General features: G+C 37.4%; 1 protein-coding gene across 1 annotated transcript; it reads right to left on the bottom strand.

Moving 5' to 3' along the window:
• Positions 1-35,762: 35,762 nt before the first annotated feature.
• LOC104466805 (voltage-dependent calcium channel subunit alpha-2/delta-3-like) lies at positions 35,763-60,418 on the bottom strand. Its single transcript, XM_010080351.1, has 6 exons — positions 60,403-60,418; positions 58,758-58,813; positions 54,779-54,890; positions 38,342-38,454; positions 37,417-37,499; positions 35,763-36,170 (listed from the first exon to the last, which is right to left on the bottom strand). The coding sequence occupies exons 4-6, from the start codon at positions 38,412-38,414 to the stop codon at positions 36,081-36,083; spliced, it is 246 nt and encodes an 81-aa protein (XP_010078653.1). The 5' UTR covers positions 38,415-38,454; positions 54,779-54,890; positions 58,758-58,813; positions 60,403-60,418; the 3' UTR covers positions 35,763-36,080.
• Positions 60,419-62,559: the final 2,141 nt, after the last annotated feature.

Below are 62,559 nucleotides of genomic sequence, written 5' to 3' on the forward strand. Positions count from 1 at the left end.
GACAGTCTATTTTTATCAAATATTTTTTGTCTGCTTTTACTAGATGCAATCAGAAGGAAATATAATGTACGTAAGGCACATTTGCTTAAATAAAAGCAGCAGTAAATAGTAACCAAAACTAGATCTAGCAAATAGTTCTCAAAGATTTCTCCAGTACTATAAATGCATGGGGATCTTATTTCCCAGGTCAATACTCTTTGCATCTCTTGGGCCTGAGAGGTTCTGTTTTGTAAATATGTTGTGGATGTGAGAGGAAGTTATGCTTCTGCAGCCTTGCAAGCACTGACCTGATCTGTGGGAAGAGTAGGATAGCAACCCCCTCTTCCAAAGATAGGTTTTAGATGTTCCAGCTACCTGGTTTTGGCCAGTCTCTTTAAATATAAATGATCAAAACAGAGAAGAACTAGAGAAAAAGGGAGTGGAATACTCCAGGCCTGGTGGAAATGACAAAACTTCTGCACGAGTAGAAGAGGAGATCTGAAAGCAGAAAACCATAAAAAGGGTTGAAAAGCCAGATGCCCTGTACTTACTGGAGTTTGGCACAGCACAGTGAGAGTGATAGAGATTTCTCAAAAATTATTTTTCATTTGATAACAGTTAAAGATAATCCTCGTAAATTTTATAGTAACTTGCATTCAAGTGAAAATCCCTAGCTCACTACTGATGCCTCTTGAATTAGTCACAGTTACAGCAAATTAACAAGGGAAGGGGAGATGGTGACTTACCTGGCGGCGTGGTGCACGCGACCCCACGCAGCATGTGGGAGCGGGACCGGTGCGAGGAGCTCCAGGCTTTGGAGACTAAGGAGCTGATTCCAGAAACCGATTTTTTACTACGTTGAAGTGACCCTGTGTGTATGTATTTAAGTCACCGAAGCCAAAGCAAGCAAATTGAAGAGTTAATGTGAAGCCAGACATGCAGCGAGCAGCAATGTACCATTACAGCTATCCAGGCTCCCTGCAGAATATCGCCACACAGAGAAACTATGTCTTGTGGTTTCCTGACATGTTCTTTAGTGCACGATCAGGCTCCAAACAACTCCAGCTGCATGATGCCAAAAGCAAACCTTCTCGAATACACTCCAAAAGGCTACCAGTGCCTAAGGAACCCACCAGCTTCGCGCACACACACACACACACAGAGACATACACTGGATGATAACAGGCCTCAAATGACCTGCAGATTCAGAGGCTCCCTTGGGTTTCCATCACAGACTATCCCCTCCCCAGGTTTCCTTGGCTTGAAAGTCCCAAGCCCCCGTATGGGCTGGTGTGATCCCAGCTCATCCTGCTCGCAGGGGAGGAGAAGAAAAGTTGCACAGGATGACCTGTCCTTTCTCTCCTCTTTCTCACAGTGTTTCTGGCACCTTCAGCAACACTTCGTACTGTTATATAATGGAGTGGAGAAGACTGTTTTTACCATTTTTATCCCATCAGGAAGGTTTCATATTGGCCTTCCTTGTTTTATAGACCAGTTGCAATAAACTGCAATGGAAGATAATGGCAACATAATGTAGGAAGAGCCCTTGCCTTTCTAGCAGGTAGGAACTATGAGCTTCATCTGCGGCTGCTGGCAGGTGTGGCCACCTACCCTCCTTCCAAATACTTACCCAGAAGCATGTGAGGAATGCCCTTGCCAGCCGCCCAGCAACAGCATCTGTGGGCTGTGGATCAGATCATTCCTTGGAGGCAAACACAGAGATTTCTCCACCAGAAGGAGATGTTGCAATGGCTCCCTGGCATGCCCCCTGGTACACCACAGCTCCGGGCCATCGAATCTGCCTGTCCCCTTGAAACCGAGTCACTAAAACCCGACTGATTTCCCTGACTTGGCAATAATTAAGTATATGGCTACAGATGGTTTATATTATCTGATAATTAGTCTAATTAGAACTGAAATGAATGGATTGGAGGTTTTTTTCTCCTCCTGTTGGTTAAAGATGTTCTCTTAGGGGGATATTGTGATTATGCCTGCACTAGGAGGACATGACAATGTGGGGCAGGAAAAACAGAGAACGACAAAGAGGCTGGGACATCTTTGGCTCTTTCTGGCAGTGGTACTGCTCCATTGCCTCAACAGGTTCCCCTGCAGAAGGCCCTTGGCACTGAGTATGCACTCTGGGGATATAGTTGTTTAAATCAAACTTGTGGTATTTATCAATTTCCCAATACTGAGATCATTCTACAAAACCACTAATTCAAAAGAAAAGGGAAAAAAAAAAAGTTAAGAAATCAGTGGTTTCAGAGCTTCACAGCCTCCACAAGGTTCTGTGCTTGACCTGCAGGATGTGAAAGGATTCTTATGGATCTTTAATAAAAGTGCAAATTACCCCAGAAAGTGGCAGATATTTCAGTGCTCAGAACCATGCCTCCAGGCAGGGTCATGCTACCTGGAAGGAGAGCAGGAATCTGGACTGTACTAGCCTTGTCGTGGCAGAAAATAAGAAAGAAGCATGAGGAAGGTCAGATTCCATGAACTTATAACCTCTAATGTGCTGGGGCTGTTAGAAGAAATCCCATAGAAAAATTAAGAAACCATCATACCATTATGAATCAGTTCTGGGTTCGGTATGTACAGACTTCACTCAATACTGTCGAGTTGAAATGAGAAGAAAATTACTTCTGCAAAATGAATATGTAAAATAAAAATTTATTGTTTCAGTTGTATTAATATCACTAACAAAAACTAACAAAAGCCAAAGCCTCCTGACTTATCACCCATATAACTCCTAGCGTAATGGAAAAAAATTCATCCTAGAATAAAGTTATATGGCTTGCCAGCTGTAAGCCCTGTGTTTTGTGGGCTAGTACTATTCAAATGTGTTATTTCTTTTTAATTATCATGCCAAGAATAATATTTCTTCCATTATATACCATGCTCTTGCCCAGGGAAGGAAGAACTTGCTGTCACAAGTATATTTACTTTCTCACACACACTGGAGACATTTAATCTCAGCAAAATTCATAGGAAAGTGCTTAGGAGGACATGTATTTTGAAATCTATGGTTTGCTTGATGGTTTTTACTAGTCAGGGACACACATCACTGAAGGAATAAATTGTGTTATAAAGGCACTACTTGAAAAACACAAATACATGGTCATTCTTTGGAAACAAAATTAAGGGGAAGTTTAAAAAAGAAGGGGAAGTTTAAACATGCAAATTACTCAGTAGAAATGAAGCTTGTGTGTATTGGCACTTAAAAAACATTGAAACTAGACTTTGGCTAGTTATGCGTGTCTGAAATTTTGTATGACAGTCTCAGCCCCTCCTTTGTTAGCAAACTATTTTCAAGTCAACATTAGTATTTTTTACAAATGCATTTGAAGATCTCCTGTTAGCTCAATGAAGCTACAACTCACCTTGGGGACTGCTGAAAAGCCATTGGCAAGGAGCAATATTTCAGATTAATTGTGTGTAATAGCCACTGTCCACCTGAGCCCCATGCTGTCACTCACTTCCCAGACTGGAGAGCACCTAATTCAGATACGCTATCCAAGATAAACAGACATAGAACTGCAGTGTAAATATTGTGATAATACATATTTACAGCCTTTACTCTTCCTATCACTATGACCACAAAGAATAATAATTTTAAAATCCCTTTTATGAAAATTTAAAGCAAGTAAATGAAATGCTTGCAAATACCAAAATAAACTAACAGAACTATTGAAATCCTTTCTCAAGCAGTATTAACTTTGCTTTATTTAAAGAGTGTACTAAGAGGAAAATGCACTTTGGCTAAAGTAATCCATACCAGAAATTAGAGAATAAATCATCCACTGAGGCCACTGTAAAGAGGTATTGAGGCATAAAAAACTACTAAAACGAATTATTGTAAAACAGCATCAAAAAGCGAGAAAAGATGACTGACACTGAAGAATGGCTCCTACCTTTTCTGAGGAGCAATGAACGTGTCAGTGTGACCCGGGTGGTGCCAGCTGTGCCTGGCTTCTGGGCTGGGTCTAGTAGCAGTGTCACTGCTGCTCTGAGATGCCCCTTAGTGTATGATAATGGTTTTGAGGAAAGCGTTGCTATTTAAAAGGGAATACTAAACAACATGGGGAGGGAAACCACGTATTTCAACTCAGATTTCATTTGCATTGCTGCTGGGGGCACACCTCAAACCTCCTCATGCACCAAACCACCTCAGAGGTGCCGCAGGAGCAGGAGGCTGTAACGTTGCTGGGTCCCACCACAGCGGCGATTCTGCACAGCCCTGAGAAAGCAGACACAAGTTTGTCATCAGCTTCAGACAGATGTCCCTTGGGAGATTCACACATTAATGCAATGGGTGACCTGCTGACAGTGCAGTGCCTATTGCAGCATGGCTTTGTAAAACAGTGTCTTCAGTGTCTATTTGTGCTCATGAGTGTCGCTTGCTGTCAGGTGATGGAGTGGTGTCTCTGTGAGTAACAGCAGGAAACAGGGAGGCAAAGGCAGAAATGGAGCCACGTACATCATTCAAGGACATTTACAGGTAGAACAAGCACTGTCTAAGGCAGCTCCTGCAGTGCCGGTGTTAGCTGGTGGTGGGGAGCCACAGTATTTCCTCAAAATATTTCTAATGGCTCAGGCTGCTGAATACTCCTGCACACTGATTTCCTTCCCAAAAGCCTGTTTCTGTCCTGTCTTCCTCCTAGGAGTAACTGATGACTCTGAAAATTATTCTAATTTTAATACTTAGAAAAATATACAGTTTTAAGTAATCTGTTTTTGTTTGTTCTGTGGGGGTTTTTTTCAGGCTTATTCAGGAAACTCTGAAATAGGTAGGAGTTAAACATTTTTGATCCTAATAGGATTTGAAAACAGTACATCTTCCAGAGTACCCATAAAAGTAAGCAGAAATTAGAAGGGGTCTAGCATTCTTTAAAGATACAATTTCTTTTCATAACCTTATACATTTCAGCAGTGATCCAAAAGGACTAGAAAAAACAAGTGGCAACCTAATACTACAATGTAAAATAAAAACATAGATTAATACCAGGAAACTACAGACTGTTCCATCTAAGATTGTGTGGGTAAGTCTTTGAAACTATTTTAAGTGACTCCAGCTTTTTTTATTTATGGGAAGTACTTGGATGTTGACATTGAAAACAAGTTTTGCAAATTCTCAAATACAGAATCTGCAAGACCAGTAAATAAAGAAAAATGTTGTGAGATTAGAATCAACAACAAATCCCCCAAACTTCTGACCTTTAACATACATTGACTAATGGATGAGAGAGTGACTTTCAGTTTAGATAACAAGAGCCAGCTCTTTGGATCAAATGATTGCACAGAAGAAAAACCAGAGCCCTGTCCCTAGCCTGTAAGAGTCAACAATAAAATGCTACTGACTGCAAAGGAGAAGGAATGAACCCTTGGAGCAGACAACAACAGAAAAGCAAAAGCCTCTCAGACAATGAGAAAAACCCAGTAATTTGACTTCTAGGTTGCATTGCTGTCAAAATCCAGAGTATCGTGAGAAATGGGAAATGACAATATTGCCTGCAGAAAAATCACAATTGTTGTAATGAGGCTTAAGCAGCAAGAACAGAGTCACTTCCTAAATTGCCAAAAAATATATATTAAATATAAACAATTCAATCACTCAAAAATTTGGCCAATCCACTCTGCAATTTTAAAATTTAACAGTAAATTAAAAGACTGGCCAACTTGAGCAGGGTGCTTATATTAATCACATGGATAATAATATGCACCTTCCTTAGCTCTGCTTCATATTCAAAGCAATTTATTTTTTTCAATAAAATAATTCTTAGTTGTCTTCTGCCATTGTTCTTGGTATCTTTCTGTCACCAAAACCAGCATAGACTCATGGATTTTTAAGGCCAAAAAGAGCCATTACAATTTCCTTTATACTTCTATAACATAGGCCATACATTTCAAGCAGTGTTTCATGCCTCTAGGGCAACATCTTGTAGATTGAACCCAAACTTATTTAGGGTTATCCAAATTTGATGGCAAAACTCACAGTGGTAGAAAACCTACCACATCCTTTCGTGGTTGTTCCAAATGCCAATTGTTACTATTCCATGTGCATGATCCCTACATTTGCAAAGAATATTTATAAATACTACAAAAAGTATCCTATGGTTATATTCTTGCCTCTAAGACACAATAAGGCCTGTTTGTTGGCAGTCAGAGCGTCTCTTCCATAAACTTGAGGTTACAGGTCTGAGAGACTTCTTCACAGAGATAAATGAACACCTGAGAAAACAAGGGCTTCTTAAAAAATGAAGGTATATGGCTCTACTATGTGGCCCTGTGCCAACAATATGAAAAAGCAGCTCCCAGCACCTGCACATGCATGTACAAGTTTTGATTTTAGCAGATAAGTGAGGGTGCATGCCACCTATTAAAGTGCTGGAGAAAAGCTTTGATCCCATTGACATCTTATATATGTGTGTGCATATGTGTACCTATTATATATATTAAAAGGTATTTTAATCATTCATGTAGGAGCCTTTTTTAAGATGGCATTTTGTTTCCCCAAGATTTTTGTGTTTATCACTTAGTGATACCTAGGATGACTGAGAAGTTGAGAAAGAGGAAAGGCCTACGGTTTGTAATTTTACATGCTTTGTTGAGCAAAGCACCTGGAATGAAATGCTTACTCCGTCGAAATCAGTGCCAAAACTTCCACCCATTTCAGCAGGGCCAGAATTTCAAACCCAAGTCAAAAGGTCAGCTTAGGTGCTGAAAGGTAAACATCTGCTTGAGCAGAAGAAATTCCTTGATTGTTGGCTCAGACACGTGGACAAGACAAGTCAAGACACAGCAGATGAGGCTAAATAGCAGGGAGAACGTTTGCTTGTCACTGTTAGGAATATAACTACCACCAACAATGTCCACGTCCTGAATACATGGTTATAAGATATACCAGAATCCCTAAATAATTTTTTTTAGAAATATAAATGTTTATGTTAATTGACTCGGTGGATCTGAATATCTCCACTGCCTGCAGCAGACACTGCACCTCCAAAGCTCCTGACCTGCTGCTGAGCCTGGCTCCAGAGGCTCTCAATAAACTGTCTCCTTTTGCACTGTGGCATATTAAGCAGATAGTCTTTGTATTTTAGTTTCCCTTCTATGCAAAGAAGATGAGGGGGTAAAGGGGAAGAAGGTTCAGTTTTTACCAGTCTTGGCAAAAACCTCTTTTGGCTCCTGCAGCTACAGACACCTAAACACTCAAAGCTCAGTTGCACCCTTTAATGGTGAAAGTGCTGCTCTCCACTGATCACTGTCACCCCAGGAACCAACCAAGCTCATTCCTTCAGCGAGTTGTGACCTCTCAGACCTTCTGCTAGCCTCCTTCTCCTGTCTGTCCCTGCCTGGAGCCTGCTGTGCTAGGCTAGCACCAGAGAACAGCAAAACTTTGCAACTCAAAAATGACTCCTGGCAACCTCTTTTATTTACCTGTTAGTAGGGTGTCAGTCTTCTACGCTACATTTCTAAAAGCTTCAGTCATTTAATTTTTAAGTGTTTCAAGCAGGAAGGATTCCACAATGAGTTTCCATGCTCTCAGCTCCTCCTATTTTTCCTTGTTCCAGAAGAGCTAATGCAGTTCCTCATTTCAAACAATCTGCAGGAACAGCAGAAAACCAGAATTCCTCACCAGGGAAGCCTTAATGCTTAGAGTAAGAAGGAGAAATATTTTCTACTTAGGGCTATGACCCTTTTTTTTCTTCTCTGTAGTTAATTGCAGGGATTAACAAACGTTATCTAGAAGTAGATTCTTAAAAAGGCAAGAAGCAGAGTCAGCTTTTCATGCGTACCCTACTGCTTCAGGTACTTAGGCTCTGATTCAGCCAGGGAAGCAAGTAAGCATATCCTTCTTTCTGTAAATTTAGTCCCTCATGTCCAATAAACTCAGAACTGTTAAAGTGGGAATAGCCTTGATGAGGCTACCCCACTACCCCATTGGACAATCTCTAAACTATTCCATTTGATCTGAACAGGCAACAGTGATGCTTTCTTACCTCTTTTAGTGTCAATGAGATTTACAGCAAGCTTCCTAACCATGTTTTTTTCAGTTTTCTCTGTGAAACTAAGGCTCTAGCTTTAAAAAAGTTCTCATAATGACCAATATACGCAAAACTAAAACAAAAAAAAAAAAATCAAATCTGTCAAAGGAAAAAGGACAGTTCCATGATACACATTTGCAATGAGCAAAACACCATTCAGCATCAGCTTGAGAAAGACAATGAAATCAGGAGACAGAGACCTTGAAAAACTGGAAAAGGGAAATACAGGGTGAATTTTTCTACTCAGAAAGGATTTATTTTTCTCTTCCACTGGACAGCTGAAAAGAGAAGAGAGACAACATGTTTAGCATCCTTTTCCATCAGTAATTATGATGCTTGCCTTGGTGTCCTGTTTAAGTACATCTTACATGGAGGGATGCATTCTCCTTAGCTCCTTTCCAAGCTTGTAGGATATGAGCTGGCTGGTATGAAAGCTGTGTAGCTGCACTTGCCTGGCACTGATCCCAGGCTCGTCAACCCTGCTGTTTGCACTTCCCAAGTGTGTTAAATTTCTACTAATACTCTGCAGAAAGAGACTGCTAGCAGAAATATTTGCTGATACAGCTTTCAGAAATGACCAGTGTGGTACTGAACATTTATGATGTACTCAATAAGTATTTCCAACAGCAATTGCTTACCAAGCACCATGCTCATGCACTCCACCAGAAAGGACGGACTCTGTAACCTCTATATCATGGACTGCGCAAGATTTAACTATGACCAAATTGAGAATCTATGTATATATTTACTTTAAATTACAAATGTATTTGATCAGATAAGCTGTCCAGCAAGTTAATGACACAATAATGTTTCTGATGTAACTTCATGTACTTCATCTGGGATAACAGCAACAAGAAGAGTTAAGAAGCTAGAAAATGTCAGAATAACTATGAACATGTTCTTATTTACTGACCATATCCAAACCTGCTCTGTTCTTGCGTTTGCTCTGTAACTAGCCTGGAGCTGAATTCTTTTTAGAGATCAACACTATTACCATTTTCTTATGTAAGATTCACTCACTAGATACACGTGTGCTACCATGGGGGGCCTACACGAGAGATGGGGAGACACTCTTGATCAGGGAGTGTAGTGATAGGATGAGGAGTAACGGTTTTAAGCTGAAAGATGGGAGACTTAGGTTAGATATTGGGACAAAATTTTTTACTGGGAAGGTGGTGAGACACTGGCACAGGTTTCCGAGAGAAGCTGTGGATGCTCCATCCCTGGAGGGGTTCAAGGCCTGGCTGGATGAGGCTTTGAGCAACCTGGGCTAGTGGGAGGTGTCCCTGCCCATTGGCAGGGGGTTGTAACTTGATGGTCTTTATGGTCCTTTCCAACCCAAACCATTCTATGATTCTATGATATTTTATCTACCATGAGTATCATTTTTATCTACCATGATAACATCCACAAACTAAAGTCAAGTGATATCCTGCCCCTTTTCTAACTTTCTTTGACTATGGTTAAAGGTTTTTCACTTGTCTTAATGTTTCCTCACTTTTCTAAGGCTCCCCATTATATTCGTGAAATGTTCTGGTTTGTAACATCCACGTGCTCTCAGATGGGCTTTAAAAACAGAACAGCAATAGCCACTTTGCAGACGGCATGTACCTTTCTCGAGATAAGCAACAGTGAGTGTAGAATTACAATTCTTTTAAAGCTTTTGTAGTGTACAAACAGTGCACTGCGGGAACACAAAGCTCCCCATTCACATTTATTGCCTTCTCTGTGTCACTTCTCACTTACCAGGGCATTTCTTGGTGCATTTTGACAAGCCCTCTGGATTTAAGCATTTTAAAAAATTTATTCATCTGCAAAGTAGTAGTTTATCTCTTATTTTCATTCTCTCAATTTGAATTTTCATTAATCTCTCTCGTTTTTCTAGGTTAATGCTTATATTCAGAAGCACAAATGCCAGGCTTTGTTTGATGAGTTATAAAGTCTCACTGCATGACAGATCTGTTTGATGAAAGTCACCTTCCTTCCTGCCCATGCAATACTTTTCCATATTCAGGAAGCGTTTTTAAGAGAAGACAGCACTGAGGTAATTCTGCCCCTACTTAAATCCCGTGACACCCATATCCGAAACTTAATCCATGTAGAGCTGAAAATAAGAGCTCTTTAAAATCCTTGGAGTTAAGAAGTACACACAGGCAGCATTTAGTCCTTTTGCTTGCATTTTTGCCCTTCTACCAGATGCAGCACACAACTCTTTTCTCCTTACTCTAAGCAAAGAAGTGAATGATATAGCACTAGAAGTATGCATAACACTTTTTCACTCTTTTTTTTTTTTTTTTTTTTTTTTTTGTGAGAAAATTGACAGTAACCCTGACACATACGGACAGAAAGCTCTAATTTTGACCTGTACAGACAATAGCCTGCCAGATAGTTGTGATACAAATATCAAGGAAGAATGAAAAAAGACAGATATACATGAAAACCTGGCTCCATTGAAGCAGATGGGAATTTTGCCATTGATTTGAATGGAGCCAGGACTTCATTGCAAAAGCATCGTTCAGCTGTAAAAGTTGTCACTTCTAAGTCTGTACACCCTCATGCAATCAGCCTCAAACTCCTGATGAAAGGATTTGTAATTTTTCATATTGCCCAAATATTTTTTTTAACAGCTGACCCTTTCTTTTAGTTAAACACAACCTCCTCCTTCAAGACGTGTATTGAATGCTTTTGTTGATTTTAATATGACTTTTAGCAATTTTCCCACATTCCAGCAAAGCTTACTTGAGCTATTTGTTTCCACTCCATTCTTCTTCTTGTTCTTTTCGCTTTGTTAAAATTACTGTGAACTCAACTGAAACTAACTGAAAATAATACGGAACCTGGCTGGACTGTGGCACTTTCTGCCTTCCTGATAGCAGTAATACTTTGTCATTTTGTCTGTTTTTGTTCTTGCCAATACATTTAGATAAACTACTTATCTACTGCTGTTATCTTTATTATGCCAAACACTTAAGTTACAAACACAAGGGTGGATGTTTGGGGAACTTTTATGTGGTTGTTTCATTGGGGAAACTTCTTGCATCCTATCTGTATGGTCAGTGCATGTGTCTGCCCCTCATGACTGACTTGGTTACAACATGTTTCAAAGAGGAGAAAGAAGAAAGCAGAGAGCAAATATTTTATATTAAGCTGAATATATTCAGTGATGTAACTTGCAATACTGTAACATCATGGAAGTTAACACAAACTATTCTAGTGAGTTCACAGAAGAAAATGATCTTTTATTATTTAGGACTGTATATTATCTGATAAAAATAAATAAATCACCCAAACCACAAAATATCAAACATACAAGCAAAATATCAATACAGTGGCAGTGAAGAGAGCTTGGCTCTGGGTAGACGATGGGGGTCAGACCGCTGTGGGACAGTTGGCAGCAGCCCAGCAGCAGTGCCCTTGCCCGCTGCCAGCTACAGCTCTCCCCACAGCCCTGAGTGACCGGGGAGGGCTTCCCTGGCGAGGAAAACTCTCCTCCAAGACAGATTTACATTAAAATTATAATAACTTGCTCCACTCTGCCATTGAGTCAGCATATAGCAGAGGAACAAAGTGACTACCCAAAACGAGGAATAAAGTGAACGCTTGTGCAATATGTTTCCTGCAGGCAAGAATGGGTATGGTGGCTCTTAAACAGCTGCAGCAACCAGCACCCAGGCAACAGCCAGACTTGCCTAGTGCACCCAAGGGACCTTTCTGAATGTTCTCCACCCCTGCACCTTTAATCAAACCCAACAGCAGCAGTCAGCTTTTGGCCCTACCTGCATCCCTAGGACCTGCACCGTGTTTTTCTGCACCTTACCGCTATGGCAGCAGTTCACCACACAACGCCTCGCACGACCCCAGCTCCAAGAGGAGCACCCTTACACAGATGTCAGAGAGCTGATGGCACCCGCCAGTTCCCGTTTATTGCAGCAGATGAGGAGAAATAGAGGGGGTGAAGGGCTCCTCCTCCCACGGGAGCTGCGCCCAGCAGCCTTTCTGCAGTCCCAGGGCTCTGCCCTCGGGCCCTCAGCTCCTCTGAGATGAGGGAATGAAGCCATTTACCACCTGATGCTGTGGCCGAAAGCTGAAGGTGGTTTTGTCAGTGAGACAACCGAAGGGAAACGTGTGAAAATATGTTTCCTAGCTATATCAAAGAGAAACCTATCCTGAGAACAAGTCACATGAGTTTAATAAACACATCCTTAAAATAGTTAACACTCCCACGGAAAATCTTTGGGTCAACCTCGCCCCTGACGGAAGTCTCGTTGAAGGTACACCTACAGCTGTCAGATTTGACATATAAAAGGAAGTTAGTCTGCTTCAAATTAAATTTGAGGAGAAAGAGGGTAAAAATTAAACACAATTGGTTTAGAATGAAATGGCTACTTTGTAGTTCTTGACCCTTTTATTTATAGTAAATATTTGGCTTGCCTTGGAGTAATTTTTATTTTGAATGTCTGTAATTAATGACATGGTTCATTAGTCGCAGGGAAGCTAATGTAGCTCTCTTATACAGTAGTTCACATAGTTGTGGGAGGTAACTCTTTCCACATGCTCAAACATTGTAATTTCAAACTATTTTCCTAATAGTTCTCATATAGAAGTATTTCTAAGTGTACATCGAAAACTGCCTATATCCAAGTAACATTAACAGAGCATAGTTTAAGCATAACATGCCAAGTAGTATTATTTTTGGCTGTAACATAATTGGTATCACATGCTGTTGCTATTTTATATACTCTTTTCCTTTTTGCCTTAACTTTTATTATTTTATATGAGCACAGGTATTACCTGAGGGTGACTTTGCGTAACACGATGTAGGTGTATACTAGGTACTGGAATTTTAGCCATTTAGTTTTCTCATTTCAAACTGCAACATATATATGAAGCAGTTCCAGAAACTAATCTAGCAAATATTTCCCCTTACACTTGGCAGAATAAAGATAAATTTAACATGGCATTTTAAAAATCAATTTAGACAGGAAAGTGAAGGACAAGATCTAGAACAAGACTGAATCTGGAAAAAATGAACACAGTGAATACTCCTATAAATCTCACTTTCATTAAGAGGTATTTGACTTTATTTCAGCTTTTTTGTACCCCTTACCTGTAAGATCTTCAGAAACCTCATAACTTGCAATTTGTATCCCAGTCACTGGGAGGATCCTTACCCAGTCTTCAGGATGAATCAGACACCCATCTTCCACCCTAAAAAAAGTGTTTAAATCTTTGTGCACTCAAGATTTATCCTTGTCAGCCAATGGCAAGATTCTCAATACTCTGTGCCCAAGCTAAAATGCAACTAAGCAATCCCAACAGTGAAACAGGTACAGGATGTTTTTCCTTTTCCATCCAGCAGCTATTTAATGGGGCTTCTGGGGGAAGAATAGAGATGGCACAGTTAAGAATGTGCAATATTTACCTGTGTTTACTCTCAATAACTTTATATAGAAGTGATAATATAGATGTAATACTATTGATGTGGAGATAGTAGATATTACTGGTTTCATAGGTACACAAGAGGGACTTGCTAGGCATTTGTTTCTAAAGAAATGGTTTTTAAGGACTTTTAGGATATACTTCCAAGTATTAAAAGCCTCTTTAGCTACTGAAACAGAAGGATTTGCTTCCAACTCTACTAAGTAAATAAAGTCATTATGTGACCTGATCAGCTTATGCTTGAGTCTTCCATGATCATGCAAGAAAAGGCATTAACAGCCCAGACTGACTCAAGGTTGATCAACGCTTGCCATACTTCGAATAGTTAACATTTATGTAAGCAACCAAACCTGAATTCCATACTTCAGGTTCAGGTCTAAACCTCATTAAAGCCTATAGGAGCCTATCCATTCGACTGAACAGCATTCAGGTCAATAAACTTTTTGTCTGCTAGCAGAGTGCGTTAAGCAAGTCCTGACCTCAGTTCCTGGCTGTGCCCCAACTCCAGACATGGATACAGCCTGGTCTCCTTGGGATGGAGCCCAGGCACATGGGTCAGGCAGGGATCCGGGCACTGAGATTTCATGCTCTGGGCAAGTGGGGGACCAAGACAGAGATTGGTACCTCAGGGGGTACCTGTCCTGCCATGTATGGGTGGCCTTTGGAAGTAAAAGCAGAGTGGCAGACCTGAAAAAGTACCAGTATGTAAAAATACTTTAAATACACACTTGATATACACAGCTGCAAATCTGGTTTCATTCTGGAAAACTTATTAGAAAAGCGCTAAGTGTGGCTTATTATGATAAGCAGGTGTATTACATAGGCAATGCCGTTTCACAGGAAACAGGAGTGGGATAAAAAATTATGAAGAAGAATTGTTTGTCCACTTGAGGAAAAAAATATTCAATTATTTCGTTACTCTCAGGTTTGAGCTATATGTCAATAAGACTGAACTGTCTTTCTTAATACTGAGGATCTGTAGTCATCTTTCCAGTGGAGCTCTATTTCTACTCGTTGCACATTCCTATTATATTTTACCTAAAATACTTTGGCATGTTTTTCACATTGGGGTTTGATTTCAGTAAGCATTCATAGGCAAATTAAATGCATCAAAAAGGAAAAGTATCTATATTTGAAATAGCTATATAAAAAAAAAAAAAAAAGTGAGTACTATTTGCAATGCAAATCTTATTAGTTAGAAAAATAGCTAAAATTATTTTATTTTGACAAAATCAGAACTGTTATCTATCAAATTTTCTTTTCGGGTTGGTGTAGAGTACAAATTTATTCCTAAGGGCATTTTAAGAGAAGTGTAACTAATAAGAAAAATACTAAAATTAATATAATCTTTTATAGTAGCAAAATAGTGAAATTTAAATTAGAAAATAACAGGGAAATGTAAATTATTGAAATAGTCATTACTGAGACCCTCCTCTCCAAAAGCTTGTTTTCAAGATTGTGTGATAAGAATTACTGCTACTACTATTTCTTTATACATACATTTCTATTATACAAAGAAAACAAAAAGACAGTCCCCAGCCCAAAGCTTATCTGGTACTATGAAGTTCCAGAGAAGCTTTTTTAAAAAATGAGCTGCCAGTGTTACCTGGATTTTGCCATCGCCATTCGTGCCACAGGGGAGAGTGTTAAATGCGTATTCTGGGAAATACCCCCAAATTTTAGCCCTGCATCAGCAAAGCAATGAACAGCATAGTTTACATGATATATTCTGGTAGCTCTAAAAAGTCACTTTGGCTAATTGTAAAATTTTAGAGCACCCAGAATAGCATCCAATATCAACATCATATGAAAAATACAGTCCGAGATGCAGTTATGGGACTAGTTCTAGTCAATAACGTTAAATCAGGCAGGTTTGAAGCAAAGCAATTATGATTATTTTATTTGAAACAATATGATATATTAGTGACAAAATCCTACATATAAAATTAAAGTGTTTCCATGTTGACTTAGTATGGACCTCCTACACAGCTTTAAAACCACAGTCTTTTTTTCCTTTTTCACATATTTTCAGTGTAATCCATCTCTTATTTTAAGCAATAACAATCTGTAATTCAAACAGAGGTAGTGCAGTTAACTCACAGAATTCTGGCAAACGATATCCACAAATATATTTTACACTATGGCTTTGTCTTAAGAAAGTATTTTAGAACGTCAAACAGCAACATCAACAGCAAAAAAAAGAGAGTTTGTGTGCACTTACATTAGTATTTTGGGGGGATCAGATACATACCTGTTGAAGCGACTCCCTCACTTACTCAGCTGGGATTCACGCTGTGAAGGAACCCATGATCAGGATGAACCTGAACTGGAAGATGTGTTTCAGAAGCCCCAGTAAAGTACTGGAGCTGTTGATGGGTGATCTGCCCAAGGGCTGGGGCTAAACCTTGGCCAGGGTTAAACTCCTGGATTTATCCCTATGTTGGGATGTCAGGACTTCTGCACCAACTGTGGCATATTACAGACTTTCTCCTACTGAGCACACTGCTTGCTAATATAGATGCACTGTGTGTTTTTCAAACATAAATTATATAATTTTACTAATTACTAGTGATCTGTTTCCAGGAAGTCACATATTTCAGCTTCTACAATGCTTGGTAGATGGAGTACTTGATTCAGTAGACCTATTTTTTGCCATTACAATGGAATTTATTTGTCCTACATTTGCCAGAAAACATTTTTAGGTATTCTAAATACCACTATTTATCAAAAAATAATAAAAAACCCCAAACTCTCCTCCCAAATGGAGATGAAAAGACAGTATTTACAATGAAGGAAAGAGAAGCATGGCTAGATTATGCCTAATTCACCATGATTTGCGGTCACAACCAAAACCCTTTGATATCAGAAACACAAGTTGTTCTACTTATGTCAGTTTGTTTTGGATTGCGACTTTATTGCTTAGAAGGGGAGTGTTAAACCATGGTGTTTCCTAACTTGTTTAAATCAAAGGGGTTTTACTACTTCTCATGTTTGATTCGGCAGTGCTGAAGGTAATGGAACTTTGTCCTTGGGTTTCATTTAAGCTGATTCAATGGTTACCACTAAAAATGTCAATATAAACCCACAGGTACTTCATAAGTGGTAATGGGCATTTGGGACTTCTATCCTAAGTCATGTATAAAATATTCTTCAAAATTCAGAGATAGCATTGTTAAACTGTTGGGAAAAGATATATAGTTTGTTTGTTGTTTTTTTTTTTTTTTTTTTCTAATGGAAGTCACTGTGTAGAACATCCAAAAAGTTGTCATCTTCTTATCCATATTTATGAAGGAAATTCTCCATTTTAAATTTCCTGGTAGAATTCAACCATTTGAGCTAATTTTAATTTCAAAATGGATTAGGCCTGAAAACTCATCTGGTTATACCAAGAGAACAGACTCCCTTGTCTTTCCCCCATACCCCTCCAATTTTGGATGTATTGAACATAAAGCAAGACAGGCAGACAGTCATATTTACTTACAGCAGAGACATTGCCAAGTTTATGGAAACAACCTTTATCAAAAGTTTTTTTGTCCGTTATATTTCTCTTCCAGATACATTTTGAATTTTCATTTCTTTTCATATTCCCTTAGATACTTTGTTGATTTTTCTGTCTTGGCAACATAGTCTATCATTATATCTTGTTTTAAAATGTGTTGAGTGATTAGAGAGGAGTCAGCACAAAAATAGCAGCAGCCGTGACTGCCTGTGCCTGGCCAAAAATACCCAACCCTGCAGGCCTTCAGACACATCGAGCTGGTGAGGACACCTTATGGCAATGTTCGTTCAGAATTAGGCTCACCAAAAAGCTGTACAACAATGATAACAGAGCATTGGCCAAATTAGGCTTTCTGTCTCTCCTTATTCATTTCTCTTGCGACAAAAAATGTCTATTTACTCACCCTGAGTAAACTACAAGTGACAAGTTCAGGTCTTTATTCTTTCTGTTCTCTTCCTCTAAGCCTTATTCTCCTAAAAAAAGTATTCTTTTTTTAAAAAAAAGCTCTTGTATCTAACCTTGTATCATATATATTTCCTTGTAGCCTACATCTGCCACCCTTTGTCTGGTTTTGTTTTTAATTTTGTCTTTCAGAGCAGAGATGATGTATTTCATTTTTTTTTTTTTTTGCAGAATGACCCATCATCTAGAGACTTACTCTCACTCTTAAATTCTCAACACAATAATTAATAAATGGCTAGCAATCTGCACTCCAATGACGCTTTCACAATTTGAATTAGTTGAAGGCCTTTCCCTTAGAAAAAAAAAATAATCATATTTAGGCTTTTCCCACCAAAGCCACTGGGAGGTAACGGGGGCATTTACTTCACATGTGTAGAAGCTATCAGTCAGGGCTTCATTCCCACCCTCATGTCCCCAGTCTACTACCTGGTTTTGCCTTTAAATGTATTTGCTGATTAAGTTTGTTTTATTCATCATTTTGTGTCCCTTTCTCATAATGGAATTCCTGTCATGGTCTTTCTACAGATTTTCAGGATAAAAGCAAAGCAACTGCCACATTTTCTTGTGGATGAAGCTTTGTGTCTTGGCCAAAAGCCATTTATAGAAGGAATACATCAGTTGGAGGCCTTCCTCTCCAGTCTAAATGAGAGATTGCTCCTTATGTTGTCTTTCATCTTTTAAATATGTTCTGATCTGATCTGAGCAGCTGTCTATGTTAGATTTATTCCTCTGCTTGTTCACTGATGTTCTCATCTATGTTAATCAGTCTTCCTTTGTACATCTTGCACACTATCTTCTTAATCAAGTTTATTTTCAGACCCATTTCTTGGCTTTCATTGTCCAGTTCCTCCATTAATTCTTGTAGATTGCTTTTTTTTTTTTTTTTTTTTTTGGTTTACTTATTTTTTTTTTTTTAATGTTAGGTGTTCACTTCTCTCATTCTAGATATTCCTCTTACAAAATTACTATAGAATATCTGCAAACAGCTTAAACAGTGATATCACATTGTTTTATTTCTCTCTCTCTCTCCCTATAAATACACACACACACACATATATATAATCCTACATAATTTAAACATGTGGTGGATGTTTCACATTACTGTGTGCCTCCTGGAGACACAAAACAGTGTAACACTTTTATGTGCTTAAGCTTTTCAAAGCTCTGACTTTGAGTTTTTCTTCAGCTGAACAGCTATGTTCATGCAGTTCATGAGTGCCATACAGAAGAATAGTTAGGTCTATACTGGCTCTCCAGTAACTCATTAATCATTTGAGTATTATCTGTTACAAAGCACCCAGAACAAAACCCCATCTGTTTTCATTGTTTAACCAGCCACTACAGTGTGGCAACTCCTGCAGGAAGTATCTTCACACATTTCATTTCTGAAAGGACCCAACCCCACTGAGCTTAGCAGCTTCAGGTCCAAGGCATCATTGAAATTGTTTGGAGTCCACCACCGCAACTTCCAGCATTAGGGTTTCTTTTTGCTACTCAATTCATTGCTGGTTCTGCTTCATCTTTGGGATTATAGAAACTGCCTGTAAACATCACACAAGGAAAGGCACTAAGACACCAAAAGGACTTGCCAAAGCAGCAGGCAACTACTTCATTCACTCAGCTGCAGGTCTGAGGGTGGCTAAATAACCATTCCCCCGTGTGTCTCATGCAAAGCTGGAAGGATTTCAACCAAAGAATCAAGACTTTGGCTTGTCTTGATTCATTCTCACTTCTGCCTCATTTTTCCCAGGAGAAATACTCTTCCTCTTGTCTACCTGCTCTCTCCCAGGCAAAATTTCTGTAGGATTTTAGGCATGGCAGAGGATGGTAAAGCGCCAGAGCAGCCCTCCCTCTGCCCTCCCTTCTGCCCCAGCTCCACACCCAGGTCACCTCTTCTTGCAGAGCTATCAAAGATTTTCCTACTAAAGGGATGCAGGTTGTAGCATGGTAAGCTTACACCTTCTTCCTACAGTGCTGAATCCTTGTTGCCAAAATTTCCAGTTTGTGAGGACAGGCTTTACCTACCGGGCAGCTCAGTTGCAGTGCTGTGTGATAGCAGGGGCTCACCGAGCCGCTCCTCTCAGGACACAGTTTGCTGCTTTCTCTGTGCTTCTGTCTCCATTCAGGCACTCCGCCTCTTTCCTAGATGCTTTAATTCAATGGAAACTGTGAGGGGAATTTGTCTCCATGCCCAGGACCCGCAAAGGTCCCATAAACCATTTCAATTTTATTACCTAATCCTGATTATTGAGTGTTTTGCCACTTACCTATAGTTTGCCAGGGTTTTGGTCCAAACGCCAGGCTTAAACAGTGCATCAGGGCTCAGAATGGAAATGAACTTCTCCCTTTCTTTACTGAAAGTCCTGAGTGCTGCCAGTAATGCCTGTCACTCCCCTGACATAAATGTGCACTTCATAAAAATTCTCATCTAGCAAAGAGCACGCACGCCACTGCTTTTGTAAGAGTACTGAACTACATGGCACTAACAGAGACTGCCAAAGCAGCTTTAAAAAAAAAAAAAAAAAAAAAAAAAAAAGAAAGAAAGAATGTGGTGAACTGGCTTTGTAAAATCCAAGTAGCAGCTACAAGTAAATCCTAGTGGGTGGCTTTCACCTGTCCTGCTCTAATACTGCAACAGGATTTATGGCAGATTCCCCTAACGGCTGCAGCTCAAGGTGCTGTTCTTCGCTTTCACGGTCTGGGAGCCGTGTGCTTTGACATTACCAGCCTGCATTTTCCTTTGATCTGCAATTTGAGATCAGAGGGGGCATGCAAATGATGGGGGTGCCTGTCTGAGCAGACAAGCTGAAAGCACACCCAGCACCAGCACTCTCTTTCCTACCTGAACCAACAGCACGATGGCCAGAGCCTGGTCCATGCCCACTTGCTTCCATTAAGGGAAAGAAGAGCGTAAGAAATACTGATTTTAAAAGGGACTTTGTTTGCCTCGATTGAACAGTATGGGGCAAACAGATGTTAATACTGAAGTTCCATTGTATTTTATTGTGGGCTTCCCATGATAGCGTTCAATTACACACGTGAAAAATAAATAAAGCCACATAAACACATCTGTTACAGCTCAGGCCAGTTAGTATCAGGTCCCTTGTTTGTTTTTTTTTAATTGGAGATGCTTAGGCATTTCATAGTTTAAGACAGAAAGAGGTCCCTTTGTTGGCTTGTGTTCAGGCTCATTTGTATTCAAATCTACAGTTTGGAACAAAGAATCTAAAATGAGCACATACTGAAGTCAAACGATGCAGCAGTCACTGAGCGTGGCTCTGCAACACATTGTGCATATCACCTCTCAGAACTGGGTTTGGGAAGCACTCTGCTTCAAGGGGGTAAAGTCCCTTGCTAAGTCAGGCTCTGCTCCAGCAAGCATTTATGCACATGCTTAATTTTTGGCAAAAAAGCTGTTCTACCAAAGCTGATGGAGCTGTGCATGAATCTGAAAAAGTTTTCTAGTTTAGTGCATGTTGGATCAGGGCCACTGACCATTATATTGCAATATAAAGGGGAAAACTTGTTGAACCGAAACACCATTTTCTTCTAGGAAAGTGTCTTATTCATCTGCCTTTCCCAACTTTAATAATCAGACAATTCTGAGTTATATTTCCTTATTCAAACATGCTCCTATTTATATGCACTTACATTTTAATGCAGTTTTACAGCTCCCAAGTTTAAAAAAAAACCTCAGGTAGGCAACAAAAAGATAACATTTCCCATTTCAATAAGCATGTTGACATTACATTCAAAATTACACATTTTTAGTGGAAGAGAAACTGTTAATTTTGTTTCATAATGTCAGTTCAAAGTAAATATTTTTGGATTTTACTTTTTTAAGAAAAAAACGTTGGGTTTTTTCCCCCAAGGAAAAAATATTTTCCATGGAAAGAAAAAGTTTACAACAAAACCATACTAAAAATTTTTGTCCAAAAATGTTGACCACAACTAATACAACTTAACAGCTACCCATATTCTTGTACAACTGCCATCACTTATTCCTGTGGCATGCAGTCTTTCCTTAAAATCTATTGTGTCTTTTATCTCTGATGTGCATAAATGATTTTTTAAGAAGCAATGCATTGTAGCAATTGACAAGATACAAGCATATTTAATATGCCATGACATTTAAAAAGACTACGACTGTTTCGTAGAGAAGTACTGTAATTGTTTTTCAGAATTAAACAGGAAATAAAAAGCTGAAGTGTACAGTGTGTTATACATAATTGGCCAATCATCAAAATGGCCAAATGAGTTCAGGACTCAGCCTGTGTGTTAAACACAGCTAAGGAAGTGGCATAAATTAACTTAGCTTCTGTATTTTATTTTCATTTCAAATTATATTACTAGAGCTGTAAGAGCTTGGGAAAAAATGGCCTGGCAGTACATGCTTCTGTAAGAAGCTCTTCAAGCTTTAGAGCCTCGGGAGAACTTCATTAAATCCATTCACTATTGCTTTTACATATGCCTCCGACTTTGGTTCAAGAAGTCCTGCCTCTGTGTGCCAAAAGCTTAAGCAGGCATTTTCAAATGAACAGTTTAAAACATAATAATTGGAAGTTTTATAGCACAGCTCATCCCAAAGGATCCTAAAGCACTTTACAAAGCTATCAGACTAACTCTATGATTGTCTCGCAGCAGCCAAATTTCTCTTACCTTCAACTGGAGATTTGCCTGTGCAGAGGCGGCTAGAATTGGGCCCCACAGCCAAGTGAGGAAAGATGGAAGTAGGAGAAAGTAACTAAACCTGTAGCTGGAGAAAGAAACAACACGCATTGCTCCCTGAGAACACCACTGCGTATCACACACAATTCTGCCAGCAGTGGAAAATCTCTCGTTGTAGAAATGATACGCAGATACTGATCATCAGCTACTAGACATTTCTCATTTCAAGTGTTGCTCAGAAAAGCAATAGGGAGCTGAATTAAAGCGTTAGCATCAATCCCTGTAAATCATCAGCTCTGCACTTCTCCTCTCTTGGAATCAGCAGAAGACGCGTGCCTCATTTATCAGCTCTAGATTTTATCTACAAATGTTTCTACAGTTTTCGCCTGATTTCCCCAATTCATTACCTACTGTCTGCAGCACTAGCTGAAATTGGATTGGAAGTCCTTCTCTTCTCAATGTGTTCAACAATTTAGAGGATTTATTCACTTTTTTTTTTTTTTTGTCTCTCTTTCTGAAAGCTGCAAAGCTCTGTTGATGTTTTATACTATTTTCAGTGGCCAAAATCTAATATTAGAAAATCAGGGTTAGTTTTTCAAAAATGTACATGTCCTCCAGCAATTTTTCCATGCTCAGTACAATGCTTGTTCCTCAACACAGATTGATTTGTAACTATGAAAGAAATCAAAGGGTGTTTCCCATAATAGCTAGCTCTCTAAGTGTATATAATCTGTATATACAGTTTATTAGACTATACCTACAACTAAAATATAACCAATTCTCAGGTCAAAGGTTATCAGTGCCTGTGACAGTATACACTTAGTTATTCATAGAAATCATCACAAAGAATGAGCACCTACCCAAAATCTTCCTGTACCTTTTAAACTACACTGACAAGATTTGAATATCCACATCCTTCGTTAACAACCATCAGGATTAAGCGTGTGCAAAACTCCCCCACCTTCTGTCCCTAAAAAACTCCAATCTCCATCACAACACATAAGCTCCAAAATTCATAGAAAGGATGTATTTTGCAAGATCAGCACACTCAAGCTTTTCTAGTAAGGGATGACAACACAGGATTAATAAATACCTACCTCCTTTCTTCAGGGTGAAAGGGGATGCCTTTGCTCATGTGAACTATGACAGTACGGTGCTGGAAAGTCATTCTCTTATACAGAATAGTCCAAAGCTGTTTGGAGCTTTCTAAATCAAAACTAGTGTCTTAAATTCAGTCTGGGAACTAATACCTGTAGATGACAAAGCAGCAGGACTTTGTGTTCTTACAACATCATCTATTAGGTAGGTGACAGCCTTCTTTATTAGTCTGCTCTCCTGGAGTCACGGTCTAATCAAAGGTGATCTGCAGCAGCCTCATCTGGAGGTGGCAAAAGCTCCTGATCCATATCAGAAAGAAACAGTTAAGCCCTTTGCCAAGCACAAATTTGACCCAAAGAAGAATCCTGACCAAGGACCCTTAAAAAAGGTGGGAAACACCAGACTGGCCACATCCTCTCTTTTTTATCTCCCATTCTACAGCTATACTTTCAGCTCTATTAGGAACAGGTTTCAGCCTGCAAAGGTCCCCCTCTGACCTTACCCCACGCTGAACCAGGCACCAAACACTGCTGGCTGAATTGGACACAGTGTTGTTTTAAAGCTGGGTGGCATTAGCCAACTGAAAACCTTTCAGACTATACCTCCTAATTAAGGGCTTCTCTACACTGGGAAATTTACCAGCATAGTTATAGTGGCTTAATTATAACTGTTATAATTGGGATACAAATATAACTCTCTATTTGGACATTCATATAAGGACTATGAGTGCTTATCTCTGGTTTAGCTTATGTCACTTTGAAAGCTGTTTAAGGAGAAAAAGATATCTTTATTCTATACTAAATATAGCCAAAGGAGGAGTTATACTGACCAGACTAGTGTAATTTCAACTGGTATAATTATACCAGTATAACCAAGCCAACAAATGTTCCCCTGCAGACAGTCCTTCCTAGCAGACTCATGCACATGTTAGGAGGATGAGAAAGCAGAAGGAAGCCTGTGGAGTCCCACCTGACAGACTCCTTGGGAAGGAAGTGCCCCTCAGCAATTACTGAGATTGTGCAGCAGGGGACAAAGACTGACAATTGAGATAATATTTAAAATTACAGTGGGTGATATAAGTAACACCAGCTACAAATACATTCACCTGGCAATTATACCCGTGCAAAGTACCAGAGTTCAAAAATCAGAACTGATGAAGAACTCTACTCACTTCTTAGTGAAATAGTAGCACCTGTAATAGCTGATCAACACTGGCTCTGAGCAGGGAAGCATGCCAGTTGCTCAGTGCTCCTTGAGAGACCTTCATGCAAAAAATATAAGCTTATATGGTCTATTTAGGAAGCAACTCTAATACTCCCTCCAATTAGAAAGCCTCTGCAGTGTGAATCCAATATCTCTATTATTTTTTTCTTTCATGAATAAGTTCCTGACACAACAGATTCTTATGTGCAGACATGGTCCTCTATATACTATTAATGTTGCTCTCATATTGACAGAAATGGAAGTATTTTTGCATTATGGAATATTGAAAAACTTATGAGAATGTTAATTCAATTTTTTAAAGAAACATGTTTAAACTAACTTTTACTGGGCATCATCTATCATCTTTCTTAACAGAAAAATAATGAGGAATAACTGCAGCAATAGCTCTAAGTTAATTCTAAAGAATATACATTTTTCTTTATAACAAACTCATAAACACTAGCAATATGCAGTACCTTGTAAGCTTTTCACAAGAAAGAAAAATAAATTAGGATATCAGTTGCTGCCAGTTAGTTAGACAGCTTTAGTTATTTGAATGCTTCTCTTTATCCCATTGGATCAAAAAGATCTCACCTGGCAGAGAGCTGTCTCCTACAGACAGAACATTAGCTAGACTCTGTTTTCTCAGCAGTAAGCTTTCTGAATCACTTTAACAGTTCTGTACAAAAGCCATTTGCTTATATTTGCATGATCTCAGTTGCTTTTGATTGCTAAAATTTAAGAACTCCAACTTAAAGCAAATGAATTTAAACCAGGCAGAAACCAATTCCACCTGGAACAGGGTTACAGAGCCCATGGCATGAGTGAAGATAGAATGACATATTGCTAACTTTGGAAATCCAGGAAATCATCTCCTGAAAACTCAGTAAGATTTACGCCTTTCTAATCCAATCATAATTCACCTCCACAAAACATGGAATGTAATCCACAGAGAATCACCCAAGGAAATTCTTTGAGCAGACATATGGGGAAATTCCTCAGTAAAGGTAAAAGGTCATATATTAACCCGAGACAACTGAATAAAAAAAAGAATAATCATGGTCTCCAACCCTTGTAAGAACAGTCATTTTCTGAGAACTGTATAGGTGAAAGAAAATGGGGAAAACAGCAGCACCAACAATACAAATAACATTTCTTCTTTCAATTGCGTTAGCCAATAGGTTAAACTGACTGCAGTTGAAGGAGTTAGCACAGGAGTGAGCTGGAATCAGCAGATCTCAAGAGCTAGGCTAGCACTTGACTTAAAACTCCGCCGAGAAAAACAAAGTTGCAGATTCACAGAAACAGCGAGGTTCCAGTCCCACATTCAGTGGCCCCCTCAAACACCCAGTGCTTGCAGTGGGATGCAGAATCAGGCCCATATGTACTTTTTTTCCTGACTGCTGAAATCACTCTAAGTAGCTATCATTGGTCCTTTCCAATACAGCTTCCAGCAAACTCAGTGGAAACAGAAGGAAAAAAAGCTTTTTGTTACAGATAAATCCAACGTCTTTTCTTTCCCTGAAACTAAAGGAGAGATGAATTGACAGGTAAATCTTAGAGTGCTATACTCTATATTGCATTTAAGAACATCATTTTAAAGTGTACCACAGACTTCTATTGTCTTTGAATGGTCCTGCCAAGCCACTTCAAGTAGGTCACAAGTGCTAAAAAGCACATTACGTGAATGTATGAATAGGAACTGAAGCTAATTCTCTCCAACAAATCCTTGAAAAATATCAAGTGAAAGCAAACAGAACTGGAAAAAAAGTACTGTCATCTCAGGCTTCTCAATAGATGTTCTTTCCTAATTCTATCCCCCTCGCCCATACATTAGACACTTTAGAGGCTGTCCGGGTAGGGAGGACAGATGGGATGAAGTGCAGGGAGCCTTGTTGTGCAGTGCATGGACAGAGGGAATGCTGCTGCACTCTTCGAATTCACTGGGGAGGGAAAGGAGACAAGGATTTACATTCTCTGTTCAAAACTGGACCAGGAGATTGTGAAAGAGTTATGCTGTCACTTGAGAAGCTAGCTTGAAATATAGGTGGCCCATAATATTCCATGAATTATTGCACTCCAGTGCATAGATATAGACTAGGTTAAGAGGGTGTAATCAGAACCAGAAAGCAAGGACGTTCTAGGATGACATGTTGCTTGTCAATATCTGCATAAGTAAAAAAATGCTCTCTACAACATAAGTTTTTTCCAGAACGATAATACATGCAAATATATGTACATACATAGACACATACACACATATATCCGCTATAGTTCTGTGAAACTGATCTTTCTGGTCCTAATGGTAGCAAACTATATGTAAAACTCCAAAAAGATTCATTGAGCTCTTATCTTCATCTATCTGACGCTAGGGTTTGGTGGTTTGTTGGGTGTTTTAGGATTTTTTTGGAACTCATGGAAATAAAGTAAGTAGGAATAGAAACACAAAATGGAAGAATTTAAAAGGACCTAGAGCCCTATAAGCTATAGCAGAAAAGATCCATCATGATAAAACTATGGAGAAGAAACAGATGTGGAGTACAGCAATCTCTAAAGACTGGAACAAAGAATGATATGTTAATTTTAATACCCATTTGCTTTCTCTTTTCTTCTTCATGAATGCTGCGACTATTTCTTTAGTGATTATTTGGCTATTAAAAAAATGCAAAACCTGATCTACTGAATATGTTAAAGCATTGTCTGTTTGATAGGTACCTGCTTTTTCATTTATATGAGATGCAAATATCTTCTAGAGGATAGTGCAGGTAATGGAAATTCATGTTTCTAGAAGTTCAGTAACAAATGGGTCAAGAGGCTTGTTGTTAGTATTTTGCACTGTTTCACAGTTACTTAGCTATTTTAGGGCTTTAAGAATAGTTTGATATCTTCTTCCAGAAAGGAAGGATATTACACTTCAGATCTTACAGGCACCATTCAAGATTTAATACTTTAAGAAATCTTTTTCAAATCAACTTCTTTATTTGTAGCACTGATCTTAAGATAACAGATATTTTAGATTAAGGACTTCATATCCTCCGAGCTAAAGTACACTAAAGGTACGGAAAAGATACCTGGACTTATATTCCTGTTACTTCTGTTAAAAAGTGGATATGACTCCGGTAGCATTTGTAAAAGACGTGAGATTTTTCACTTAAGTTCTTATTCTTTTTCTATTCAAATAATCAGCCTACCTTGTCTCAGGACACTAGTTTAATAGGCTGAACATGAAACTGATAGACAAAATTCTTTGGGAGCCATATCGTTACACTGCTAGTGCGCAACTGACAGAATGACCAGGCTCCTCAAGTTTAATTCCTGATTTGATCAATGTAGCATTTCTGGGGCAAAGTATTTACAGTCCCGTCAGGTCAAGTGCTAGGCTACTTTTACTTCCTGATGGAAATACAAATGCAAAAGTTCAAGGGATTCACATCCTGAGTGCTCTGCATTTCCACCTCCCCAACTTTAAAATGAGGACAATACGGGAGAAGAATTCAAGAGGAACTCTCTGCTGAAGCAAGACCAAACCCAGCTCAGTGGGTAGCTTGTCTTTTTGTTTTTCTGTTTTCCAGAACTTACTCAGAGACAGCTTCTCTTCCCACTTCCTTTGTCTTCAGCTGCTTCAGCTTTGAGTATGTGCTGTCCTTGCTCGTGCTCTATCTTGGATGGCAAATAAAGCTTCCCATAAGACATCTTGCTTATCACAAATACAAGCATGATCCAAGTTGCCTTTTCTGCAAGTTGGCCCCGAGGCACCACCTCTAATAACATATAGTTGCGTCCTTCCACATAAAACCAGCTTTATACTAAAGCTATGAAAATGCTTTCTAAACAAAGTTTCATTTCACTCTCTAACACATAAAAAAGATGAATCTTATATGCTGTACCTGTTCATAGGTAGTTTTTCCAGTACGTCTACATGAAAGCAAAAATATTTCCAAGAAAGTGGAATGGATATTTCTGTTGACTGTTGCAACAAGATAGAAGGAAAAATGTGGCCTTTCAAGAGGCCATAATCTTTCCTTTCTATGCCTGCCATGTTAACAAGGGATTTTTCTTCTTGTGCAAGACTGAAGCAAAAGCTAGACAGAAAGAGAAAGCTGTATAAAGCATTGAGGGGTTTTTCCTGTTTATTTTGCTCATAGAGGTTTGTTTGTTTTTTTTTTTTGTTTTTTTTTTTTGTTTTGTTTTGGTTTTTTTTTGCAGTAGGGTATCCTCCACTAATCTTAAGTCTGTCAGATGCTAATGAAGACAGGGTTACTGTATTTGGAAAGGAATGGGCAGGACAAATTTACAGGTTTTCTGCCATGAATATCAGAAGGATAAAGCCTTGTCTCAAGTGAAACAGTTAAGAAATTCATGGTTTTTCCTAATCTGAAACAGCACTGCCTAGAGGTCCCAAATGCAGAGCATAAAATATGCAACAATCTTTGGTGCATTAGGAGTTGTAGATCATTTACATGCTTGGCAAGGCAGTTTAAGATTACTGTTTACTATTAGGAAGTTCTCAAGTGTTTATTGAAAAATATGTTAAATGTGAAACTTCTAAGTATCTTCTATTAGAAAAAGAATCTTTCAAGATAGATGCAAATACATAACGACTGCCATATGTCAAAAGGATTTAATGGTTAAAAAAATGGACTTAAACAATGCCTCTTTAAGTTCTCATAAACCCAAGTTTTTAAAGTTTTTTTCTTTTAAATAAAATCTGGTGGTTTTCTGCCAAGAAAAGTTTTGTCAGTGGAAAATAACAATTCTTGACCTTTGTATATCTCACAGAATATTTATCTTCCTATGGAGATCTCTGCTTACATCATTACTAGTGGACCTAAAGGATATTAACTAGATATCCCTTATGGAGTCCATACTTGTATGAATTTAAGTGTATCACATTAACTTCAGGTTTTAAGCTGAATTCAAAATACTCTTTGTTCACTATTTCTCCAGAGGATAGATTTCCTGGGAGTTCTTGAAATTACCTGGGTTTGGACTTTGAAAGACCGAAAAAGAAAAAGCAGGAAGAATGTCTGCTTTAAAACAAAGTGCCTTGCTGAAACCCACAAAGATCTGATGGTGGGAAATCACAAGTCTCCATTAAAGTTTTTATCACTGGGTTTTGTGTCCTGCTTTTTAAACTCTGTTAGAGATAATGAAATTGCAAATTAATCGTGGCTGTTTTGTTTTTGATGCTTAGAAACTAGACATGTAAGTAGATACTTTTTTCCCCTAAATATTTCACTAACATCTGTAGACATGAAACAGATGTACCTAAACAGCTTCATTAACTAGAACTGATAAAATATTGACAGGAACTTGGGATTCTATTTTAACCATTGCACATATCACAGTAATGTCTCAGTGGCGGTATTAGAAGATCCAGGAATGCAGATGGCAGCTTACAAATTAATTCTATCTATTTTCTTCCCCACAAACAACACGGGCAAATGAAAATTAATCATTCCTTTCCCAGCTAAGCCTAACTGACCAGTGCCAAAACACTAACAAAGAAATGAAACAAAACAATTTTTTATTTCCTGTCTCAGAAGCCATCTGCACATTTGCATGTCTGCCAAAAGCATTCTCAATTAGTTCAGCTATCCCAACTTGTTGCAACTGGCTTTCTCTATTAAACATTTCGCACTCTTCCTAAGACATTTAAATAGCTGATTCAAAACACTTCTTGCTATGAACTGAAATCTGATCTTCCCTTTCTCCTGGAAGTGAAATACCCAGTGTGTTAAAGCTGCAAACTAAATCCTAACATAGTCAAACAAATCCAGCATTAACCACTTGAACTTCTGGTGTTGAGGTTCAAATTTGACTCAGAATTGTCAAGTGTAACCTTTTCTTACAAGGCTGCTTTAAACACATATAAGTGCAGTTCAAGACCGCATCTGGAACAAAAAAGCCAGCTTTCAAGTTTGATCTTACAGAGGCCCTACTAGCTGTCAACTCCTTATAACCTTCTGATAAAAGAATTCAAGTAAGAGATAACCAAACTCTACACTACTTGAATGAGCTAGAGCGCAACTCTTCAACATGCAACTTGGATTCTGCAGCACTCTGACATGACAAACTGATAATTCATCTTTAGTTCTATTTAACATAAAGATAACAAGGGACTTTCAATTAATAATGAAAATATCACAGGGAATACAGTAGCTTTCATGCCACTTATCTTGATACTGCACTGTTTTTTTTTTTTTTTCCATAATATTTTGTCAATTTGGGGTGAATTACCTACAAATGTTTGCATAGACAAGGTGCCCCATATGCTGCCAGAAACTGTTAGCAGCAGAGCAGAGAACAAATGTGAGCTTTTGACACCTGGTGAGGTGTTAGAGGGTAGCTTGACATAAACACAATTACCTGGTTATTTCTGCCACAAGGATGAGCAATGAAATCTGTTAAAACTGTTGAAATGGAAATTGTCTTCTTAAAGTTTCAGTATCTCATCACTTGGATGGCTGGATGAATTCACAGCTCTACTGGCAACTTTTAGGTGAGGCCACCTTCAGACTTAGGAGAAAATAATTGAAAAAAAATGTAGTTACCATCCTTTAATTATTTTTTATGTTTAATTAAGGGTGCTTTTTTTAAAATTACAAAACTAAAGGAAGCCTCAGTAACTAGATATTTGACATTTCCATACATGGGAATGCAATGCTTTCACAATGAAAGAGCATGCCTCGTTTACACTCATTTCAGTTTCAATTAGATCTAACTCTGCAAGGAAAGTTTTATGTTCTTAAAACTGATCATTAAGCAGTCATCTAGCATCTAACAAATGTTATGTAAGGTATAATATTTGTTTTAAAATGTATTGCATACATGTTGTTAATATTAGTTACTGAAGGGCAGCATAGCTTTGTTTTACCTTCTTTAACCTGGATCTAACTCAACCATAACACAAAAGTGACTCTTGTTCCAGCTGCAATCCAATGAAAGTCAATGGGTTCTTCCTAGATTAACAATGTGCTTTGAAATTCTCCAAAACATCTGCTAGACAGAAATGTGGACTTTTAAAATAATTTGTACTGGAATTGCAAACAATAAAATAACATTTGCTTAGTTAACCACAGTTACTATGGGAAGAAGGAAAAAAAATCTGAAAGAGTTGGAAAAATATCCTACTCAGAGCATCACAAGAATGCACTATGGCTTGGTATGTCGAAGTTATAACATCCAAATCCAAAAGTATTATGGGGAAGAAACATAGGACTGACTCTTGAAGATGAGGTAAATCCTCCCAAGGAGCTACAGCAAGAATATTATTATATTGGAAGAAATATGATCTGAGCCCAAAGTCTAGAAGAATGTCTTGTCTAAAAACAAGAGAAGAAAATTGCCTTCAGACTGGATTGTGATAAACTCCAGTGAGATCTTCTGAAGATGCTGTATATGGGAACCACATCTCTCTCAGCAGATACACAGGAGCTGGACCTGTCAGACAGAGTACATTAGTGTAAAATAGCAAGTCAGCTAAATACATACTTGAAACCTTCAGAGCCGTGGGGAAGAACTTGGACAAGAAGAAAAACAACATACTAATGGAAGTATCTTGAACAGCTCAGGGAGAAGAATAATCAAGTAGGAAAATCAAATAAACAATATTCTCCACAGTTGCAAGATTTTGATGCACTCTTCTGCAGAAAACTTTCCAACTGTGAATGCCTATTTACATTAAAGTTGCATAAGTCAGAATGTCTGAGGCACAGAAAGTCCCAAGATGTAAAAGTCCTCAGAGGCCATAAAGGGCTCAGGAGACACAAAACTTCTGAGCCAAACTTCTATCTTGCCTTTTGAACCAAAAGGGCTAAACAGGCTGGTGCCTTGTTCTGGAGCTCGTGCTATCAGCAGAAAACTGAAACAGTCTCTTGAAGCCATTTAGGCAATGAGAGAATCACGGCTGCTTTTAATATCTTCTTGCCCTAGGCAACCACCTGTTTCACCTAGCAGATATATTGCAGAATTGGCCCTGGCAGGAAAATGCAGTGGGTCAGGCAGTCTCAGTGTCACGAAAACAATGAGAGGAGATAGCACAGCTGCAGAAACCCGCCTGAGGCTCTAGCTCACAGGAGTTTAGAGCAGTGTTTGCAGCACTGACAGTTACAGGCCGACAGTTTTCCCACACAAAGCCATTAGAAAATGGTGTGTCCATGGCCAGTCCTGAGCCCTCGAACAGCTTTTGCTGTATCAAGATTAAAGGAAGACGAGGCAGCTGGGGCTAATAAGTTGAAAATCGATGCCATTAACAAAGACAGTAAAAAAAAGAAAAAAAAAATCAGGCCCTGCAGAAACTGAAACTTTCAGCTATGCCTCTCACTGTATAGAAACAGACCATACAGTTGTCCTCGTTCTGCTTGGATTTGTCCTCAGATTCAGGGAGGTAAAAAATATAGATGATGTTTGAATTTCCTATTTATTAAAAATGCATATCGTTTACTTATATGCAGCTGTATGTATGCATATGTATACATCTGTGTTTTGCTATTGACTACATTGGACTTTGGATCAGACCTTGCATAGTATTTTTAGGATTTGAGAGGAGCAGCACCTAGGATTAGTGAGGTTATGAAATTTAATTCCACCTTCTACGACCTGCCATAGGTTATGGTATGACAGCACAGACCCACTTCACGGTACCTTCACACCTTCTCAGTGTTTCAGAGCTAATGATGACGTACAGACTGGTAAACGTAACAACAGTCCAGAAACGTTCCTATGCATTAGAATGAGATCAGCTCTTCTGTAAAACAGTTTTGAATAGCCCTTGGCATGCTTTCAGCCTGTGTCAGCTAGCTCTGTCCCATAAACCTCACAATCATCGTTTCTGTGTTTGGGCATAGGCTGTTTGTATTGCAGCTCCTCCATTCGGGAGACCAAGGGGTTTCACCAGCACATACACACAGCACCCCAAGCCAGCTGGCCTCGGTGACAAGAAATGTTTCCAGACACGCTCACTTTGCTAGTAAAGATGCAGCCAATTAGTTCAAATAAATAGACATCTCACAGCATTATCACTGGCCTACAGTTGATCTGTTTCATGCACTCATGACTGATGTCTGAAATTCAGAAAAATCGACATGAATGTCAGCAAGTGAACAAACTCAATTGTCTATGAGGACCTGGATAGGCAAAAATCCACAATTGTGAACCCAAGGCAACATCTCCATTTCTCCTAAACTGCTTACTGGCTTTATGAACTTGAATTCACACTGCATCAGAAACTTCTAAAGGAATAAATACAAAATTAAAAAGACATCTTCATTAGCAAAGAAATAGCAACTCATAAAAAATGTTTTTACACCTAGACACTTTGGATTATTCTGCTTTACATAGTAACTTGTTTGTCTACACCAATACATTCTGCCTTTATAACTTCGTCTTAATGTGTGAAAATGAACTGTCACATTTCTCTGAGCAATATTCATTTACATACCCATATTTTAATCTCTTTCACAATATTAATTCAGACTGTCATATTTTCGTCTCTCTTTTTACTCCCCGGCTCCTTTCTAATTACAAAACCGTCCATCTCTTTCCAAAATTAACAATGAATTTTTATTAGGCATTTTCATCTTGGTTCAGTAGAAATAAATCTTCCTCTTTAATATATTTTTTTTCTTTGTAAGAGCAATGATGACATTCACCAGACAGGATAGGCATTTGTATGCAGAGCTTTTCAATGGTTCTAGTGAGAAAGATTTTTCTTTTCACTTTCTACCAATAAGGGAAAAATCGCCTGGACTGTATTGGTTTTTAAACATTTCCCATTTAAATTGCATTGAGAAAGAACAAGCATCAGACATACAAAATCATTATGAGGCTGTAGTGTTGTGCATTCTGGAAACTCAGAAGAAAAATCAGAAACTGGAATACTTTATTTGTAAAGTACCGAGATTAATTTCAGGGAGAATGATGGAGGGTAAGGGAGGATGGTGCTCAGAGAAAAACCAAGCAGAAAGAACTGCAGGATATCTGTGTTGGTCCAAGTGTAGTAAAGGACTTGAATTCCCAATTAGCTTAGTAAACAGAGCATGTCGCTAGGACAACAGATGGACTGAATGTCAGCTGGAAAATTATTCCCAGAGTGAGTGATTTTGAGATCAGCAAGGAAGGACAGAGAAGTCTATAGGAAAACACTCATAACCAAAAAAAGGTGAGGAAAATTATGAGTCCAGACAAAGATCTGTATGATTTCAGAACCAGAGGAAGTACCAATGCATTTGAACCCGTTAAAGCATTGAAGTGGAAATTTTATTTTACTAGTTCTTCCTCTTACAATCTGGATAGTATTCCTTAAAACAAAGCCCCTCTCAATAGCTCAGCTCCCTATTCTCGCCTAAGCTACACAGCAAATCTGCTTAGTGTTCCTCTAACGCTAAAAGCACACTTACTCCCCAGCAGGAAACTGCAATCTTCAAGTACCAGATTTAGAACAGGGGCATTTTATTTTGCATCTAATCTATTATATTGCTAGAAGGTCACATTTTTCTCTTGATAGCATTCTACTTCATACGAAACTCCAAAGGTAAACTGAGAGATTTAACATACTTCAAAGATCAAGATCTTCATCAAATGTATCCACAACAGGAGCATTACTACGAATTACAAGAGAAATATAGTCATTATACTAGGGGAGGATAAATATATTTCTTAGTATAACATTTTAAAAGAGACTAAAAAAAAAAATATATTTTCTTTATCTTCTCATTTCCCCTACAAAGAAGAACATAAGGCCTAGAATAAAAAATATTCATCTTGATCTTTGCCCACTAAGGGTGAGCCTCAATGAATTCTCAGTGAAAACCATAATGAGTTCTGCTGACGCAGATGTGTTGCAAGTCAAAATTTCTCTGCTTATGACTTTCCTTATAATGAGTTTCTCCTAGCTGACATGACATCTCTAGGGCAGAACACTAACAGAACAGTATCATCCTTTTATATAGGTTATTTTATGTGTCTTCCCACAAATTGTAACAGATGAAAAGTATTTAATTTTGCCATCTGCAACCAAATCAACCAATTTGATCTAAAGCTTGCCCAAGTTAGGGAAAAGGCTTTAATCAGGCTTTGGCTCACTTTCTAAAAGTGGCTAAGATGTTTTATAGCTATTTCCAGAAACCAAACCTTCACGATAAATCAGCACAGCCTATTACCTGCTCAGAGCAGCTTCATACATGCACATGTGTTTCCTTGACTTGTTAATAAAAGCTATTCTGCCTCATAAAAGCTAACTTTGCTTCTCTCAGTCTTTTCAGAAACAGGCTAAAAGCATAAGAAAACATCTTCCACTTATTTTATTCTCTTCCCATCATTAATTAATGGAACAAATATATTATCATACTTAAAATACACTCTGAAACTGTGATTTTAATATACTTTATTGAAAAAGTACACAGTTTTAAATTGTTTTCAATGGGACAAAGCAATGGTCATGTCTATCTACCAAGTCCTTTTATTTGATGAATCATGACTACCATATGCCACATTCACATCTGCATGACTTGCAAAGTAAAAAGATAAATCTTTTTTCAACATATCTTTAAGAATTTATATCACCAACAGTTTAAAATCATGAAATGCTGATGCTCTGACTATATTTCATGTCCTTTATGTTGCACCATTTCCCAGATCACAGTTTATCCATGTATTAGCATGCCAATTGAACACATCAGTCAATGTCACCTTGAGAAAATCGTCAATATCAGAGGAAGAAGAAGAGGAGGTTTAGCACTAAGGCCTGAGACACCACCACATTCTCTCGCATTTTCCTAAAGGGAAAAAAACCCAAACAAAACAAAACAAAAGAAAAAAAACCAAAACAAAGGAAAATAAATACAAGTCATTCCACTCAATTTTGATACATGATTACATGATTATTTACCAAAATACACAGGCAGAAGAGGATTGGTGCAAACAACAAAACCCATGAATTAAATACACTCAGGAATTAACACAGGTACACATTTTAATTTGAACAAGATTAGACTGTAGACTGAAAGTGAGCATGATCAACAAGCATCACACAATCCCCTTCATGCCATATTTTAGGTCTCATTCTACATTACATTACACCATTGAAGGCATGTTACTCCAGAGTAAAACAGACATCTACGGACATACGGTGTGCAAGCCACTGTAATCATGCCCTGGTCTCTATCAGATTGCCTTGGCACTATACAGAACATAGAGTGGCAATTACGTGCAGTGATCTCTCCCGAGCAACGCTATGTGTAAACATAATGACCATAGCATGACAGTTGAGATACTGAAGTTGGTTACTGAGAAAAACATTAAAAAACATCAACGGCACAAAGTCCCCAACCATCTCTAATGAGGAATCTTGTGGTCAGTGCTTGAGTCAGAGTCAGTTCTCAGATATTCCTGGCTGCCAGTCTGTGCTCACATCCTACCACATTCTCTTGTACAATACAAAACAGTCTACAGAAGCAGGAAGTCCAGACATTGTCTACAGGAGCACTAAAGAGACTTGCAGCACTTACAATCACAGAATGTTAGAGATTGGAAGGGACCTCAAAAGATCATCTAGTCCAATCTCCCTGCTGGAGCAGGAACACCTAGATCAGATCACACAGGAACGCATCCAGGCGGGCTTTGAATGTCTCCAGAGAAGGAGACTCCACACCCTCTCTGGGCAGCCTGTTCCAGTGCTCTGTCACCCTCACCGTGAAGAAGTTTTTTCTCATATTCAAATGGAACCTCCTATGTTCCAGCTTGAACCCATTGCCCCTTGTCCTATCAATGGATGTCACAGAGAAGAGCACGGCTCCATTCTCTACTACCATGTTCTGAGTGTTCAGAATGTTTCCTGATGTTCCATCTTAGAAGGCAATTTTCCTGTTTGTGTTTGGGATTTTTGGTTGTTTGGTTTTTTTGGTTTGTTAGTTTTTGGGGTTTTTTGTTTGTGGTTTTTTTTTGTTGTTTGTTTGTTTTGTTTTTTAAGATATAAAACATCTACCAGAGTCTAAAAGAAAGAAAAAGTAGGTAGAAACTTACTTCAGGGTGAAATCCATGACAAGATTCTGGGCGTCTTCTTATCTTCTGAGATTTTAAACGTTCACATTTAAGGGATTCATTATGTACAAGGTAGTTAAGGAGTGATCTTCTTAGCATTGCATTTTAATGTCCCAAGTTTATGTGAGTGCTTTGAAATGAATATAGTGAAAATCTTTCAGCTCCTTCCTCGCCATCAGAAACCCAAGATGATGTGTGTGGTCAACACCAGAAAAAGGAGGTCATTCTAGTGCTTTCTCCTCAGTGAAAGTTTAGACAGCATCCTTTGCCCTAACACTGCTAACCTGTCTTTCTGTAAGAGGTCTGCAATAAAAGGACTGGCTGCTACTGAGAAATTCCAATTTATGTGAGAAAACAAATCCTGAACTATAAAACAGCACAGAATAGAAAGTGGAGCAACTAAAAATCAAATTACATATTTACTAACTAAAAATCAAGTGATAAATTTGCTTTGCTACATTTTTATATTTTTGGAAAGCAGGATTCTGAAACATTTTCAATACTCCAGTCCATCCCTAAAATAAAAAGATATCTATCTTGTAAAGAGTTTTATAAGTTCCAGTATCATGAGCTCCATTGTCATATGGAAGTTCCATACTTAGGGCATAACTTAAAAGATGTTCAGCTATCTACAGATAACCATGACCTTACGATACTTAAAGATGCATGTAAGAGTGTGTGCTTAATTTGTATTCGCTGTTCAAAAAAAAAAAAAAAACAAAAAACTAATTCTCCTTGAAAATAAGTAAGAATGCATTCTCAGCTGGCTTAATTTCAACCAGTCACAGCACTTTATAATGGGTAATGATGCATTCTTAAGTCATGTACTGCAAGTTTTACATAGTAATAATTTTTTCAGTTTTTGTATCTTGAATCTCTTTCTGCAACACTGCAAATAAAAGGATATACCTTATTTCTATAGGTGCCATGGTAATTGGTGGGACAGAATCACAGAAGCATTCATTATCTACTACCACCATGAAGAGATTGCTGCTTGGGATTTGCTGGATAACAAAAGACCTGCAAATTAAAAAGAAAACAAATAATGGTGACATCATCTGTATTTCTGAGCAATAGGTTTTGTTACATTTTTTTGAACTTGTCAATGACGTCTGCATTATAGTCACAAATGTGATTGACTTTATATATCATACTATATCTCCACACCTTGTAGAAGCCTTGGACAGTGCTCCCCTCAGTTCATAGAACATGGTTGTCCATTTCGAGATGTACATGATGCTGAAAGGTACACAGGCGAGGCAGAACAGACAGACTTATACTGCTGATATGTTAATGTGGAGACTGGGACACAAATGAATTAACAAGGAGTTTATCAGATTTTTCTTCTTCAGATTTCAGTACTGAATGTCTGCTTTACTATACATAGCTACATATTTATGATCTGGAATTTTTAAATACACATGAAGCCGATCTGCAAAAATAACAAAGGTTCTGCAGCCACATAGCGATAACTCATGGTCACAAACTTTAGCCTCCACAATCACATTAGGGCCTTTATTCACTCTCGGTCTTGCTTGAAGCAACATGAACTACTGAGAAAGATCTCAGCTTTCATCTGCCCTCTTGAGAGTAATTTTATTACTGAGCCAACAAAACAGAGATTAAGCCTCAAAATCTTCCTAAGCGAGGAGATTTATTTCAGAATAATGATGACTATATGGTACAAATATGGTGATAACTCAGCACCACATTCAAATTAAGACAAAGTAGGTAACTCAAAAGGAGAGAGAGAAATAAAGACGTTGCTCGTAAGAAGGAAAGCACCCAGGGGAGAGCAGGGAAGGATGCTGTGGGCACTGTTCAATGATCCACAAAGCTACAATGAGCTGAACTCCAAAGTACATACCAGAGAGAAAAGGGGGAGGAGGCAGAGCCAAATATGCACTGTTTAGCCTTTTCTTTGAAATTCAGGATACAATACAAAGAAAGGCTTTAAGGCTCAGACCCATTTCTCAATTAATTTTTAAAACAATCTGTCAGAATTTATATATCTTATCAACAGAATATCTGCCATATCACATATCATTGAATTCTGGCAATTCTAGAAATTAGGTGTTTTTCAGTGTGGTATGCTGGTAAATGTACGAACGTTGAGTGAGGGTTTGAGAACCAAGAAGATGTGGAGAGAAACACATTTTTCCTCAGACATCTTTATTTAAAATACATATTGTCTTACTAAAATAACTCCTTGCTTTTTCCAAAGATCACAGAAGATGAAATAGCGGAGGGGGCAGGGAACAGTCAAACCTAGCTTCAGAAAAAAAAAAAATTTGGAAAACTTACTATGAAAATGTTGCCAACGGAAAGATTAAACACTTTTCAGTATTTTTTAAACTTACTGAACCTCCATTAAAATTACACTTGGAGTGATCTGCAATATGTTAGCTTTATGTTTATACATGAACTATACATTTATGGCATAATGTAAAAGGTTGAACTTTATAAATGTACCTACCAAACAGCTGGAGCTTGTAGCAAGACTGACATCATTGTAATGGAGCATCTGTGGCTTTGTGGATTTGTGTGTGTGGGAGAAATGAGGCCAATGAAAGGAAAGGAGGGAAAATCTTTAACAGAAAATAACACCAACATTGTACTGCATGAAGCTCTCAAAATCATTACAAATAAATCAAACCCTAAAGGATAGAAAAAATATATTAATTTTATTCCCAGAAGTGGGCACAATTTGGATTTTGTGCCGTCTGAAACTTACACTTAGTGATTCTTCAATAAACCAGCTCAGAAAAAGACCTGGAGGGCATAAAGTGTTCCAACAATTAACTGGATGCTAAATGATTAATTTATTTATTTTTTGATAAGGAGTTATCGCTCTTCTGTTGTACCTATGTTGTGTCTGACACCAAGTCCTTTTGTGATAGCCCCTTTCTGTGGCCCCCAGGTGAGTACTGAAGCCTGTGAGAAGGCATGTACTGTACAGCCAGGCTTAAAGGTGCCATTTCATGAGAGGTGGGCACATCTCCTATTTTGTTGCTGCATTCACCCACTTCTCTGGGGTGGCATAAGGGCTGTACAGTAAAGGCTATTGCTTCCCCAAAGATGAGAGGAGGGAAAAAAGAGAAAAAAAAAAATTGTAAGCTTTTCCTATCACTTCACCTAGCTGGAATGAAAAAATAAAGCTCTTTACCCCAGCAGAAAGCTTCCACTACAGAACTATGATACCAGCTAAATTACTATATGGCTTCTCTGACAAAACAGTAAAAAAACTAAAAAAGTTTTTAGGAATTAAGTGATACAGAAATTTTTTCTAGACCTGGTAATTAGGGGAATGCAGTATAGGTATGGATTGATGGAAATGACGAATTAAAGGAACTGCAAAGAGCAATATACCAGGTTAAGTCAAAAAAACCCTTTCTATTTTAGGAATTATATGACAGATCATGACTAATTACACTGGTTCAGTTTACCAAACAGTGAATATTCTTACAAATCTACAATCTATTTATCTATTACAGATGTTTGTGAAGTGTCTAACCTTATGGTGACGGCCACAAAACATGTGACTGTCATCTAAAGAGCCATTAAAAAAATGAAACTTTCATCTCACTGCAGAATTTTTTTCCATAGTGCTTAATAACATCTAAACTAATATCTTGCAAAGTGGATCAACTAGCTTCTCACCCATCATAAAAGAGGTGAATTAAAAAGAAAATGTTATTTTCCACATGCAGCAAATTAATGTTTTTCCTTTCACAATTCTCAAACATAATCTTGAAATAAAGTTGTAAAGCCAAGTGCCAAGTGCAGTCACTGACTGGTGAGGTCACAGGCAAAGAATTAACATATCAACACATGAAGTCAGAGGAATGAAGGCAGAGATTGAGTTGAACAAATAATTAAGGGGGAAAAAACCCCTATGTCCAGCTTAGCTTTCTTCTCTCTCAATAGAATGTGCACAGGCAAATTATACTTCAGGTACTGTAATTTAAGATCATTTCACAGTCATAAGGTATTCTTACCCTCCCTAGATCAATGGCAAAGAAGTTTCTGCCAGTCATAACCATTGCATTTGCTCTGTGACTATTCAGATAATTCACATGGCACTGCTTCCATGCCCAAACTGGATAAAGCACACAATCGTCCCAGCAGCAGGTCTTCTGTTTGAGTTCATCATTCAGTTCCCATGGTGACATGCACATGCATTTCTGAAATTCATTTTGAGTGAATGTTCATGCCAGTAAGTCTTAGGAACTGAACATTCACAGAAAACAAAAAGTGCATAAACACAGTCAGAACAAAGTCTTTCAAATACTGAAATATTCCACCAAAATGTTTCATTGCATACGCCAAGATTCAGTCGTAAGGGAGAAAAAGCTCCAGCAAAACAGCTTCCATGATGGCAGTGGGAAATAAAGTTGCTGACAACATAATGAAAATGGTCTTGTCTTTTAAGTGAGCTCCATTGTAAGTCTCTAAAGTTTATATTACAATAAGCATTTCTGAACACCTGCTGGTTTAGGCTGTCATTTGTGTTACTGGTAATATGGGAGCCAACTCTCGGGGACAGAGTAAGGGTTTTATTGAACTTTATTGCTGGTTTAACAATCAAAAGCAAGTATACATTTAGTAGCCTATGTTTAATATTTATGGAGAATGTTTCATGTTTAAAGGGTAAAGTTCTTTTTGTATTAAGTAATGCAAATCTTTTGATTTGAACCTTTTTCCTTTGCACCAGTATCATCAACATGATTTGATATTGATGGCACAGAAAAAGCCTTTCATATGTCTCCATATATAAAAAGGAATAAACTGTTGGGGTTCCTGTTATATTGAAGCCACACCGAGTCAATAAGAACCTTATTAATAATTTCTCCTCCATCTTTCATCCACTGAGGAACTAGTTTGGTTTATTTGATGTGCAGGTTCAGAGGCTTAAAAGAGACCTGAACACAAACTGCTTCTTCACTGTGCAGGGAAGGTGAGGAAGGAAGAAATTTAATACTTGAAAGGGGTAGAGAGAGAAGGAGGAAGAAAATCTAGTCATGACAAACTGTTTTGTCAAGGAAGAAATAATAAGAACAGAGAGCAAATCTGCAGGAAAGCCTGTATTTTGAGTCAGAGCATTACACAACACCTTTTTCATATTGCGTAGGCTTTATCTGTTTCCTTCTAACCTATTTCTGTATCAGCCCATATAAAAACATCTGCACAAATATTACACATTGATTTGAAAAAAAAAAAACAGCTTCATATTTTACTTGGAAATAGTAAATATTTGCTAAAAAATGCAAGTATTTATTAATTTGTTCATTGAAAATTAATTTTTCATTATGGAATGAAAGAGGAAAAGACTTGGGATTCAAGTAATATAAAAATATCTGCACAAATATTACACAAATTGATTTGAAAAAAAAAAAAACCAGCTTCATATTTTACTTGGAAATAGTAAATATTTGCTAAAAAATGCAAGTATTTATTAATTTGTTCATTGAAAATTAATTTTTCATTATGGAATGAAAGAGGAAAAGACTTGGGATTCAAGTACTGCTGCATTAGTAATTATATTTGGTAAAGTCATGCTTATGAAAGCGTGATAAGAAAGCACACTTTTAATATGTGTCTGGTGGCCTTCCCACAGAGAACGAGTACTTTCTAATTTCTTAAGACAGCCTAGAATTTGTAAAGCATAAGAGGACTGTAATTACAAATCTTGGAGGGCAGTCACACCCACATTACCATTCTTAATTCTTGAAAGAAAGTTACATGCCTTTGTACATGTAACTCAGGTTCCTACATTAGAAGGGGAATCATCTCCAACTCTGAACAGATGTGCAGAGATAATTCAGAGCAGGAGCTTGGCTTCCATGATTCGAATCATCTTCTGTAGGTGGGTCTTTCCCTCTCTTTAATGGTTGAATAGTGATCCTGCAGAGAAATGCATCCTGAATGGGGTGAAACGTGATGCTTAAAGCTAAGTACAGACTACAACACCTGTTCTGAAAGAGCTGGCATATTACTTTCAAATCTATTTTTTTCCCAGTTTGAATCTCTTCCTTTTGCTTGTATATTAAACATTTTTAATACAGTTATAATATATAACATATTGTGATCATAATAATGTCTTCCACAGACCAGGTTTAAAAAAAAACCCCACCAACCTAATTTCAAAAATGTCACTTCTTTTTCTTATTATAAGAATTACTTCCTCCTGTAAGCAGGAATACTTAGAAGATATACTCAGGGCAGTAGAGGAGTAGGGACTGAGCTGACACTACCTTTGCTGCATGCCCTCCTTCCATACCATGTGCTGCTTTCTCTTCCTTTCATCTCCCAGCCTCTGAACCTTTGGGGTGGCAAGGTATCAGTAAGGCAACTGGGATAGGGACAAACATCCCTGGAAAGGAGGGAGATGTTCCAAGATGTGAGAAAAGGGCAGGGATGATAGGTCAAACAATGTCGGTGCCCTGTGGGAAACGGACAGAGGGAAGAAGGTTATTAGCAGCTGCAGAAGGTGGCTTTGTTGTGGGGTCTCTGCAGTCTGATCCCTTCGGGATTTCAGAGCATCTCCCATGTTGGTGAAAATAGGCACCACAGTAGCAAGGCAGAGCTAGACTCCTTTTTCCTCCTGGCTGCTGTAGTCATGATGCTGCTGTATCTCGTCACTTATTTCCTTGCTTAATGCAGGTCATTGCTTCACTGCAACTACCTGAATCATAAGGTGCAAAATCTCCATGTGGTAGGCTTAACATCTCATCTCTGAAATGCTGCTGGCTTCAGCTTTCCTTTCCTAAAATAGCGGGATCCACAACAGGTAAAGCTAAGGTAATTCAATTTCAAACATGCAAGAGATGTGCCTTGTCCAGCGAAGTAAACTTAGCGTTTAAGTTGCCCACTCTCTACTATTTGACTACAACATCTGCCACTAAAGGAAATCAATATTACTGTTAAACAGCTTAGACTCTCTATTTCCATGAAGGAGATGTAATCTATTTCCCTGTCCACTGATGTTAAGTTTTGGACAGGATATAAACTGAACACAGACCTGAGGTTTCCCTGCCAACAGGCAGCCACTTACATAGCCCAAGACACACCCAATCTTAGGGAAACGTGTTGAAAGCAGCACATTTTGTATGGGACTGTGGGTGGGCCAGGCAGCTGTAGAGGGGACACCGTCATATTAGACTGTTCAGACTGAGGATCCCAAATATCATCATTTACTGTTCACTTGCACTGAACTATTTTCCTTTTCCTGGCTTACAGCCGTGCTGCCATTAGCTGGTGGCCAGTGATGTTGCTACACAACTTCTTTCAAGAATCAAGAATGGCAATAAACCTCCTACTAGCATTCAGAAGTCTCTGATTTTCAGATCCATTTTCCCCTTCTTTCTTCAGACAGTTGCAAAGGTTGAAAAGTGAGGCAACAAAATGAATGACAAGCAGCACAAAACTCTGAAGATACTTACAGGATAAGACTACACTTGGGGAACAAAAAAAAGTAGAGAAAATATCTTCCCATTATCCTGCAGAATGGAAGATATTTCTTTGTAATTTGAGGATGATTTGAGCACAGCACCAACATAAAAAGCAATTCAGCTTGTTTAAAAAACAATGCTGTGTGTTTCTAGTTAAAACTTAATTCTTGTTTTCTCACAGAAATACTGCATTATTGTGCTTTGTTTTAAAACATGCTTGCTCATAAGTAAGAATTATTGATCTATATGGTGTGCTTTACAAACAATATACTTTTTTAATTTTACAAAAAATATGCTGCTATTATATCTGTACTCATGACAACAGATGCTATGCAGTAGAGTATGTGGTCACAATAAGCAATGGCTTAGGCAGCATTTTAACCCTATAAACATTTAAATGGCTGTTCAGATTCATCTTTAGTTTCATGTTCAGGAGCTTTAACAGCCTGATTCAAAGGCGGGGGGGAAAAAAAGTGTATTTTTCATTTATTTCTGTAATGATCATAGGAACACTTCAATACTATTGTTTAATGTTATAGTGATGACTGTGGGAATTACATTCAAATTATAACTAGAATAACTCTTTTTTTTTGTTAGCATATGTCTCTCCTGCATGTACATAATCACATCAATCATTTGTAAGAGGCAATAGAAAAGATCTTTTTGCTACCAGTAGTTTTGCCCATGCAGATGCATCCTACAAAGCATGGAAGAATTTCACTGTGAGTAGTTTCAACTGAAATAGACTGAGGGCAATATTTTCAAATTGGTAACCTAAACACATCCACAAAGGTGTGAAAAAGTAGTCTACATTTCCATGGTACTCAACTCAGATAGCCCTCATCAGCCACTCCAATGCTTGAGCATCTCTGTAAACTCAGACATTTCCCCCCAGGCCTTTCAGCACATTTTTTTGAGTGCAAACCGGCATTAATGAAATTTGAGTATTTTGGATTAAGATTAGCTGTTACTTTAGGATTACACTTCATATTTGTCAAATTTGATCTTTCCTATTTTTTAGAGAAAGAAAAAACATACCAGCACCAGGGTACAGTAAGTGGAAAATATTGTGCACTCTGCACTCAAATATGTGTTACTCACATAACTGTTGGTTGCAAATGTTCAACCCTAATGGTCTGGAACAAACTTTAAGCATTCAAGTGGAGTGCAGATATCCGCTCTGCTGTTTCCCAACTCCTATCATGTGCTTTCCAGGCTTCTGGCTACATTTCCAACCCACATTTCTCTCACTTATCACATTTTTTAAATGAATGAATGAAATGTTTATATCACAGTCAAATTGGGCTACTTACGGGGTTTTTTTGAATAAATGATGATAGAGAATGAAATATCTTGAACGCAATTTATAAAAATAACATAGATGCCAATAACAACATTTCTGAGAGCTGGAGCAGTTAAAGTATATGAAAAAAAAAAGCAGCTAGCGGTTCTCTGGTATAAAAAGAGAGAGATAAACTCTCAGCCTCAGGCCTGCAACCTGACCCCATGCTAGCAAAACATTGCTACCACATATAGCCTGACTGACTTCAGCACAATTTGGTGTCAGTATAAACAAACCTACTCAAAGCAATGCTTAGAATCAAGGATTTAAATGAGCAATATCATCCTCACCGTTCCTGTGGCTGCTGAAGGCTTGCAGCCCTGGAGAGCTGTGCCACGGCTGGCAGCCGCTTCGCTTCAGACAGAAAACCCCAGAAGGGCCATTCCTCTTTCATTATCAAGCAGGGCATGCTGTCTTAAATAACTGATGCTCAGATAAGAGTACGCTACCAACTGCATACTAGAAATGTTGCAAACATCCAAAAGCTTTGAGTATACAGAATTTAGGATGAAAAATCTACTTTGTAGAATGAGGAATTTGACAATGCTCCTAAGCGTCCTCATCCAGCCACCCACCCTTCTGAGGATGTAAGATAACAGAGAGTTTCTGACCACTAGGTTTAAAATGGACTGCAAAATTTTTGCACAGAAACCAAGCTCAAAAATCTCACAAATGTTAAATATGAGCCAAGGTTCATACTGCTGAACAAACCTGAGCTGAGTGTGGCGCAAGTGGGTCTCCCTAAGCAGAGTGGGTACCTAATTCTATCACAAACTGCTCACAATGAACAACAGAGGAGAAACAGTAACAGGCACAAAGCAAATCATATCAGAGATCTCGTAAAGCTTGGATGTTACTTTTCAACAGTGGCACCTGGATAGCAGGACAATGATAGGGAGGTCAGAGAAGTTATCCAGGCTGGAAAATGCAGTTCTACTGTGGCATGTTAGCCAACGCGTTTTTAGCAGAGTTTTTTTAGTCTTACTTTAAAAATTGTGGTTTGTATTGAGAGACATGTCTGATAATGTTTTTAAAATATTAGATTACGTCTAAGCTAGATTCTACATACAAATTAAATATTTAAAAGTTATTAACTTATTAAAGCTGATTTAGGAAGGTTCACAGATAGAACATGATATTGCAAAAGTAACTTCTGAATTGCATGAATTGGTAATGACTCTCTTCCACAGATTTAGGTCTAGTCTAATCTACCAAGCTCATATGGGTCTAGCAAAGAGCTATGCAACACAAACTGAAGTATAAAAAGCAGGGGTGATCAGGAGATTCGCATCAAAAATGTAATAAATCCTAGAACTGACATGCCCATTGGATGTGCCCTGAGCATGCTCTGCAAGTATGTTGATAATTTATTTCTGTAAATATAAACTCTAGTAACGATTGAGATAACCACATGTGAAAGAAGTACACCACATGTCATCTTCTCCATCGCTAGTTAAAATTCTGTACTATTTTAGGTAATATATAAATGTTCCCTGCATGGCACTCAAATCTTAAGATTCATGTTGTTTTTCTAGGTTAGAGGCTATTAAATATCTATTAAGCTCTCAAATCCTTTACAGAGAGAAGTACTAAATGTACTGATGCCTAAGTCATGTTTGCATTGTTTTTCACCAGACTATAACATAATATAAATATATTATGAACAGAAATGAATTTCCCAGTGATAGCATTTTTTCAAAAGTGTCTGGCTTTAAAAATTCACTGCAATGTTTTACAATTTTAATAAGTTTTCCTATTCCAAGCCATCTTTGATATATATGTGTATTGCTACTCAGCTCAATATATTATGGCATTCATACAGCTTTTTAAATCTCCTGTCATTACAAAGCATCCTCATTGTGTCAGCTACTATCTATCATTTTGTTAATATTTATAACTGATTGTTTAAATTGTAAAATTATGTTAACTTCTAAGTAGTGGTAATATTTACATTTTATAGCACTACTGAGCTTAACTATGAATAGTGAATGGGTGGAGATCACCACCTTGCCACGCAGAAGTTTTATTCATAAACTTCTCAAGCAATTCAGCTCCAGGCTGATTTGGAAAACATAAGAAGGGAAGTGGGGAATTAAGAGAGAGAGCACACCTCATCCTACTTGTCAGAAAAAAACCTACAGTAAAACTAATGACAATGTTAATAGACCAAATTGCCAGGAAGCTGACCCATGTATCTGCAAGATTTCACAGTACTTACAGATGGACCACATGGTCAGTGCTACAAAGTCTCTTCATGAAAACGTTGCACACATCTGCAGGAAAAGACCACTGTACATTTCCTCATCTTTTTCTTCCTATATTGAATGAGAGTCCCCCTCTCATTCAATACATATTCCTTGCCATTAAAAATGCCCTTTGAAAAAGATTACTGTGGTCAGACTTTTTTTACCTTAAATATACTACTTCTCCTTTGATCCACAGTGATGTTTTTTTCATGGCAATTTTTTAGCTTTTTCATGATGATTACTGTGCCAAGGAAATTTAGAGAGACGATCTGAATACAGATGTGCATGGCTTTGTCAACTAAATAAACAAACTCCAAAGGTTTGATTTTTTTGGGAACAGTATGACAATAGAAACTGAGAATAATGATGAATTAATATTTTCAATATAAGGTGGCATTCTGTATATAAGCAGCTACAATACTTCTGAATTCAACAACCACAGTAAAAAAGTTCTGAAACAAAAAAGTAATATTGAAAAAATATTTTTCTATTTGAAAGCAAAAAAACCCAAGCAAGCAAACAAACAAACAAGAAAACCACCTCGAAAACTGTCCAAAGTATTGTTAAACTAACGACTGCCAGGCACAGACCTGTCTGGTAGCTTCTATATGTCTTGCCCTATTACTTCATATAATTGTTTTCTTAAATGAAAATAGTAATTTACAGTGTTTTCCTGAACTGATCATTCAAAATATACATTATCAAAGGGTATAGTTAAATTACCCATACAGTGACGTTAAATTGCACCTGCCTGACAAACATAATCACCGTTGCCTTTGGAGTAAAGAGGAAGTTACTCAGCACACAATTCTAGATGTGCGGGTAACACACACAATAGAGGATTTAAAATATAAAGAACTTTAATAAATAATTCTAACAGTTTAATGGCATAATTTGATACTTTTTACAAGGAAAGAACAGGAAAAAAAAATCTTTTGGGACCTTCTAGAATTTTGGGGTTTTGGCTACTATAAGTTTCTACCAGTACTGCTGTCACTGCAAGCATAAAAGACTTTTTAACACCGATAAATATTCTGCAAGTCTGGAAGATCTGATTTTCAAAACAGAGGTGCAAGATGACTTTGTAGACTAAGATTTTGATTCTTGAGACTTCAACAACTTACTACCGAGGTATGCAAAATACTGAGTTTCCCTTGAAGACAATGCTTGACTTCCTTGCACATCCGAGCAAGCTCTCAGAGATTAATATCTGTGGGAGATTGCCAAAATCAGCAGTGAGCAGTTTGACTATGGAACACCTGTGACTCAACATTGACATAGGTCAAACCGTTTATGTTCATGGCATGGCTGCTGAAAAAGCAGCATGTAAAAACACACAGTCTAGAAAAGTATGGTGAAATATGGACAACATTTGGTTTCCTTCAGGGACCTAGAAGACGGATACAGTAAAATGAATACAACCCAAAATGTCTTCTAGAAGACTGACTATAATTTACTGCCCAGACTACTCCAGGAAATTTGCAGAGATATTCTGAAGTACGTAGATAGAGGTCCAAATGAGAAGAAATTGGTCCTTGATACTTTTCTCGGTTTATGTGGCAAGCTGATTTGCTTAGAAGTAAACTAACGACATCTGAACAGGCGAATTATTATTTATGTCATGGGAAGTTGAACTGCATATTATTTACACATTTTAAACACGATCAAGTACAGCAGTTTGGCAAGATGCTAGAGAGAAAGAAATGCAGAAATATTTTAGCAAATGATGGTATTTCTCAAGATTAAGTGGTTTTTAAAAACCATTACCATTTTAATGTCTGCAGATTGCACTATTCCTGACACTAATATACTCATGCCCTGCACAATCTGAATCTAATTTGTATTATTTATCTGTTAGTGCCAAATATGCACATTCGGTGGACATGTCTGAAATTTGCCATTATTTATCCACATGAAGGGTTCAGTGTCATCCTGAGCTATAATTCCACTGCCATTTACCTCTTTTTATTGACAATGAACAGCACTCAATGCCCAGCCTATAACAAAGCAAGACAAGGCATTTGGTTTATTGATGATTTTCCCTGTTAAATAATTGTCTGCTTACTAACACTCCAAAAAGCCAAATATATAATACATGGGACATTGTTAATAAATTAAGTAGGTCCTATCAATTTAACAGGTAATTTACATGTGAGATACAACAAAGTAAAGGGAACACTTACATTCATCTTGCATAACTAAAATACAGATATAAGTTTTTCTCAGGGTTAGGATGATTGTAGCAATATACTTCCTTGCTTCCCTAGTGAAAATGCTGAAATTAATGGTATTCTCCTAAATGAAGCTAAATGAAAACATTTGAATTTTAATGCAAAACTAAGATTTGCAATTAGAGAAAACTTTGTTCTACAAACTGATGCGTGGATACACTAAAAAGATCAGGTAACCTTCTCTAGTCAAGTATCATAACAGCTATCATTCTTTCTAATTTATAACAACTTTGTCTGTCTAAGGATGCTTTCCTTAGACATTTTTAGTGCTTTTCAAGTATCAGCAATTAAACTTTGTAATGCTGAGATCACCACAAAGCAAAAAATGGTAATGTAACCAGTGAGAATTGCTGAAGAACTTTGGTTGACATGCTTACTTGTATTAAAAATTGGCTAACACCTTAGAGCAATACCTCATAAAAGTGCAAGCAACATCGAGATGCTTATTTAGCCCAAGACTTCAAATTTAATGTCACATCAAAAACATCTCCAAACTGCACACCACCTTTAAAACCCATACCAAGTGTGTTTGTCATTAGTGCAATTCTGACTCAACAGAAAGAATAAGGAACATTGATAAAGAAAAAGCATTTCTCTTTAGCAATTTAACTATTTCCAACACTGAAGCTGCCATAGAACATTGAACAGTCATTCATCTGCGTTTTCAGAAGTAATGCTTTTTGTTTAGTTTTTTGCTATACAAGGGAATAGTTTACTGGAAAATATGAAAGCATTTCAGATTTTTTAAAAATCCCAGTTTTTCTCTCTTGTTGACAGTGCTTAGAATATGTGGGTTGACTTGTTTTTGATTGCTGTTTAAATAGCAGATTAATTTAATAATCACTGGGATATTGAATAACAACAAATTATGGGGTGGGACAGCCAAACCCTGACCCTAATGACATTCTTATGTTAATTCGTATTTTCTTTTAGGCTCCTGCTTTCTTAATAAAACCTATATTTTTGAAAATTGCTTTTAAACATCACAAATTATCCCAAAGTAACATTTATTTTTTGCTAGTAAGAGATATGTTTACATATAGACAGAGTATATTATACATCTATATACATTTAGTGCCTGACTCAAAGTCCGCTTAACTGTATAGGTGCCCTTCCATTGGTTGACTAAGTTTTCAGAGGTGGCTGAAAAGGTGAGCCAACTATTTACAAAGTAATTAGCATGTGGTCCTTTCTCCTGTGTGATTTATTTGTGAGGATACTTTGATGTAAATCCAAGCACTCATGATTAAAAACTATGGAAACATTTTTAAGAACAAGTCTTAGTTTTCATAACTACAGTTGGTAACTGTTCCCCTTGGCAACTGTGAAGCGCAGAACATTTCTATAAGATCAGTAACAGCACACCCAGTATGGAACAAGACTGAGCCTCTGGCTCTCACTATGTGACCTTGTTGACTATGACTGTGACTTTGTTAGCAATAACACAGTATTTGTGGTCCAAAATGTCTTATCTAAGTAACATTTTATAGTGTCACTTAACAGCATTCATAATTTTTACTTCTACTAAGAGACTTCTTTTAGTCCCCTTTTTCAGACAAGGGCTCTACAGTAGTGCCTGACACTGTAGGAACAGAAGACAGTGACTTGAGTGACTTGTGACACAAACTTTCTTGCAGCAACTTTCTTGAGTATTTGCACAATTTTTATTTGCAAACCTGTTCACAATACACTGACTTTTCCAGTGCCTTTCGAATAGGTTTGCAATATTAGAGTGGGTGTATATTCAGCTAAATAACTAAAAATATCTTTTTCTATTTGTAACCAAGATTTGCAAGTATATATCACAGATTATAACACAATCCACAGAAAATAATCCCACTGACTCAAAGTGACCGACTTGATGATCCTTAAGGTCTTTCCCAACCTTAATGATTCTATGATTCTATGATCTGAATCAACAGCCCAGTATGCAACAGATGCTGTGCAGATTAACCACTGAACAGTGTCAGTTCAAGACTCACTGCATACAAGGCTGAACTCCAATTTTGACTGATTGAGCCCATCATTCTTAAATTACAAGTATTAAGCAATACACTTGCTTGTAAAAATATTTATTGGTACTGAGGCCACGAAACAGAAAACTGGGTCAGAAGATGTAGGTCTACAAAGGACTTTGGGTCAAATTCCTTAGCTGTTCTGCGGGAAAGTGTCCTGGGTTATAACAAAAATATTTGGAATCCAACACAGTCTGCAATCTTAGATGCAATTTGTAGATTGTTAATGACAGTGGGTAAACGGTATAATGAAGAACTTTCCCATGAGAATCTAATAGTTCTTCTGGATTATTTCTTTAGGTTTTGCCATTGCTTGTGGAGAAAAATAATGGGTGCCTTGAGATCAGTTTGTAACTTACAGGGTTTTCTTTTATTTTTTTGTTCCACTGCGGAACACAAAATGTTTTTCTATGAAAAAGATCTTAGCGCATTATTTTTGAAATACTATAATTTTCACTAAACTCAGTTTCCAACACAGTGCTGTCCAAGTATTGCAGAATTGTGTTATTTTTGAAAGTTATTTCCTTTGACCTGAAGTTACCTAAGACAACAGACTGAAATCTGCATTCCTTTGAGAAAAACTGGTCCTGTTAAATTAATCTTTTTTTCATGGAATCGTGTCTGTTTGCAATACTTAAACATAAGAGATGTATGATAACTTGTTGCACAAATTCTCAGTAATCTTCTGCTGAATTATCACAAAATAAGGCTGCTTGAACTCTACAATACTGGCACGAAGCACTCATAGCAGTGTAACATACATTGTATTTGATATGTCAAGTGGAAAAGTCAAGGCTTGATGTTTTTTGAGTTTGTACTTTTCAGGCAGTGGGACCTATTGTTACATTTAAAGGGTTCCCTAGGAGCAATTTACAAAGCAATTTCATACTTTTATCCCAAAAAGCCATATAAGAACAATTATTCATACCAGACATTAATAATTTCCTTATAACCAAAAGTTGGTCAGCAACAAATTAAAAATGAGTATCAGCACTTAAAATATGGCTCCAGTGTACTTACTCCTATTTCCTGCTTTAAAATAATGAAGATATCAAGCAGAAAATTAAGGAGCAAGTCAGAAGCACACTTATTGACTTCAAAGAGAAGAAGTTTTCACCTTTATTTGCTAATTGCATATTGATTTAGTCTGGAAAGGGAGAGTTGTAACAATTTTTGTTTGACTTACAAATTCTTCTTTATATTTATATTGATAGACAAATTATTCCTATAAATATTAATCCCCTTTGCGACGATTACCTCTCAGCATAATTGCTGATAATAATAAATTGGAAATCCAATTAAGAGACTTATTGCAGTACAGAAATTTGCATAAACAATGCCTATGCAATTCTTCAACTACAATGTACCATAACTACAGTAAAAACATCACTGCACATAGGCACTAAATGCAGAGAAAAGACATTTTCAGTCTGAAGGAGCAAAGCTAGACTGAAGTCTTTATCTTTTAACCCTGTGAGGGACAATTTTACAGTAGCAATGGTAGAACTGACAAGGTTGCAGCACTGACATGTGAGATTTGTTACAATTAATTCAGGTTCCCAGCATAGAGGAGGATTGATTTAATCCTCTCCCACTCTTTCAGCCTAACAGTTCTAAGGAGGAAACACTGTTTGGCATTCAGGTAGAACAACCAGATCTCACTGTACCACAAGGAAACTTCTAACCTATGCAGTAGGGTTTCACTCCTGGATAGGAGAGCTAACAGCACTAACCTTTTTGTATCTTAATCTTTACAGAATTTGCCCTTAGAATGCTGCCTGTGTCCAGGAAAAGTCTCAAAACATTCACTATTATTTGAAATTAGCATAAGCCTCTACTGGTTTCAGATTTTTTTTGCTAGAAAATAATAGGCACTGTTTTAATTTAAGAGTATCAAACTTTTTAATGACCCCTGTAATAAGAGAAATGACACCCTGACAGAGGTCATTATGTAGGATAAAACATAACAGACTTGTACGTTCTTCAACGGAACCTTGAATAATTCAGTTTTACTGCTTTGTCACAAACAGTTGTACAAAAAAAAATTGAAAGGGCTTACTTGAAACAGTCATCGCAAGCAATATTCCCCGTGGTCTCCTTTATAGTGCGTTCGGAAACAAAAGCTGGATATTCAGTATCACAGGGCTCTAGGCTTTGTTTCAACCTCTGCGCTATAGGCACAGGAAAAAAAATATCTTGATGTTAACGTGGGAAGAACAGCACACAAAATTCTGAACAACACGAGATGCTGTGTTACAGAGCTCAGAGAACAGAAATGTTACTCAGCTTCTGCCACCCTGTGAGATTTCCTAGGCAGTGCATAACACTATTTTTTCAATTAAAAAAAAAATTATCCATGGAAAGTAATTTTGTAAAACATAACTGTTAAATTAGCTGTTCATGGTTTAGCCACTGCCAACCTACTTTACATTTATACACAAGCTTTCATTCTTTCCCTGTAGATTCAAGATGGACTTACCGTCATTCTTATTTCAGTGATCCTGTGCATCACTGTTACGTATAGGGGTTTACATTTACTTGATATCTAAACTGTGGTACATTTTACTGAAGCCAAACCACTTCGTTGGATTACAGTTTGCTAATCTTTGCAGTTTCATCAGTTAGAATAACTCTGTGGGTGGGGGGCATAAGTCTTAACTTTGCCCAGAGCCAATGCTCGTTATCTGCTTCCCAAGATAGTAGTAACTAAGACTACATAACACTTTTAACCTCAAGCCCTTGCAGTGCAAGGGAAAAGAAAGTGTCACTATGCACATTTTAAAGATTGGGAAATCGAAGTACCAGGAAGCAGTGACACCGGTTCAAGGTCAAACCACAGGACAGCAGCGGAGCTGGGAACTGAGGGCAGTTCTTCCGACTCTCACACTGATGTATCTGTTGGACAATGTCTCTCCCTCATTCCCTTTCTTTTTCCTCCCCATCCCTTCATTCTTCCTTAACACAGAGAAGGACTTGCACATCAGCACAAATGTTAAGCCTATCTCAAACTAATTGCTATGTGAGAAAACAAGACGAGGTATGACAGAAATAGATTACACTGAACAGGCTCTTGGGCTCGACAGATCTTCCATGCAAGATAATCTGTTTCAGAGCCAGTGGTGTATCTACTGCGCGGTGCCAGGGGAATGACCAAAATTGCATTTGCAATCACACACTAGGACACGCATTTCTTAACTGTTCATAATTTTTGTATAGGATTAAAAAAAATTCTCTCAAATGCACAGATCTCAAGAGAGGTACTAAAGTTGGTCAGAAAAGTTTTGTTATTTCTGATGTTTTCATTATGGTCATGAACTATTTAACAATTTAGTTGTTTTTTTTTTTTTTTAATTGTCTGACTAGCTCTACTGCACTTTCTCCTTTTCTCTTTTGTTCTACTTATCTGTTGCCAAGAATGACTGAAATTTATCACCTATATTTTGGGTCTACCCTTACTTGTATCAACATATGGCTTGTGTAATAAAGAGACTGTCAAAGATCCGTGGGTCTCAGATTTCCAGCACTTCGTTAGAGTCCAGAAGATGATGGGGTTGCTCAAGATTTAGGGCATCGATTTCTTCTCTCTCATTTACAAATGTGATGGAGACTACAAGATCTTGCGGAGAAGTATTTTTCTTACTAGGGTTTCATAAATTGGCAGGTGTGTGGGGACCCTCTAGGATCTTCATAATATGTGATACTCTATTAATGGCAGAATTGGAGCAGGAAGCAATTTCTCCATTAGAGGAACTGATATTTTTTCTGTGCTTTGTTAAGCAGTGTTAAGTTAAAAAAGATGTGCAAGTTCATCAGTTCTAATTTCATGAAGTGCAGTCATACTTAGTGGTAATGTATCATCTACAGAAGAACATACCTAAGCAAGTGCTTTTCTCTCCTGCTGACTTCTCTCTTGTGAAATCTCTCTTGCTTTTGCTTTTGTTTTAGTAACATGTGTTGGTTTCCAAACAACTATCACTTGCTACTATCTAAATTTGAACTGGGCAAGCAGTACCATAAAAATGATGACATTCCAATGAGCATGATGAGGGGTTTTTTTCAATATTCTTACTCATCAAAGAAATTGAGCAAGTGAACTGTGTAGTTAAAACTCCACTTTCAACTAAAACATGAATGTAAATCTCTCAATCACCCTTGTCTGTCAAAGTGCTGTAATGATAGTTTTGTCTTTAAGAAAAGTAAGGTTGCAAATTAAGAATGCCTGTCTTCTGTAGTTAGTATAAGAAACAGACAAAATAGACATTCATTGTCATGAGATGAAGAGGGATGCTTTCTTTAAAGAATATTTTCCCTAACGTACAATGCAAGTGCCATTGGATGTTTCATGTCAAGATATACTAAGGCATATTTGTACAGTAAACTTGAAAAAATATCCAAAAAAGTTACCCTGTCCCTGCACTGGCTTCTTTGCACTCTTCTGCAAACAACAAGGACTAAGATTAGCATACCTGCTATTCCTCTTCAGATATAAGGGATAATTTTGCATTTTCTGGGTCTATCACAGCAAACCCTAGTGCCCTTCACAGCCATCGGTGTAAGAGACATTTTTCATCATGGTTAGTGAAATCACTGGAAAGTTAGCTTTGGTTTTCAGAAAAGCTGTCTAGGCACTGCTGATTATGAAGCAGCCCCAAAAGCAAACAGTGCCTGGCTGGTTCTCATGAAGCTCTATTTGTGTAGGTGCATCCAACCTACACCAGGTTCACTGTTCGTGTAACAGAAGAATTGGCTTCAGTGTGGCAATGCAGTGTACCGTTTACATCAGTACGGGAAAGCCTGTACTAAGTTCATGTACCTAAATTTCCAGAAGGCTCTTATCAAATTTTTACCTCCAGCAGGCACCCATCCCAGCCTCCCCTTCTCCCTGTGCAGCACTTACAGTCTGTGAGGTGGTAGCCTGACATGTGCTTTGCCATTTACTGCCATAATTCCTGCTTGCTCCAGGGTTGATCTTTCTGCTAGAAGAGCTCCAGCATCTTATTACTACAGTGGATACTGGAATATTCCAGGGCATCAGTATGTTCCATTTTCCTGATACCTTAACTTCAGGCAGGATATTATTTTGGCATAAAGACAGCCTAGTATCCAGGCAATGCAAATATAAACTGGAGCCTAAAGCAGCAATTTCATCCCCTGCTTTGCTAAGGAATATGCAAATCTGCAAATATGAAGCTGAAGAATGTAGTTTAAATCATTTTACCAGTAAATGGCATGCAGCATAATTTACCTATGAAACAGCCAATTGAGGAGCACAGCTCTTGTAAATTAGCCCTTTACTTTTGAGCGACACTTCTGAAACACCATTAAAAGTCTGCTACAATACAAGAGAGAGTTGACATTGAAGACTTCCAATTCTTATAGGAACTGGTAAAATTTCATTATTATTTCAAATGAAGCCTCTACATTTTTAAAAATTATTTTGAGTAAATTTAATTTTAATTCATCCAGATTTTATGACTTTAAAATGTCTATTTTGAATGGCATGATGAAATATAATACAGTTTTAACCAGTCTTGTTTAAAAATAAAAGCATAAAATTTACTATCTTAAACCTTGAAAATTATTTCCATATGAAATTATACTGAGATGACCATGTTCCTGTTGACTTTTGTTGAAATGGCATTTTCCAGCACAATAGCCCCCCACATAATACAGCAGTTCTAGAAAAAGTGTACTATGAGCAGAAAAGACTAGTGCAACTGATCTATTCACAAAGACTGTTTTGGAATGAAGGGAAACATTAAAAAAAAAAACATATTTAAACATTATCTAGTAATTTAAGTTTTCCATTATACCAGTTTAATGTATTCCTAGAGTACACACAAGCACTCTGTGGTTATTCATAGATCTTAATTATCTTGTGCTTTGGGAAACATTAACAAAGAAGAGGATGCTGACATGGGAGACAAACTACCATTATCAGATGTCTATTACTTAATCTAAAACATTTTACACACATCTGAATTTCAAAAATCCAATTTAATCTAGCCATTTCTGGCCAGGAAAAAAATTACACTTACCTTTCACTGTTAGATCAGAGTGCCACCAACTGCATAGATTAAATTCCACAAGGAACCTAAAGAAATCATTAGAGTTTTCATATTATCCCACTGAATGTTTTCAAAACACTAAACTGGCAGTAGTTAGATACCATTAATCCCATTCTAAATAAAAGCTAACATAGAACTGAAATTCATGTTACTAGTATAACTCTGGGATTGTCAGCTACTGCTGTTCTCACATTTTCACTAGGCTGTATTTTACCACCGAGAATTTATTCTGAAATTAACCTCAACAATAAAAAATAGATTTGCCTATTATTAATTTAAATTATTGATCTTATTTGAGGTGTCCATTAAAATTCTCAATGCATGGCAGTATATGGTACTTTTTCTGTTAGAACATTATTGAGCATTATTTCTTCATTTTACAGGGTATTTTGACTCTTTAGCAAAATGCCATACGATTAGAACTGTCCTGGCTGCAGTACAAGGAGTATACACAAAATACTTTCTTACATTAATTCTGAAACTAAAATAATAAAACTAATTTATTTCTAGAAGCAGAAAAGATTGATTAACCAGTGTCTAATCAAGTCTAACCAGATGTGTGGAGAATGCATTTTCCCACTAAAATAAGATGCAATTTTCTTTGAAGAATGGACTGAAATGTGTCAGTCAATCAGTTATCGTAAGTGTGAAGAATGTGAAACCAAAGTCCAGTTTATCATATGGACATGAAACTACAATACTTATAAACACTGAAATTTTCTGGAAATTTTTGAAGCTGTTATAGCTAGCATCAAAGTCTCCTTTTAACATTATTTCTTTCCCTGATATTTACTTTGAAAGCTGCATTGAAGATCAACCTCTGCCCTCTGGCAATAGCCATTCAATTAATTCTCCGTAACTCTTATTCCAAACTTTGATGAAAGCTCATATAAGTTACAATTAAAACAAAATGACTGCAAGAAAAAAATCAGTTCTATTTCAATAAAGATAAAATTCACTTAAATCTACAACTCAGTGATAAGTACAATAATAAAACCTATAGGTTACTAATACAAGATACATTTTAAGGCTTCCTCTCTCCATATATTTCCCTGTGATTTCTTAGCCAATCTCTCTTAAAGGCACTGCTCATTACGTATTAACTTGAAATGTCAAAAGAATTAGGCCAGGTAGAAACACTCAGCACCACCCAGAGTACACTTTATCTGGCATACACTGTAAAAGGTCCAGTTTACAGAAATTAGTGAAGTGGCAAAAAATGCAGGGAATCACTGCAACAGTTTGCTGGATTGACAACAGCCCACCCAAGCAGCATTACAAACAGCCAGGCTTTTATGGAAAACTTAACAGTAACCACAAGAATAAATTCGGTTTGCATACTGCGATCTGCTAGACTTACTAAGCAAAGATATCAGTGAAGCCCATGAATAACGTAAAAAGTGCAGCTGTGCCTTCACATAGGCAAAATTTTATCAGGTTTTAACAAAGCAAAAAAGAAAGCAAAAAATTAACACAATTAGTATATTTAAAATTGTATAGTAGAAGCAGCACAATGTATGTAAAAGGCAAAAAGTACAAATATTAATTATTCAAAAGCACAAATATTCATTAATTCATACAAATATTCATTAAGGTCTTGAGAAAATTTACTTACAAGACAAGCTCAGTCATAATCCATTTTACTGCAGCAAAGAAGGCATTATAAGGCTGAAGAGAAGCAACTCATTTAATAAAAAAGGCAAAACATGCAGTATTTATATCTTAACTGAATTCTTCATGTAAAGACAACATTATGGATATTCAATTGCATGGGTAGCATGAGAAAAAGAATATTTTTTTCTTATGAAAAAGCAAATATTATTATATTGAATAATAAAACATAGTGTAACAAAATTTCCATTTAATGTGGTTGGTCATATACACGGATTATCAGTCGGAAAAGGAAAGTTTTGCAAATGATTCTTAAATATTTAACCTCTAGGGGTTCCTATTTCCCAGGCTATTGATGGAGCAACGTCTCTGGTAGATAATATGAGCTTTTCTCGGGCTGCAATCCACAGACTTGCCTCTCTATGATTTAAATTGCTATTCATTTCCTCAGTCTAATTAGGCTAGGAAAAGGTTCTGAAGTTTGAATTTACCTAAATGAAGTTATCTGTATCACATTGAAGGCCCAGTCATAAGTATTTTAAGTAGTTTTCAAGATTCTGTCCTCCTCTCTCTTTTTTTCTGGATTATAATAAATACAGCAAATACTTTGAAAATCCTGTGTTACAGCACTTTACTACATTTTGAATATTTTATTTTTTAAAAGAATATAAATTTTTTTTTTTTTTTCATGAAAGCACCCTTGTCTCACTCGTTTGTGTTAGGGTCTCCTAGTTGCATAAAATTTTGTGGACTTTTTAGATTCCATATCAACAGAGTATTTTAGTACATGTAAGAAGTTACATTGACTTTAAGAGAACTACTCAGATATCTAAAATAAAGGTTAACGACGCTGAATCAGCGCCTTACTGAAGCAGGGCCATTTTGCACAGCACTCACTCACCATTTAAAGTTTTCAGAGTCCACAAAGAGTAATTCTGCACAGGTCTGACAACTCAGAGGGCCAGTGAACTAGTGTCAGTCAGTGGCATGAACGGCTGAAAAAGCAAGCCAGCAGAATGCATAATGCCTGAGACAGTAAAGATTTTCACCTATTAAGGACTGTCTTATAGGAAGAGATAAAAAAGCTACAAGTCTTTCCTAGGGATAAAACAAAAACAAAATTTCAGCCCTGTGGGACATCTTATTTATTTTCATTCCAAATCAGAAAACCTGAAATTTCACATGCAAGTAATTAACTTTTTTGCATACTTTCCTCTTCATAATGTCAAATGATTTAGTGTAAAAGTTATATGTTTATTATTACTTATGAACAATACATATTTGGTATAAAATACACTATGTCGTATAAAACTATTTTAATCTGAGAACTAAAATTTTAAAACTAATATATTTGAAAAAAATTTCAACAATATGAATAGAAAATGAGAAAAATAATTTAGTTTGAAATGTTAGTGTATTTCATTACATTGATATAAATGCATTCTCATGAAACATGATTTCACTAAGACAGCCTTTTCCACTTAAAGACTGTTCCTTCAAAAACTACAGCAAAATGTGCAGGAGTTTTATTCTCTCCGTGTATCTAAACCATCATCGAGCGCCAAAGATTTGAGCTGGGTGACCCTTTGGCACGGATATATTTGCAATGAACTGGTTCTATGGAGAGTTATCTAGGAGTTGAATAAATTAAATAATAAAATTAAATAACAAAGTATCTGCATATCTTCTGAGTAGCAATCCTATACTATTCAAGAAATGGAACAGATGATCTATGAATCTAGTCCATCCCTAATTTACTATTTTAGTCCCACAGTCTAAAAAGCTGAAAAGAAATAGAATAGAAAGAGAAATATAAACATATAAAAATAGAAAATGAATAGAAAGAAGGGTCCAGCCCTGACACCTGTTTTCCATGATTTTGGCAGAATGTTGATATATCTTTCAGCAGTCATGCACTCTTTGATGCCTACGCTCCACATCTATGCTGCTTAAAATAAAACTTTTTAAAGAGTTTCAGTCTTGTCCCTGTATCTATTCCTGTATTTGTAGAACCATAATTCTCAAAAGGAAGGATAAGCATTTATGAACAAACACTTTGCTTATGTAGAAACTGTACTGACTACTGACTAATAACCTGACCTATATGTACAACACTAGGCAGAAAACTAGGAAAAAATCACACAGAATCACAGAATCACAG

This window comes from Pterocles gutturalis, unplaced genomic scaffold, assembly GCF_000699245.1.
Source record: "Pterocles gutturalis isolate BGI_N339 unplaced genomic scaffold, ASM69924v1 scaffold11984, whole genome shotgun sequence".
Lineage (NCBI taxonomy): Eukaryota > Metazoa > Chordata > Aves > Pterocliformes > Pteroclidae > Pterocles > Pterocles gutturalis.

Coding starts and splice junctions, on each gene's coding strand:
- LOC104466805 (XM_010080351.1), bottom strand. CDS start 38,414: ATGGTGGTAGTAGATAATGAATGCTTCTGTGATTCTGTCCCACCAATT. Junction 37,500..38,341: donor GGCACCTATAGAAATAAGGT/ATATCCTTTTAT, acceptor ACTACCTTGTAC/ATAATGAATCCCTTAAATGT. Junction 36,171..37,416: donor GTCATGGATTTCACCCTGAA/GTAAGTTTCTAC, acceptor TTTTCCCTTTAG/GAAAATGCGAGAGAATGTGG.